General features: G+C 45.4%; 4 protein-coding genes and 1 long non-coding RNA gene across 5 annotated transcripts in view; 2 read left to right on the top strand and 3 right to left on the bottom strand.

Annotated features, from left to right (window-relative positions):
• LOC310662411 (germ cell-specific gene 1-like protein) overlaps positions 1 to 3,535 on the bottom strand; it is an 11,977-nt gene extending 8,442 nt beyond the window's left edge. The window contains exons 1-2 of the mRNA XM_083409322.1: positions 3,494 to 3,535; positions 1 to 1,096 (exon numbers count right to left, since the gene is read on the bottom strand). The exon at positions 1 to 1,096 is cut by the window's left edge and continues 967 nt beyond it. The gene's annotated coding sequence lies outside the window, so the exon portion shown is untranslated. The remainder of the gene's footprint in view (positions 1,097 to 3,493) is intronic.
• Positions 3,536 to 16,729: 13,194 nt separating this feature from the next.
• RPL28 (ribosomal protein L28) lies at positions 16,730 to 21,718 on the top strand. The gene is made up of 5 exons (XM_083408845.1): positions 16,730 to 16,880; positions 18,509 to 18,600; positions 18,844 to 18,967; positions 20,950 to 21,068; positions 21,589 to 21,718. Exons 2-5 carry the CDS (start codon positions 18,520 to 18,522, stop codon positions 21,676 to 21,678), a joined length of 414 nt encoding a protein of 137 aa, XP_083264971.1. The 5' UTR covers positions 16,730 to 16,880; positions 18,509 to 18,519; the 3' UTR covers positions 21,679 to 21,718.
• Positions 21,719 to 23,641: 1,923 nt separating this feature from the next.
• On the bottom strand, positions 23,642 to 31,071 carry LOC310662079. Its single transcript, XR_014504245.1, has 2 exons — positions 30,646 to 31,071; positions 23,642 to 26,774 (listed from the first exon to the last, which is right to left on the bottom strand). It is a non-coding gene; the product is annotated as an uncharacterized lncRNA (long non-coding RNA).
• A 6,043-nt stretch (positions 31,072 to 37,114) lies between these two features.
• RCVRN (recoverin) lies at positions 37,115 to 48,939 on the top strand. The gene is made up of 3 exons (XM_083408844.1): positions 37,115 to 37,893; positions 45,659 to 45,770; positions 47,972 to 48,939. The coding sequence occupies exons 1-3, from the start codon at positions 37,513 to 37,515 to the stop codon at positions 48,058 to 48,060; spliced, it is 582 nt and encodes a 193-aa protein (XP_083264970.1). The 5' UTR covers positions 37,115 to 37,512; the 3' UTR covers positions 48,061 to 48,939.
• Positions 48,940 to 56,237: 7,298 nt separating this feature from the next.
• UBE2S (ubiquitin conjugating enzyme E2 S) lies at positions 56,238 to 68,211 on the bottom strand. The gene is made up of 4 exons (XM_083408843.1): positions 67,803 to 68,211; positions 62,198 to 62,345; positions 58,677 to 58,867; positions 56,238 to 56,751 (listed from the first exon to the last, which is right to left on the bottom strand). Exons 1-4 carry the CDS (start codon positions 67,803 to 67,805, stop codon positions 56,461 to 56,463), a joined length of 633 nt encoding a protein of 210 aa, XP_083264969.1. The 5' UTR covers positions 67,806 to 68,211; the 3' UTR covers positions 56,238 to 56,460.
• Positions 68,212 to 70,687: the final 2,476 nt, after the last annotated feature.

Here is a 70,687-nt window from a genome sequence, read left to right as displayed (position 1 = left end):
AAATTAAAATCTTAAATCCCTTAAGGTTTGGTTTGGTTTTTTAAAGTGATGGGTTTGAAGTCAATGCAAAAGTCTTTTAGAGTCCACAAAGAATTGCAAACCATCTCAGATTTTCCCCTCACATGTCCTTGACTAAAAAAGTCTCTTCCAAACAGACAGAGTGGAAATAGTCTAAACTTTAGTTTAATTGCTGCAGTCTAAATGCTGCACAGTAGCCTTTCTGAAATAGTTTTAAAGAGTGAAAACCTCCCCATTAGGGATGGGGTGTCAAGAAATGTGGGCGCCCGGCTTCCCCCTTTTCTAGCAGCTCAGAGGGGACTGTATAAACAACTCTACAGTTTGTCACGAGGCATGAAGTGATTTGAGGTTTGCCAGTTCTGCTTGTCTGCTAAGAGGGGAAAGATCTGTGAGCTTTCAAAGGCCTCGTCCACCCCTCAAATTCAAGCTTCTGAGAAGGGGAAAAGGAGTGGAAAACCCAGCCTGCAACCCTGACTCCCCAAAATGACTTACTACTAGCAAGTTCCGTTGTCTCGAGCACCCCTCTTTTCCCTCTAGATTGGTACCCCTCAGTGGTATTTTTGGGGGTAGCCAGATTAAGGCGCAGTCTTCACAACCCACAATGCCCGTCACTTGTGATGAAGGGGCAATGCTTAGAGTTCTAGGTTCTGCTCACTCAAAAATCCAACTAGCCCTCTGAAATGCCCCTTATTTTTCATTCAGATCACTCCTGTTAAGAGTTTCCTCCTGGCCCTCCAATTCTGTTAGAAACTATCTTCAGATACGGCCTGTCTGTCTCTGCCCCCTACACCCAGTCAGTCAGCTGTGTCCTTTTGGGGTCAGACGGCTCCAAGGGCTTTTTGTTCGTCCTCCTTTAAGAATTATATTCTAATCCACTTTCCCTCAGGCACGAAGGAATCCAATCTCTTCCCTTCTGTCCTGACTCCATCGCCGCTTTCCTTCAAAAATATCCTCCAATTCACGCTTGCAAGTTTGCAGGGTGATTATTGTTCAAATACACACTACAATTGCAAGAAGACGCAAGTTTGCCGTGCTGATTCTCTTCAGGGTCTTGAGATCTGCCTGGCCAAACAGTTGCCTGGAAAGGGATGATAAAAATCCAAAGTTTGTGCAAAGCTGAAGAATAGCAGGCTGGGAAAAGAAAAGGAAGAGAGAAAAGGTTCTTTCTGGAGGTACTTTTGTCAAAGTTGTCTGGTGAATCTCAGCCCCCGCGAAAGCAGCCGTGGGTTCAAATGGAACAGGGCCTTTCAGTCTGTTGCTTGAGGGAGTTGAAAAAGTGGGTTCTGAGGAAAGCTCAAAATGCCATCCGGCAGCAACAGAAGGAGACAGTGTCCACTTCAGTTCCAAATCACCCAAGTGGAAGAAAAGACCTGATGTTCAACATCCAAATATTTTGATCCTCTTTCTTCCCCCAGGACAGGCTGCCAAACTGATTCAAAATAACATCGTTCACGAAAAAGGTTTCGCTGGCGTAAGGTTGTTGCCCCGAGTCCTTCAGCTGACCTGGTGGCTGGAGATCAACCCCCAAACATCGGATTTGGGGCCCACACTTGCACGGCCATTGGAGAGAAGGTCTGGAGTTCTTTCCTCAGCAAAGAGACAGCACCCAGCGCATGTCCACCCCAAAGGTTTCAAAGGAGCCAAGGACCCCTCTGCAGGCGAAGGAAAGTGCCGCTCCCAAGGGCGCAGTGTGCAGCTTGTGAGAAAATGCTCCCCAGATGCTGCTCAGAGAATCAGGAGGTGCTCTCCAATCCGGCTGTGCAGAGTGGAGAGGTGGCATAAGCAGTGTGATAAATGAGCAAGCGGCGGAGAGCTCCGGCACCCTCCAGCGCGGCACCGTCCCCGGGGGATAGGAATCAGGCGGAGAAGTGCGGTGGCGGCTGATTAAAAAACCTCTTCATTAGTGCCAAGGGGGCACCAGTGCCAAGTGGTGGGGATTAGCATCTAATAAAGGGGCAGGGCAGGGGGAGGGAGGGGGAGCATCTCCGCTTTGGTCTTCCCTTTCTGCAATCGCCCGGCTGCCAGGAGGAGAGGATGAGAAATTGGATGCGGAGATGAAGGAGCAGCTGGGGTCAGAGGGGATGGAGTGGACACGGAGGCAGAGAGAGACAAAGAGGCTGGAAGGCTGACAAGGGCTTGTTGGAGGGGAGAGAGGGGAACGGACGCCAACAGGAAGGCAAATTGTATGGAGATGGAGGGGGGATAATGGGGCACGGATCGATCAACAGTGGAAGACGTGCACGTTAATGGGTGGATTGATCGATGTCACACACACACACGAGAGAGAGAGAGAGAGAGAGAGAGAGAGAGAGAGAGATCATTATTTCAGAAGTGAAATATTCCCCCACCACCACAACAAAATCTGGATCTTCAGCACTTGTATGTGTGTATTAATGTATGTAAACAAACAAAACAAATATTGTGGGCAGATGGTACCAAAGAAATGCAAAAAAAAAAGTTCATAGTTGTAGCTTTTCATTAATTTGCTTTTCACTGTCATATTTAACTCCACAGAAAATACCTATTGGCACGGAAGGATTGTGGGTGTGGAGGGGAAGGTGTGGAAGGGTAGAGAAAGACTGGCCAGTGGAGAGGCCAATACAAAGAAATGCTTTATGTTACAGGTGGGTGTAGACACCGTCTGTCTATATATGAGAGAGAAAGAGGTGTGGATTAGTGAATAGACAGGCAGGAGATATGGCGATCCTGTGGAAAGGGGGAGAGCGAAAGAGAATTTCAGTCTGCCCAGCACATTCTATTTCCCCTTTTGCACGTACAATTCCTGTTCGCCTTTGTGCCCTGCGTGGCCCCAATCTCGCACACCCATCCTGCTGTGTCACCCTGCCCCGGGTTCACAGTCTTTCTATTTGGGACCCTGTGTCTCTTGGGATTAACTCCCAGCTGGCAATAAGGAGATTTTTTGTGTGTCCCTTTCATTAAGAGCAACGCAGAGAATCAAACCACTTGCACCACAGCCGGCACGGACTTAAAACACAGCAAAGTAATTAGGACACAGAGGATCTAGCAAGATGGGCTGGGAGCCAGAACTCCAGTCTCCAGGGTTCTCAGAGAGAGGGGAGGGGTAGACCTGCTGAAAAAACAGCAGAAAACAAGCAGAAAACAGGGGTGCGTGGGCTGAGGGCTCCCAAGGTTGTGGTGGGAATAGAATCTAGTCCCAGGATTAGAAGAGGCAGCAACTGGATGACCAGACGAACACTTCTCTATCTTTAATGGTGCTGTGTGAAGAAGGACTTTCTGTGCGTATAGCAGGGCTGAGAAACATCTGCAGCGTAAAAAAAGCTGCCTGCTAAGAAGCCAGACCATCTACTGTCCAGATACTGCCTGCACTAACTGGCAGCCCCCTCCCCCCAGTGTTTCTGCCTGCAAAGCACCCACTCTGTTATGGCCGCTGGAGACTGGTCCATTAGGGTAACTGGAACACTGTTCCCCCTCCCCCAGTCAGCCACCAACTTACAACCAGTCCAGAGGGTAGCACCCTTCTCTTCCTTCTCTTCAGTGTTGCCCTGGTATGGGCCAATAGGAAAGAGGGTGGGGACAAAAATAGCTGGTTCCCCTTGTCATTGGCTCTAGCTCCCTCTACTGGTTGTCTCCTTGCCTTTCACCCTACCACTCTCATTGGTTATGACCCTCCCCTGCATGAATTCCCTTTTTTATACAGCTGCTTAAAGTTCCTTTGATCGCTTTAGCTGGAAGTACACATTCCTGGGTTGTTGTTTTGAGAGGGAGTTTAAGAGAATAAGGAGAAGCTGTTCTCAGGCACCTTATAATTATCACAGGAAAAGGCACTTCCTTACTGTTAACACCAGTGTCTAATGGCATTACTAGTTGTGATTTATGGGTCACTCTTCTTCTTCTTCTTCTTCTTCTTCTTCTTCTTCTTCTTCTTCTTCTTCTTCTTCTTCTTCTTCTTCTTCTTCTTCTTATCTGCCCTGGGCTTTTTGGGGTTGAGCAGCGAGGGAACTGTAGGCATGACCTGCAGAAGCAAACAGTTTTGGAGACACCGAATGCCCTACCAGCAGCTTCAGCCTCTCCCCTTTGGAAGGCACAAGTAGTAATCATCTACTATATGTATTTTGGTCGTCAGTTCTCTATGCATCTGGGCCCGTCTTAAGAGACCATAATCAAATCTGGCATGATGGTTCCTGAGATCAATGTCATGGACCAGGGGTCCCCAAACTAAGGCCTGCGGGCCGGATAAGGCCTGAGGGACTCGTTTATCTGGCCCGCGGCAACCCCCGCCGCCCGCTCTTACCAGCACTGTGCTGCACAGCTGGCCACTTCCAGGTCGGAGGAGCACTGGAAATAGCTTGTGCGCATGCGCAAGCATTATTTCCGGTGCACATCCGGGTCGGAGGAGGCCCATGCCCATGCACACAAGCTATTTCTGGTGCTCCTCTGACCCGGCGGTGCGCCGGAAATAGCATGTGCGCATGAGTATGGGCACGCACTCCCCCGCCCTCTGGCCCGCCACACAATCAGTGCTGGAGACACCGGCCCAAGGCGCAGTAAGTTTGCTGACCCCTGTCGTGGACTGACTGGATGCAGAGGAGTGGGGGGAGGCACCAGCTGAGGAGCCCCCATGAGAAGAGGGCTCTGTGCCAGCAGATTGGTAGTGGGTCTTGATGCGCAGTCAGAGGAAGAAGAGGGAGCAGACTGGGAGAAGGAAATGTCGGAACTCGGAAGCTGAAGAGGTAACAGGGTTTAGTGGGCAGGAAGAGGCTGTGGCAGTTCAGAAACAGAGGCGGGTCAAGAGGCAGAGTGCAGGCAGGCTGCTGAAGAAGCCTGGGAATCTCCCTGCTCCTTCTGTGACCAGCTTCTCCCCACCTCTGGTCTCCCATAACAGAGAGGAATGAAGAGGGCAGAGCAAAGAGAGAGAAGTCAGCAGAGTCTTAGGCTGCTGGGGAAGGAATCTGGGGAGGAGTCTTAGAGAGCGGTGTATTTTGTGGTTTTATATCTCGATTTTATTCTGTTTACTGCCCTGAGACCCCCAGGTATATAAATTCAATAAATAATAATAACAATAATAACAATAATAAGATGGGGACCTTCAGTCCTCACAACTGCCACATTGGGGCAACACCTACTGGGAAGAGTCACTGCGATCGCTAGGCCTGTGTTGTTTTGGTTTCTTTGAATAAAGAGTCAGCTTCTCTGACACTGGGTGTTTTATTACTGACTCTGGCTCCTGACAATCAAGGCATAGGTCTGGATACAACTGGATGCCATTTTGAATCAAGACAGCAGACTGAACCTTTCGAAACAGCACTTATTTCAGCCACTGGTTTCACAGCGCTGATTTTTGGATTATTAGAATTCCCAAGCAACTCTGGGTATGAGGCTCCTAATCAGTAATAAATTGTTTCAAGGACAGAGGCATGTATGCTCTGGATTTAATGTTATGGAGGGGGAAGAGAGACCCTCTTCAGCTGGTGATGTGTATTACTTCAAAATGTGCTTAGCCGACCCAGTTGTACTAGGGGCCTTTCTGCTCCCTCTGCTGAGCGAGGGTCCTGCCTGATGGTGCTACTCATATGTGATGGAGAGGGAGATCAAGGAGCTGTTCATATAGGGATCCATTTCTTTGCTGCTGTAATGCAGCTGGCTCTCAGGTACTGAGAGCCCGGCTGTTTCCAATGGGGGGTTCCTCAGACTTTTAACAACTGCTTGTCAATAAAGTTCAAATAGACATCTACACCAGACATTTAAAGCACATTGCATCCCCCCAAAAGAACCCTGGGAATTGTAGTTTGCCCATCACAGGACTACAATTCCCAGCACCCATAACAAACTTCAGTTCTCAAGATTATTTGAGGGAAGCTTTAAATTTGTGCTTTGGGTATGGTGTGGATGTGACCACAGCAGCCATTTCTTAAGGAAATCACATCCACTGTAAGAAATTCACCACTTCAAAGCTCAGGCCCATCCTCAGGCAAGTCAAGACCTCCCAGCTGGGGATTTCTACCATGGCACTGAAAAGCTCCCACATACATCTCAGAACTGGCCAGACTCAGAACTGGGAGACTTCTAGGAAGATTGCGACCTTTTCCCCTGGCACTGCTCTTGCGTTTTTAAGATCAGCTTCATCCAGCGGATATTTAGAAGGATGATGCTTTTCCTGGAATGAAGATAAAATAAAGGAGAAAGTTTGAGCTGCTAAAATTCCAGTTAACAGGTTGTTATTAAATACATGCTTTGAAAGTCCACAATCTTCCTTCCAAGCAGGCATTAGCATGTATTCTTAAAAGGTTACCATTAGATCTGAGGGAGGGAGAGAGGGGGGAAGAGTGGTGCAGTGGTTAGAGAGTCAGCGTAGGACTTTAGCACCCCAGCTTGAAATCCCCACTCAGTCATGAAGCTTTGGACATGCCACTGTCTCCCATCCTAAGCTACCTTGCAAGGTTGTTGTAATGATAAAAGGTGGTGGTGGTGGGTAGATTTCTGCTGTATTGAGTTCCTTGGAAAAGGGGGATGGATAGATAGATAGATAGATAGACAGATAGATAGATAGATAAATGATAGATAGATAGATAGATAGATAGATAGACAGACACACACGCACATCCATGAATCCCCTCCACAATAAATTTAGTAATTGTGAACACCACAAATAAGCCCACTTTAGCAAAAGGGTATGCATCTTCATTTCTGTCTTGCTTTATCTCAGTCATATTGTCAGGTGCCAGAATTATCCCCAGTGCAACCTGAAGCTGCTTTCGGTGTCTGTTCTGTAAGGTTGCTTCCAGACAGCTTCCATGGAGCATTCCTCTCCATCGGTTTGCATGGAATGCTGCCTGTTTATTCAGTGTTCATTCTGAATTGTTTGTCGGCAGGTCCTACCACGTTGCATCGGGAAATCTGGCCCATTTTCACACCCAGTTACTTATCGTAAAATAAATAAATAAATAAATAAATAAATAAATAAAATGTGACAGAGAGGGAAGCATTTTCGTTCCAAATCAACTTGAACTGTGCCAACCTGAAATTGCCCAAATGTGATTGCCCTCCTCGTGAAAGAAAAAAGCAACATCCGGTGGGGCGTCATCTACAGAATTCCCCTTTAAATAGCAAATCCTGAGAGTTAGCCGGGGTGGGGGGAAATGATGCGTTAAAATATAATTGCCAAGAAATCTACTATCTAAGCCCCAGGCTTAGAAACTGCAAGAAATCAAAGACTCCAACCCCTTTCTAATGACCCCCCCCCCAAGTTAGCTCCTTTTGGTCAAAAACTGAGTCAATGTATCCAAAGCTTTTTGATCAACACTCAAGCCTGCACAATATCCACTGAAACATCTTAAACTTACTATTTAAAGTACCCTTCATAGGGCCCCACCCCCAATCACTTAGGGCTGCTCAGCAACCACTGAGCTTTTGCGTACACCCATTCAATTACCTGTTCACAGACATTAAGTTGTCCATTGATGATGATGATGATGATAACTGTTATGTACTGAAGTTCTCACCTTGGGCCAGCAGGGGGATACTGTAGATAGTTATGCAAATGAAGGATCGAAAGTGACGTTCAGCGATTGGATAATTTTAGAAAGTTGCTACATTACATTGTTCTGGAGCTCTATATAAGCAGGCTGACTGAGCTCTTCAGTTCAGTTCTATTCTGGCCTCTGAATAAACAAGAGCTGTTTGAAGAATCGCTGTGTTGTCTGATATATTCGCCCACAACTTAACAATGACAACAACAACAGCAACAACAACAATAACAACAACACCACTTTTATTATTTATACCCTGCCCACCCGGCTGGGTTAGAAGCAATCCAGAATCAACAGGCAAGATAGCACAAATAAAAATTGTACCCAAAACCCTCTGGTGCAGGAGCCAAAGTCCAAGAAAAGGTCAGAAAGCATGATCTCCCTTCTAGAAGGTGGGAAAGGAAGCCCCGAGAAACATCAGAGCTCCCCAGGCAGAGGCAGAGGAGCACTGTGCATAGATGCGCACACACCAATGTTGTTGTTGTTTTTCAGCCCATGACTTTTGACAACATCGCCATCAAGAGCATAGCAGCAAGGAGCCACGAGGAAGGCTCTGGAAGGCGGGGAGCAGCCGTGTTTCGCCAGTGGGCATCTGGGCGGCAAGGCAGGTGCTCACGGAGAAGGTGTTCAGCCGTGGAATGAGAACCTGAAGGAAAGGACATGTTGTGAAATTAACCATTCTTCATGTGGTGGAATTGTAATATAATCAAGAAATTCTGGGAAATGATATATAATGAAATGAAAAAAATGTTTAAAATAACCTTTCCTAAAAATAAAAAAAACAGGAGCTTTTCTACTAGGAATTATAGGTACCGAGAGCCCCAAAGATCAGAGGAAACTGTTCATGTATGCTACAATAGCCGCTTGGATGTTGCTAGCCCAGAGATGGAAGGAAGAGACAACACACAACACACACATACCATTAAGCTGTTTTCTTTATTACTACTTCAAGGGCTGAGACATCAGAAAGAGGTTATGGAGCTGACAGACCCTCCAAGTGTCCCTGTTTCCCAGGGACATCCCTGATTTGGGAAGCCGTCACAGTTTCTGATTTGATCCCAGAATGTCCCGATTTTCCGTTTAAAGAATATTTACAGAAACACTACAAGATTAATGAATGTTAGAACAACATCAGATTGAATGTATAAGGTTATTGGTTTAAAATTTTAAAGATTGGAAGACTCAATATTTTAAGTTATAAGCACTGAATAAGCTAAATTAAGATATTTAAATTAAGAAAAGAGTTTAAATATGACAGAGGGAAGGGATTTGTTGTTTAATTGTATGATTTGGAATACAGGGAAGGGAGATTTGGGGAAGTCAGAGAAATAAGTTAATGCAAGACTATTATGAAGATAAGATTGTTTTTATTTCTGTTGTTTTTGGTATTTTATGTTTGTGTAATTGTGTATGTTTCTTGTGTATTGTTTGTTGTTTTTGTTGCTCTTTTTTGTTTTTTATGTAAAACCGAATAAAATATTTATTAAAAAAAACAACAGAATGTCCCGATTTTCCTTAGGATGTCCCTATTTTAATTAGAGAAATGTATAATCTGCCCCCCTGAGCCATCTGAAGGCAATCCTGTAAAGGGAAGTTTTTTTTAAAAAAAAAAGTTTACAGTTTTATTATGTTTTTATATATGTTGGAAGCTGTCCAGAGTGCTGAGGCAACCCAGTAAGATGTGTGGGGTATAACTAGTAAAATTATCATTGTGGAACGGGACGTCCCTATTTTCACCAGAGAAATGTTGGAGGGTGTGAGCTGACTGGGATCAAACTATGTTTGGCCCAGGTCTTTAAGACGTCACTTCAGAATATCCAGCTTCTGTGGATGAGATCTGAATGGTCTTCAGTTTGGAAAAGCACATTTCTGGCATTGGAGTAAAAAGCGTTTCGCTTGCCATATTCCCATTCTGCGTGCATCTCCTTCCTTCCTCAGCAACTGGGACTCAGATCTTTTCTTTCTTTTTGATCATTTATTTTAGCATACTTTAAAAAGAAGAAAAAAGACAAATACCAAATAACTGGACAATTATATACAATCCCAGGCTGTAAGGATAAAGGCATACCTCACAGATATTTTAAGGGAATTCTATATCCGATCTATCCTTCAAATGATATTTTATACTTTTAAATTATGCTTTTATACTTTTAAATAATGATTTCAAAGATATGAGGAACACTGCTACATTTTTAATACCACTAGCTGAGTCACGAACAGATTTGACTAAGAAGAACATACCTATTAATATTAAAGCCGCTCGCTTGTTTGATACTTAACATTTAATTTCCTTGGTGTTTCTTGTGGCCAATGGTGAACTGAACTAGATCCAGTCGCTCAATTGCTAATAAGGCATAATAAATAAATTATTTTTAAGCATTTTAATAGCACCCTTCCATTGTATTCCCAGGATGGTTCATAAAAAGTAAAATATGACTAAAGATGATAAGCTAAAAGGCCACAAAATAATCATAAAACAGTAAGCAGGATTGAGGAAAACAATCTCAGGAAAATAAAAAATGTATGTCTGGGGCTGAAAGGACCAGGTGGGCCTCTGCAGGGAGTGTATTCCACAACTGGGGCACCACCACAAAGAAGCCCCTCACAGGAAGCCCTCTGTCGAACAGCTTAACGTCAAATTGGGCCTGGAAATAGACTAGAAGCAGTGTTGTGGGCATAACATTGTACTTAATATGAAAACAATGCCCAGTTAGTAATATAGCATCTGCATTCTGCACCAAGTGTAGATTCTGAACAACCTTCAATGGCAGCCCAATGTACAGTAGTCTAGACTGGAGATTACCAGCACAGGGATAACATGGACAGGCTATCTCTGTTTACATGCAGTTGCAGCTGTGGATCAATAAGAAGAACACAGTGAAGGCTAGCCCATGGGGGCGGATGGGGCCCTGCTCCACCGAATTCAGTCTGCTCACAGCCAGCCCCCAAGCCCCACCTGCCAGCTTCCTCTTCCTTGGTCTCAGTGTTGCACTCACTAGTAAGACTCAGCAGGGAAGATAACAACTCGTTGGTTCTGCCCGTCATTGGCTCTATGGCGCCACCTACTGTTGGGCCTCCCACCCAACCAGTTCCATTGTGCACCAGCCCCCTGTGCTGTGAACACCACTCCCTTGGGAAGACCAATAGCGTACGCACACACTCCTCCTCTCTGCATCTGGGTTTAGCTTCAGTTTGTTGGCCCTCGTCCAACCCATTACTAGAGCCAAGGACTGATTTACAGTACCCACACACTGCGACCTAATGTATATGGATCACTCAAACATCAACAACATGGAAAATATTTGAGGGCACAGATTTTCATATAGATTGCTCTTACTCAATAAAGAGTAAATTGCTTTCCAATCAGCCAGGAAAGGCATCGTAGCTTGGTCATTACCTAGTCTTAATCATAGCAGTTGACAGGAGCTGCATTCTGATATTTATACATTGGGTTGCCTTTATCATCACATGCAGCAGCACTCTACCCAATGGGAACATTTTCAGGATTTCAAAATCACCGTAAACCCTGGAGTTCTTAAGATCTGCTGTCAACAAAGGTGAGGCCCTTTGGATGGTTGCAGCAGGCAGGTGAACCCACCTCCCTAGTGAGCAAAATCAGTGCTGTTAATTATGAGCACAGTTAGCAGAGCTTCCATCTCAAGGTCACCCCAGTTCTGCAATAAATCTTTTTTTTAAAAGCATATTAATTAGCATATATATCGCCTTACTTCGCATAGTTTATTCATCATTGGCTCAGCATGGGATCTAAACACAGCACAAAGTTGTTGCTTTCTTGCCACTAGTAAAATGTTCTGTTTGAAGAAGCACATTTCTGATATTCCCCCCAAATGTGGCACGCTTAAGTGGACAAAATATTTCTGCTTGTCACAAGGAGCATGTACATGTCCTCTTGACCACAAGATATCGCAATCTGCTCCCATTGTACCAGCTTCCGATCTTTCACCAGAAACTGCTCAGTGTTTTCCAAGCTCTTCCACATACCGATAAGGACTAGTAACTTGCTTTGCATGCAACTAACAGAGAGCTACTACAAATCTACCTATACTGAAAAGAATGGGATCGGATAAAAGAGGAGATGATAGCGCTGGGAACACAGGCTGGAATAGAGGAGTGTTGGTGCTGCCAGGAAAGGGAAGGGTCATGATCCAGATTTGGGGGGTCTCACCCTGCGATCGGTTCCATACGAAGAGCCTGAGTTCACTTAGGGCTTCCGTGAGATTCTGGATCTTGCCCTGGAGCTGTGTGTTCTCGCTCTGCAGCTCCTCAATGGCCTCGTGCAGTTCAAACGGGAGCCCCCCACCCCAGAGAAGGGGCAGCAGCAGCAGCCAGAGCATCAATGCCATCTGCACCCCCTCCAACAACCTCGCACTGTGCGGCCGGTGCTCAGCGCAACCTCGCTTCCTTCCCAATCGATCAGCCCGCCTGGGCAATCAATAGCTTGTTAATTACCCCGTCCTCCCTGAACCAAACTCTCTCTCTCCCGCTCTCTTAAAATAAAAATAAAAATGTGTGCAATCCCAGTCCTGAAGTCTCAAGAGGACCACAGATGAACTCAGATCCTATATCAAAGGGTGAGGCTGAGTGGTCCTGCCTGCTAGCCCACCAGATCTCCCAAAGTTTGATCAACTGCATTCATTTACTGGGGAAACTTCCTGTCCCCCAGTCAGGCCAATGCAACTGGGGCCACGTTCACACGACGGTAGAAGCAGCTGGCAGCCACATTTTTTAAAATAAAATGACAAATTGGTAGGGTTTGAGGCGATCCCCCCAAAAATATTGGGGAGCTAAATGCAGCCCATAGGCATGTTATCCCTTTTTTTAAGCTGTGTGCATCTCCACCAGTTAGGATCAATCTGTCAGGCAGGAGCCAGCAGTAAATCACACCAGGCCAGTTGGAGTTAACTCTTTATTAGCAAGAACATGATCTGCACAGACTTGGCTGAGTGACAAACCTAATGAGCACAGCAGCTCATCCCTGGTAGGTCTTGCCCCATGGATCAGTTGCTGAGACTGAAAGTCCCTGCCTCCCGACATCCGTCTAAGTCCCCTCCTCTCCAGGGCTTTCCCCAAGCAATCAGAGACTGTGTCTGCATGCAGCCAACCTCTCCTCCACTCTTTCACGCCTCTCCTGGTTCTGGGAGATGGGGAGGGACTTGCTCCATGACTCTTCACCAGCCTGACTCATCTCTGCCTCTTGGCCTCCCTTCCCTCCTGCTTCAGCTTCTGTCTCTGATTCTGGACCTCTCTGCCACAGACTCTCCCAGCTCACTAAGCCCTGGTACCTCTTCAGCTTCTGACACCTCGTCCCAGTCCTCCCTCTGACTACTCATGGTTGTCTCACCACCACTCTACATCATGCTGGCTCAGAGATGCTGAGCTGAGTGCAATGACTAGGGAATGTCTCTGCACCCTTGGATACCCTGGGCAGAGTCTTATACCTCCAGAGCCCACCACTCTGCCTGCTGCCAGTTTGGCCCATACACACACACCCGGCCCTCTGCCATTCTCCTTCCCTCCAGGATCTGCTAAGCCACAGCGGGACTTACAGGGCAGAAGGCAGAGAGGGCAGCAGTAGGTGGAGCCACTCTGGGAGGCACTGGGAATAAGGAGCAGGAAGCTGACAGATAGGACTACCACCTGGCATGACTGCAAGTCAGAAGGTAGGCAGGTGGGGGCCCATCAATGGCAAGTGAGGCTGGTAAGGCAGTGCCCCATTATCCCTAATGGGCAGCCGTCCATGGGCCAGCTGCAGAGCTTCCCTTGCAGCAGAGGGCACAGTGCCAGCTTCTGGAAGCCCCTTGCCAGTCTTGGTCCCTGTCAGGACCTGTCCCAAAGGTGCAGCAAATAAGCAATTTGCACAGCAAGGATTGCAGAAGAAAGTGTGAAATTAGTTTCTAGGGGGCGAGGGGGATTTATTTTGTTTTAAAATAAAAATCGCAGCATGAAGTGGTTGCATGAGAGGAGAAAATAAATAGAAAACAGAGGAGGAGGGCGTGAGACCGCAAGGAAGCACACACAGAGTCATTGGGAGGTGTGAAAGATTACACAGAAAGAGAGAGATAAAAGAAGTCACAAGGTGGCATAAAAGAAACAAGGGGAGAACATCTCCATGGCAGAACAAAAGTCACAAGAGGCAGGAAAATAAATCACAGAGAGTTCTGAGGGGGAAACAGCGGGGGGGCGGTGATGTGTTGAAAAGTGAGCTGGGGGGGTAACCAGTCACTTCTAAGGTGTATGGAGGGATGAAAATATCCTGTTATAGGCTGTTGTTGCTGTTTCATTCTCAGAGAATAAGAGATACAGCAATGAGTTAACAGGTTGGAGCAGAACCTTAAGTCAACTAATGAAGAACATGTTGCTGTTTATTTGCTTGCGCTTCAAACATTTATTTATTGCATTTCTAATCCCACCTTTTTCTCCAAGGCGCTCAATTGCCCTTCGTGGGGCACATGGTTTTCCTCCTCCTCATTTAACCCCCACCACAACCCTGTGGGGTAGGTTAGGCTGAGTGGCAGTGATCGGCCCAAAGTCGCCCAATGAGCTTCATGGCCAAGTAGGTATTTGAACCCTGGTCTCCCAGGTCCTAGTCCAACACTCTAACCACTACACCACATTGGCTCTCATTTCCTGCCCTGCCCCGCATCACAAACTGCCATAACTTGGATAGTGTGGAATTTGTTGTGCTCTAGGGATGAGCCTTTGCTAAAAACCTGGGTGGTCACACACACACAAGTCATCAGACCGCTTGCAACTGGGGGCCACAGCAGAGAAGGCCCTCCCCTGGTTGCCATCAGATCAACCAAGAGGGCTTTATCCTGAGGTTTCAGAAGCCAGGACAGTGCAGGTGTTACCTCAGGTAACCAGGTCCCAAATTGTTCAGGGCTTTATAAGTCAGCAAACAGAACCTTTAAAGGAGTGTTTGGATTTATGCTGATTTTTTGTTCGTTTGTTTTATTGTCCCAGTTTTCAGTGGATTGTGGGTTTTTATGCACAGCTGCTTAGAAATGTAACTATTTAAGCGGCATATAAATGTCTTAAATAAATAAATTGGCAGATCATGTTGCTCCATCAACAGAAGTGTTTCGTGATTACAGGAGGCTGTTCCGTTAACAACCTAAACAGCGGAGTTTTGCACAAGTGGCTGTTAGGTTTGCTTAATACTGATGTGGTCAATGGTGCTACTCAGAGGTATGTCTTTGTAATTATAACATGCATGGCAGCACATCTGTGAGCTCTTAACAATTCAACACACCTGCAGTATCTTAACAATTTAGCTAATTAGCAGGGAGGAGTTTATCTGCTGCATCGAATGGGTAATTGATTATTTTGAAATCTGTATTTAAGTTGACCTAATGCTTTGTGTAGGGTCGCGGGTGGCACTGTGGGTTAAACCACAGAGCCTAGGGCTTGCCGATCAGAAGGTTGGCGGTTTGAATCCCCATGACGGGGTGAGCTCCCGTTGCTCAGTCCCTGCTCCTGCCAACCTAGCAGTTCAAAAGCACGTCAGAGTGCAAGTAGATAAATAGGTACCGCTCCGGCGGGAAGGTAAACAGTGTTTCTGTGCGCTGCTCTGGTTCGCCAGAAGCGGCTTAGTCATGCTGACCACATGACCCAGAAGCTGTACACCGGCTCCCTCGGCCAATAAAGCCAGATGAGTGCCGCAATCGCAGAGTCGTCCACGACTGGACCTAATGGTCAGGGGTCCCTTTACCTTTAATTCTTTGTGTGGTACTCGCTGGTGTAGAGTGGTGAGTTGTAAGTGTTTGATTATTATTTAAAATAAAATAAGCAAAGATATTGCAGGCTAGTTTTCATTCCATTGCCCCAGTCACTGCGCATACTCGGTTGGCGAAGAAAGTCCAACAGCAGCAACTTCTGAGCCAACCTTAAGGCAGCCTTACAGAGTGCACAACCCAGGAGTCAAATCTTGAGATTAACCAACACATGGGTCACTGTCATCAAGCCATCCCAGTCCAGGTGATGGCTGTATCTCACACACCAGCCTCAGCTGGAAAAGGGATGCAGTGAGCCACTGCAGAAACTTATTGAACCATCCATTGACAACAATGGCTCAATAAGCACCCCCTCTGCCCAATACTACTCATCTGTCCAGAACAAGCAAACTGCCCAATTCCCCAACCTGGGAACTGCCTACCCAAAGGGCTTCCCATCTTCTGGGATTCAGCGTCAACTCATGCATTCAGTTCAGTGTGTGCACTTTCAGATGGTGGGTGCCTCAGGCTCCAGAAATATGATGCTTTTTATCAACACACAACCTGCCTTCTTCATGCACGTTGCTTTTCAAAAGATAAAAGAGGAGAGGTCCTCGCAGCAAGGAGTTGACAATACAAAATTCATCACAGGTAAGACAACAGAAGAAAAGGGGGCAAGCAGAAGTAGGGAAGAAAAGGGGGATCCTTTGTGTTATTTCAGGTACATGTACTTATGCTTATTTACAGCTACTAGGGTATGTGCAAAAATATACACACCCCAACCCATTTTGTCACTTCACATCTGATCCGCGGAAAGATGATGCCACACTACATTTGTTAATCTCCTGATGTGCCTTAAGTCTCTATTTTGTCCCAATTTGTGTTTATTCAGCTATGGTGTGCGTGTGTTTTTTAAAAAATCCCCTTCCCACTCACCCTTATTACGTCACTTTGGAGTTTTGTATATCTAAAAAGTGGTATATGAATGCTTAAAACAAATGGAGCGGCACCGGCGTCCCTCAAAACTCAATTCAGGTTTTTTCCCCTCTCTCTCTTTCCCCCACCACGCTAGTGTAAAATGCGCAAAAGTGAGTCAGGCTCTCGCCACCCTCCGCCAGAGGCAGCAGCCGCTGAACTGAGCCGCCCGAGCACAGCCTCCGAAAGGCGCTCCCGGCGTTTTCCGATTGGCTCCGGCTTCTCGCTCGATCGTCCACTGCCGCCTTCTCGGAACGCTCCTGACGTCACGCAGAACTGCCCGAAGGAAAACCCGAGCGGTTCCGAGCTGCCGCCGAGCTCTTCCGAAGCCCTCCTCACAGGAACGCCGCCATTTTCCGAAAGCTTCGCGAAAGGCCCTCGTTCAAAACTGAAAGGCAATGATGGTGCCGCTCTATCCCTCGACATCTCTGTGGCGAAACCTCCCTCTCTCCCCCCGCCCCTCTATAGCTTTACAGTCGTGTTGGAAAAGCTGTTCGAACGTAGGCCGGAAGTGCCCGCGAGACTCCCTGCGCCGCAAAGCGGAAGAGGCGGGCAGCACCGAGAGGTGGGAGGGAGCTGGTATAAAACCCCCTCGCGCCGGCTCCGGACCTCCTTTTCCGTTTCCGGCCGTCGTCGCGAGAAGAGGGTAAGGAGTGGGCCTCGTGTTTGTCCTGGACGGGGGAAGTGGGATTATCCCGGTTGGAGGGGAGGGAAGAGAATTGGGGGCAGTGAGGGCAGGTTCGGGGTCCTCTCCCGCAGTGTATGGGCCTGAGGCCTACCAGATAGTGGGGAGGGGAAGTTGGTTTGGAGGGGGCTGTCACGTGGCCAGTCCCTCCATTTCAGTCTTGTAGGTTGATTTCAATTGTCTGGGCACAAAAAGGGCTTGTGGGTCGCCTAATTCCTACCCTCATTCCCGGAGGCAGCGCGCAGGTTCATTTTACTTTTGGTATGCGCTAAGATAGGGCTAAATTTTTAACAGTTAAGGGGCTCTCTCTTTCCCTTACCGTGTTGAGGATGCTTGTCAGCTCCTGAGTCCGGTTTTTGTGTGTGTGAAATAGTCTGTGCATTGGTGCCTCGCTAGCTTGAGGTTAGAATGAATGCGTGGCATGTTACAAAGGTATAATATGACTCTGCGTGTGGTAAGGAGAATTAATGCAGGGTTCATTGATCCAATGATGAGCTTTGAAATATGTCATTCACCCGAACCCAAATTCTTAGAAATGTAAATGAAATAAAATCAAGCATGAATGATATATAATCAACATTTAGCAACCATCAATTGCCATCTCTAGGATTCCCAAAATGTAAAAATTAGATATCTTATTAAATACAGAGGCTTCTCAATGGCAAGGGAGGTGCACTCTATATTCCCACACCCTTTTTATCTGAGGTTCATGATTCCTAAGTAATTTGTTGTTCGTTCATTTGCACTATCCCTTGTAAACTTCATTTCAACCCCAAGGTCTTTATTTACCTTCTACATAGTCCCATTGACCTCAGGGTGCTCAGTATCCACCACTTTGGGAAACCCTGGTTAACGATGTTATAAGGGTAGATTATGTCTTATGGTAAACAGCAACTCATTTGCAGGCATCTTCCTAATCACAGGATCTCAATGTTATTGTCCTCCTTTTAAGTTTATATTTCCCTTACCATCATTGGCTGTGTCTCTACTTGCTGTGACATATCAGGGGGAAGAAGATACAACAGAATTCTACTACTACCACTCACTGATAGAAGAAGTAGTATTTAAACAAATAGCCTACTCTTGAGGCCTAATAATTGCCTTTTGTCTACTGTATTGTAGTGTTCTGTATTAGGAATCTGATGAGCATAGCCCCCTCTTTGTTACTACATTTATATCACACTTTTTCTCCAAGGAGATCAAGGTGGCATACACACTTCTCCCATCTCCAGTTCATCTTTACAAGTGAGTGAGGTTAGCCTGAGAGAGAGAGAGAGAGAGAGAAAGAATGATTGAGTGAGTGAAGGTGAGCCAGTGAGTTTCATTGAGTGGGGACTTGGGCGTAATCTGCCAGGTCCTAGTCCAGCATTCTAATCACAACAGCACATTGTCTCTTTCATTATGTTGGGAGAGGAGTCTGACATTTAGAGGTACCAGGATGTCAAGACAGGAAGAATGTGTAAAGGAGCATAAAATTAGAGGGGAAATACCTAAAGCAGGAGAGTGTGAGGACATAGACGGATATTCACTGGGGTTCTGACAATGGCATTTTTCTTTTTCTTCTCATTGCTTGGTCTTCTCATCCCTAGGATTCTGCACGATGTCTGCCCATCTGCAATGGATGATAGTGCGCAACTGCTCGAGTTTCCTTATCAAAAGGAACAAGCAAATATATAGCACGGTGAGCTGCCCTCAATTTAAAAATAAAAATCAGGAGCCTTGACCTTCTACCCTCTTTGCTGAAAATTCTAGTCCTTATTTCCTTCCTAAAGAACTTTGCTGATCTAGGTTTTATTTTCCAACAATTCTGTTTCCCTTTTTGAAGGGGTGAGGAATCCCTCACTTTCAAACACATTCTTAAGCTCTCCTCTTTTCCTCTTGGAACCCAGGAGTCCTAGTAACATGTTTTCTTGTTTCTTCCAAGGAACCAAACAACCTCAAAGCCCGCAACTCTTTCCGCTACAATGGACTGATTCATCGCAAGACTGTTGGGGTGGAACCTGCAGCTGATGGAAAGGGCATTGTTGTGGTCCTCAAGAAGCGTGCAGGTGGGTTAGCCTAGTTTAGAGCAAAATAATACTGAATGGAGTGAGGGGGCGGAGGTTGGGGGGAAGAGTGTGAGCAGGGTGTAAAAGATCTGTTTAGTGAATAAGCACTACAATAGGGTGGTGGAAGCAGTCTCACCAGACCATAGAAAATTTGTGTGTAGATAGTGCAGCATTTGGTAGAGTGCCAGAGGGATGCAGTTTTGTGGCTGGAGGGAGAGGGACTTACCCCTTTTGCCCACTGCCTGGTTGTCCCAAGTGCCCATATTCATTCCAGCCATTGTTTAAAAATGAAATTCTAAATGCTTGAAAATACGGATTTGGGGAACAGGAAATGTTATCAAAAATTAAGGTCTGCATATTTCTCTGTGGGGTCATAAAATCACCAGTGCTCTTCAATGTCTACATGATATCACTTGGAGATAGATCATCTGGGGCCAGGGAGTGGGTTTACTTTGATATGCTGATGAGACTCATCTCTATAGTTCCATGCCACCCTGTTCTGGGGAGGCCAGACAGTTCTGAATCTGTGTCTGGAGCCAGTGGCAGGCTGGATGAAGGTACACAAACTGAAATTTAAATCGGGACAAGACAACAGCGCTGTTGGGTAGGAGTTCTAGTGGTTCAGGAGGTTGTCCTGTTTTGGATGATGTTGCGCTTCCCAAGATCTCCTGCATCCGGCTTGTTGGATGCCCACACAAATCTGCTGTGGCTTGGAGTACTTTTGCCGAAGTTCAGCTGCTTTGCCAGATGTGCCTTACCTGATAGTCAGTTCTGGCTATGGTCCTACGTGCATATCTCAGTTTTGCTACTGCTATGCGATTTGTGTGGAGCTGCCTTTGAAAACCACAGAAAAACCAATAGGTGCAGAAGGCTGCTGCGGTAATCTTGACTGGGGCAAGCTGTTGCGATTGTGTGGCCACTCCCCCCCCTTTATGATGTATATAGGATTAATTCTTTCAGTGTTTAATTGTATTTTAATGATCAATATTTCTGTGTTTTTAGCGGTTCTTGTTTTTATCTGTAAGCCACCTTGAGTCCTGTCAAGGGAAAAGGCGGAAAATAAATAACACCGGGTATACTTGCTCTCAGTCTGTTTCCCCATGCAATTCAAGGTGCTGATTACATATAAAACCCTATTCTGACTGCGACCAAACTCTTTGAAGGGCAATCTCCTCTTTTGTGAATCTTCCCATCCTTTAAGATCAGCCATTGTCCCTCACTTGTGTGTGCTGCCATCTAGAACGTGAATTTGGACTGAAAGTCTTGAGCTGAAAAATTAAGCTGAGCTTACTGGGTTGGTCTTAGGCAGGCCACTGTGTCTCTCAACTTCAGCTGCAATATGGGGTGAAAATACTGGCCTACCCCGCGTGGTGACTATAATGTGGGAACCTGAGAATCGCCAGATGTTGCTGGACTACATCTCTCCTTACTTTGAAGGGACGTAGGTGGCGCTGTGGTCTAAACCACTGTGCCTCTTTGGCTTGCTGATAGGAAGGTCGGCAGTTCTAATCCGTGCAACGGGGTGGGCTCCCATTGCTCTTTCCCAGCTCCTGCCAACCTAGCAGTTAGAAAGCACATCAGTACAAGTAGATAAATAGGTGCTGCTGCGGCAGGAAGGCAAATGTTATTTCTGTGCATTCTGGTTTCCATCACGGTGTTCCGTTGTGCCAGAAGCGGTTTAGTCATGCTGGCCACATGACCCGAAAAGCTGTCTGGACAAACGCCGGCTCCCTGGGCCTGGAAAGTGAGCTGAGCCCCACACCCCATAGTTGCCTTTGACTGGACTTGACTGTCCAGGGGACATTTACCGTTTTACCTTTATTCTAATTATTGACCATGCTGACTGGGGCTGATGGTAAGGACTTCCAAACTATTATATTTTTCTCTTAAGTGCACTGGTGTGTCATTTGCTATTGCTGCTTCCATCTTAGAGATTCTAGGTTCTTGTTCCATCCATGCGACCTAACCTTTCACTCTTGCAGGCCAGCGGAAGCCAGCCACCTCTTACGAGAAGATCACCATCAACAAAAATGCCCGTGCCACTCTTAGCAGCCTCCGCCACATCATCCGCAAGAACAACTACCGCAAAGACCTGCGCATGGTAAGATGAGGCCTTTTGGTTTCTCCCTCTGTAGATTTGCACTGGGATATATTTAGTCTCCATATGGAGCATATGGTAGCAATTCATCAGAAACAAAATGGCATGGTAAGCTGGCATTTTAGAGTGAAAATTGAGATGTTTACGAAATCTATCTAACGCTATGAATGTTCAAAGTGTGGTGCAGTCAATGAAAAGCTCCCTTCTGTGTAAAACCAGGGTTACGATAGCGTGTTTTGAATTGCAAAAGACATTGAGAAATTGCCAAAGGGTTTCTGTTTCACTCCTGCTTTAGGAGTGAAGATGGTTCTGCTCATTTAAGTTGGTAGATCTGAAAAGAGGCGGGGAGGAGAGGAGGGTATTACAAGTTTGAGGAACAGTATAGAAATGAGGTGTTTCAGGATCTGGGTTTTGTAAGAAACCGCTGGAGGTGCTTAACCTGGAAATAACTGCTGTGCTTTGCAGCCTCAGTTTTCCATCGGAGGCTCTTGTTGGCTCACTTCTCCTCTTAACTCTCTCTCAGGCTGCTCTGCGTCGTGCCAGTGCAATTCTGCGCAGCCAGAAGCCGGTGGTGGTGAAGAAGAAGCGAACTCGGGCTACAAAGGCTACATAAAACAGTTGTCAGATTATCCAATAAAGGATTAGAACCAGAACATGGCGTTGCTGATTGGTGTTAATAGATTGAAACCTGGGTTGTTTCTTCCCCAGTGAATACAAGCCCTGGTATGCAGTTGTCATTTTGCTGAATTGCCTCCCAAAAGGCAAAAGAGGCTGTGTTGCTCCCTGTTCTGCAGAGATTCATTTGCACCAAGAATACATCATAGGCCAGTCAATTCAAAAAATTAGTGGCCAAATACTCTCCTACCTTGCTTGATAACTTGGTTTCTCATACACATACAACTACTTTGCATTGTTGACTCTCTTGTCCCAATTGTTGGGCAGCTTACTCTTTTATAACTCCTGCTGAGAATAGCACTCTGAGATTATAATGGAAGTGGCCTCTGTAAAAGCATATAGCACTATACATGTGGTAGGCTTTAAGGTGCTACAAGACAAATTCAGTAGTGGGGGAAAAAAGGAATAGAAGAAAGGCATAGGAGGAAATGGGATGGGGTGGGGAGAGAAAATAAAAGGAGCCAGTCTTTTAAGTCTCCATGTCCACTATTGGGGGTCATGGGGGTGATTTACAGATGCTTGTTTAATTGCCTTGACAATGACCAACAGATGGCAGTTTAGAGCTAAGAAAACTCCTTGTTCCCACCCAGTACACACCCCTTTTTTCTTGTCCCAAGGGATAGATGAATTCCAATGAATTTTATTCTAAGGTGAGGCTTAGAAGCACTTGAAAACCAGCTCTTGTGTTAATGTCTCTGCCTCAAATATAAGAGCTGGCTGCAGTTGCTGAATGATCATTGCACTTTGTGCTTGTTCAGAGCGTCGTCGTGTGAGAGAGCAACGATGCAGGCAAAAACAATGATGGGCTGCTGCCTGCAGAGTCTGGTAGTTAAGCTAGGAAAGTCACTGGTGAGAGAAGGCATAAGCTGCAATTCTAGCTCCACTTACCTGAGAGTAACTGAATTCACTAGGACCTACATCTAAGTAGACACAGGGTTGCATCAAATATTTTCACAAACTTTTCTGTTCCCTTTCCCCTTGCATTTAGTGGTTGGAGAAGCCGCAGAAAGACTTGATAAGAGGCAAGACTAGCCCTATATATATATATATTTACAAAATTCTACTGCATTTCTTTTCTCCCAAGAAGTGCTGGTGGTCCAGGGCTTCCTTTCCTTATCATGCTTTCATCTCCACAACAATCCTGAGAGAGGAAACTAGGCTGGCAGGTTTCATTGCTGGGATTTGAACCTGGGACTGGAGTCCAAGCACTGCTGCTACTATTCTCATGCTTTAAAAGGGTGGGGTGGGGCAATCAGAAAGGAACATCCCAAAGTACCTGCTTGAGACTGATGGAAGGCTTGTTTGGGGAAAACAAGCTGCAGAAGGGAGGGGACCGAACAGGAAATAGGACCTGGTGTGAAATGGATGTGCATTCGCATGCATGCTTCATGAACCTCACCTGTCCGTTCAACGTTGATTCCCTGGTGAGAAATGCGGCGAAGCTTCCAGATTTAAAACACCTCACTGTTCTGTATAGCATGTGCCTTCCGCATGAAAGCTGTGAGGTTCTGGCAGGTCCACAACTGAGGTGATTGGATCTCAGGAGATGGCTGTGGCCATAGGGCCAGGTGTGAGTGCATTTCCCTAAATCCACCTATCCTTACAGGTGGCTCTAGCTATCTTTGTCAGAGCTCTGTGGTGCTTGCTGAGCCAAAGCAAGGTGATCTAATAGGCCCAGCAGGCAATTGGCAGGCCTCCCAATGACCCCAGCTAGCTATTTGAAGCCCTGGGCTGACGTATGTCCTGACCTCTTTCCTGCCCTGCCATCTCCCTTCCTGGCACCACAATTGAGCGGGCAGCCAGAGTTGGGGGGGGGAGGGTTACCCCTTCTCTCCAGAAGTCCCAATTCTGGCACAGAGTCCTCTGGGAGGGGGAAAAGACCTTTTCCCAGCAGCACTGTATTAGGAATTCATTCATATATTTTATTTAATTCAATATCCCACCATTACATCACTAAACCCATATATAGGTACTCTTTTTCCCCAGCTTAACCATGCAACAGCCTTGCAGCTTTACCTTTACAACTCAAAGTAAATATCTTCAGAGGGTATAAATGTTAGATGCACCTTCATACACAATATTCATTGGCATGACAATGGACATGGCATGTTTCTGTCGGACAAAAACAAACAAACCGAAGTTATTACATGACCTGTGGGCTGTTTTGCACTGCATGGCCGGTGGTGAAGCAGTGAAGGGCCAAAGGCCGCAGCTATGTCCTGTAGGTCAGGGCTTCTTAAACTTTCTACCCCCAGGGCCCACTAGAGAAGGCTGAAAGTTACTGAGGCCCATCAGCCACTAAACGGTGCCGCAGGGACAGAGCCAATCACAACATGGCAGCAGGTGAAAGCAGAGTTTGGTCTTGTATCAGTCAACTAGCAGGAACTGACTTTGATTTCTGCTTGATACCTAATCTGTCTCTGGAAATGGCTGTGTTATTTGCCACAGCCTTTTCCTTCAACCCCTCCTCTGGCCCTTTTCCCCCAGAGAAGAGAAAACCTCCTCCCCACATGAATGTCTCTGTCTCCCAGCCCCCTTTACTCAGCTTCTGTATGTGTCATGTGGGGATGTGGTTGTGACAGAAATCTTGTCCTTTGCTTTCGGCTGCAAAATGTATTTGAACTCTGTCTTTCCAAGGATAATACATAAAGCTGATTGAAAATAAATGAATCACTAGATTATGGAAAAGCAATAAGGCGCATAGCTAAATATAATATAGAAGGGAATGTGGCAGGATGCATAAAATTAATGACATGTTGTAGTAATGCCGCTTAATCTCTGGAAAGTTAGCATCTGCGCATGGGCAAAGGGCATCCCTTTAGGACCATCTTGCAAGTCTAGGCAAAACTCCAGTGAGACTGGCCATGGGCTAAGCAATGTTCACCTGCACATGGACTTCGGTTGAGACTGAGTGCATAATGTGGGGATGAAAATGTACTATGCTATGTTGTGACTTGGTGAACTCTAGGATGTGTGTGTGAGACTTTCCTAATGCAATTTGAAAGCGGACAGCTCCTAGACCAAACTCCCAACTATGCCTGGGGTGTGTCATTAGCAGGAAACCGGGGCTTGCTCTCAGAACAATGTCCTGACCTAGGAGTGGCACGGTGGGCCGGAGTGATAAGCTTGGTCTGTTTATACATGGGCACCGAGATGGCCGAGATCAAGCCAGCCACCAAGAGTATATTGTCTGCAGTTACACTCGTAGTCAGTCCAGGGTTTGGGAACGGGGCCTTCCTTTCCTCTTTGAAGCCTTGCCTTTGCTGGATGGGTCTGGGCCAAATTGATTGTATGAGGTCTAAAGACGCAGTTTTCAGTGATTTGTATGCTAAACTGGACAGTACCACTTCAGACTGGGAGTGAGGACTCCTGTGACTGAATGCCCTGCACATAGAAATCTATAGGGAAAGGATCTAACCTACTTTTCTTCTTGATATGCTAATTTTCTATGTGCAGGAATTCCTTTGCTCCCTCCACTTCTAGAAGAGCATGTGAGTCGCCCCTTGCAGTCTGAAGTAGTCCAGAAAAACATTTACCATCTCTCCTGGTCTTCCTTGGAGCCTTGACCAGCTCCCCAGATTTGCAGTGTGGAAAATATACTGCCAGGAGGAGCAGATGGCTCAAAAGTGGAAGCACCATTGCAGGGAATTGGTTGCTTACAGTTGTGAATTTGACCTAAGATGGAAACTTGGAGGGAGTCTATCCCTTCTTTATCAGAGAGCGCCCAACAGGGTTCAATGAAAAGAGAGAGGCATATATATTTTCTGTCTTTGTCTTGAATGGCACAAGTAGGGCTGGATAAGCATTCTACCAGCTCGTTCTGCACCAGAAATAATTCTAAAATACGGTACAATACTCTGCTTCCAGTAAGTAAGAGAAGTGCAAAGAGCTACACAAGATACTAATACACCACCCTCTCTTACCCATGGAAATCCACCTCAGCCAATATTTGCAAACTTGGGAACGAGAAACGTGCTTTAAAAAGAAAGAAAAGAAAGCAGAGAGGTCCAATTTTGGGGTAGGCGTGTGGTTTCTAGGAATAAGTCATCTTACCAATGTGAACAAATTATTGGCCCTTATAATGGTGAGGAATGAGGTTTTGGTGGAGGCCAATGGATTTTCTTCATGCCTCATAAGGACTAGGAACTTATAGAGACGTAAACTTTTGTAGACTGCATTCCACTCTGTCAGTTGCAAGGAATTAGGATTGGGAAAGGGATCCTTTTCTTCACCCAGGCCTAGGACTTTGTTGCCAAGTGCTGGCACAGCGTAAAAGGTAAGACATTATTCCGAAGTGTTTCCAAAACATTGTCATTTCTTGCAGTCTTACCATGTCAGAATCAGGTAAGGATGGTTGGAGTAGCCCCAACTGTGTCCAGACTAGAAGGGAAACGTGGGTAAGAAATGGCCCAGCATGGATTTCCAATTTATATAGGTTGAAAACCCCAGAATGCAGTTGCCGTTTGTTCAAAGTGGAAACCGGCTGATTATAAAACCTGGACTGGTTTGGATTGAGATTTTCCAATGGATTTTGGAACCTGTCACCAGTTCAAAATTGGGCTTTCCTTGGGAAACAGCCTTTTGTGTTGGATTCTCACTCCATGCTGAAGTGTTCTTCTGGCTGACAGGAGAAATCTGGTCTCAGGTCTTCATATGACCGCTTTCTTTGCTTCTGGCTCCATCAGTAGAGTCCAGCTGCCACGCCTCTTACGGCTCCTGAACTGCTGCCACAAGCAGCTGACAGCCACCCCCAAGACCCCGGACCCCAGCAAGACCCACCCCAGGACAGACAACACAGAGCCAGGAGGGTCACGGACACCAGCCACACCAGTGGCAGCCAGGCCAATGATGCTCATCAGCAGCCCAAAGGGAAGCAGGCAGTCTCGGCAGGAGGCCTCCACACCTCCCGTGATGGTACTTATGAGGCGGGGGTCCAGGGGCAAGGCCGAGCGCTCCAGGAAAACCTCTTCCCTCTCCATGTTGACCCTCACACGGTCATAAGGCACGGTTGGGAGGGGGGCAGCAGTATCCATCCTAGGGAGGAAAATCAGGGAAATAAGAGCATAATAAGAGTCCTGGTAGATTAGATTTGGATTTTAATTTTTTAACTATTTTATTCTCAGTTTATATGCTTTGCCTTGTTGGTCACTTTGAGCACCCCCAGTCTTGAAGGTGAAAAGCAGACAGAAAATCCCCATACAAGCACACACACACACACACAGGGGAAGAGAGGGAGGGGGAGAGAGGGGGCGGAGAGAGGCTGGTGACCATTTAGGAGACAAAATGATGGACTGAATGGATCTTGCTATAATCCAGCAATGTGCTGATATATCTATGAAAAACACATAGCCTGTAGAGAAGCAAGTCTGAAAACTATTGTAAGTACAGTGGTACCTCGGGTTACATACGCTTCCGGTTACAGACTCCACTAACCCAGAAATAGTACCTTGGGTTAAGAGCTTTGCTTCAGGATGAGAACAGAAATCGTGCTCTGGCGGGGCGGTGGCAGCGGGAGGCTCCATTAGCTAAAGTGGTACCTCAGGTTAAGAACAGTTTCAGGTTAAGAACGGACCTCCAGAATGAATTAAGTTCTTAACCTGAGGTACCACTGTACAGAAAGATATGGGGTTGTATCTAACCAAGTTCTACTCAGCCACTGAAATTAATAGACCTTCGTCATCATGTCCATTAACTTAAAGGTGTCAGCTCTCTATTTGACTAACACAGTGCCTGTATACAACACTAGGTAGGAATGAAGAGAGAGGTAACAGTCTGAAGATATTTGGTAAGGGTGAAGACAGATGTTACATCACAAGGATGAAAACAAATGTAACATTCTAAGGTGGATTGGGTTTCCATGCACATCTGCTGCGAGTGTGTTTTCCAGACCATCAAAACCATTTCTACCACATTTAGGACACGTATGCCCGTCTTCTTGTTTAGCTGATCATTGAAATGTTTTATTCCCCAAGCCATGTGGAAAAAGATGTCCTGTATGTCAGCAGCTGGTTTGGAAAAGAAGAGAGGAATTCTTATCAGGCTCTATCTGGGAGGTTGCATGTGTGGAGAGAGAGAGAATGAGAGGAGACAGAATTGCTTTGCACTGCCCAGAAAGGAGCTTTAGATTACATATGAAGATAATCTTTTGAGCTGAGAGAAAGAGCCCAGGACTGGAACACGTTCTCAAGGGAAAGTGTCGAGGTGCTTTTTTAAAAAAAGAGATATAAAGAAGGTGGACTTCAGGAGGAGCTAGGAAAGGAATAGGGCAGGGGTAGGCAAACTAAGGCCTGGAGGCCGGATGCGGCCCAATCACCTTCTCAATCCAGCCCATGGATGGTCCGGGAATCAGCATGTTTTTACATGAGTGGAATGTGTGCTTTTATTTAAAATGCATCCCTGGATTATTTGTGGGGCATAGGAATTCCTTCATATATATTTTTTCAAAATATAGTTTGCCCCCCCCCCAAATGTCTGAGGGTCAGTGGACTGGCCCCCTGCCGAGAAAGTTTGCTGACCCCTGGAATAGGGGTTGCCATAGTGATCAGAAAAACAACAGCCTAGCCCATGCTCCTCTCCCTTTAACATAAGTTTGAGCTATAGAAGACAAAGCTTTTTAAAATCTAAACTGGCAACAACTGCTTCAAGTCAAACTGCTGATGTAAAGCCAGCAGCTCTGGGGGTCAGCTGAAGAGTTTGCAGTCCAGAGAGAGTAAAATTCTTGAGGATTTCTAACAATTATCAAATGCTGAGTTGGTAGTTGCCAGTTTTTGAAGCTGTTGCTGTAGCAGACTACAGTATATATTTTTATTTCCATGCATCACAAAACCTCCTCTGCTAAGTTCTACACATCCCACAGCCACTAAAAACACAAAGTAAAAGGACAGTTCCTCATTGGTCAATTGGCATCCTTAATTGTGTAAAGTGGCCAGCTTTTTAAAGCTGCCTTTAACAGCTGTCCAGCAGACTGAACCAATAGGTGGAATGTCTTTGTGTCAATGAGATACAGAGATGGGGAATTGTGGCACCTGGGGAATTCCTGTCTTCTGGCTGAAAGAGTTCCTAGGTTGTTTTTTTTTTAAAAAAAATGAACCAAGCAGTATAACCACAATAAAAACACTAATTTTAAGTCAATCAAATGGCAAAAGTACAAAGCACAGCTACATTATAAGTTTAAAGCCCAGGAGACAGCATAAAAGCAGTAAATGCCTGATGTGTTTGTTTGTTTTAAAGTGTTTTAGCAGAGATGGAATTTGGTGGATTTCCCTGGGGGGTAGAATCCACAAAGTGCCACAATCAACAAAGCCCAGCCCCTGAGTCCTGCTAATCAGATATTTACAAATATCTGAAACCAGAGTCCCCTGAAAAGCTGGAAATAAAGTTTAATCTAAATCTTTATAAATTTGCCGAACCTGATTATAGAATGTAATACACTTCTATATATTATCTATTTGTGCCATGAACAAAAATGAGACATCAGTTATTGTTATTTTATCTCTGTGTCCGCCCACCCATCCTTCATCCCTCTGCCTCACTCCAGTCTATAGAGGTTTGTTTCCTTATAGTTATGACTTAACCTATTGCCAAAGAATTCAACACAGCTTTCATTTGAGGGAAGCCGCCTTGAGTTATTTGGCAAAAGGTGGAGTTACCATTACTACACCATAAAATCCAGCCCAACAACCTGCCCTGCTCCTCTACAAATAGTATTAACATTCGTATCAAATCTCTAAATACAAACTGACAATGTAAGGAAATAAAACACAGTCAGGGTAGCAGAAATCATAAAAGATCACTGAGGCACCTTGCATAGATTAAAGCACCTCGCATATATTCCTAAAAACTCTCCAGTTTGATTACAGGTTTTCTTTGTTGACTAAAAGACTGGCACGTTTAAAGGATCCCCTTCGCTCGGCCTGCTCTTGAGTCTTCTCTGATCTGCTGAAATTGGCAGGCAACCCCTGTGTAGAATGGTCAACTGATGCAGACTGAGCTGCCGTGTGATACTGGTGGTAAGTTGGCAACCAATAACCCAAGATGAACAACGCCCCACACAACCACACACACACACAAACCTCCCACCCCACAGCACCCCAATGCACAAGTCTGGCAAACAGCAACTCATTTCCAAATGTATACTCTGTAGGGTTGCCAATGAACCTGGGGGGAAACCGCTCCCATTTCTTTTTAAAAAAATAATAATATTTATTAGAGGTTTAATAGTTACAAAAAGAAAAGAAAAGAAAACAATAAAAAATTTAACAGACAATACATCAAAAATAAAAAGAAAGACAAAAAAAACAATACATCAAAACAACAAGAAAAACAAAAACATTTAAAAACATATCCAATATTTCCATATCTTTACCTTTCATTTACTTGTTTTATCGACCTCCTCACGCCTCCCGTTTTTGTATTCTAGTTCAGTTAGCTATTTCAGCAAATCCTTTCCAACTTTTTTGTTCTATAATTTATCTTAACACCATCTAACTTTAAAATTTCCCACTTTGACCCATTAACAATCAGTTTTTGCTTAATTCTTTATAACATTTCTGCTAAAACCATATAACTTCGAAACTGCTCCCATTTCTGCAGAAATGAGCTGGAGGGTTTTTTCATAACATGGAATAAACCTGATCACCTCGATGCACATCAGTAGCTGCAGAGGGAGATTCAAAGGTTGGCAACCCTTAAAACTATTGAGGTTCCCCAAAGTAGCATCCCTTAAAAACATGCTTCCTCCCAGGGCAATCTGACCATAGCTGTCAACGTTTCCCTTTTGTAAGCGAAATCCCCTTATTCCGAAAAGGATTCCTCGCAAGAAAAGGGAAAAGTTGACAGCTATGGATCTGACTGAGCCATTCACTCTGCTCCCCTCAAGATAATTCAACCGTTACCCCTTTCTTACCTCAAAAAAGAGTTTTGGTGGTAGTGTTCTTTTCTTAGTATTATTTCCCCATTCCTTCAGTGTGCCAGGCCTGCTCACGATCACTCCTTTGTTTCTGTCCTCCTTCCACTGCAAAATCCCCACCCCAAGTCTGTGTTCTTGGGGTCAGTTTGTCTCCTCTGCTGCCAGCCTGGCTGCTCAGGACCTCAAATTTGGTTCCCGCCCCCACCCTCATTTATTTTAATGTCTATCAATGCAGGGACACAGATGATGGAATGATAAGGAGGCAATTAGAGAGTTCCTGTAACTTAGTAGGCACTGGAGAAACTTGGATGCAGGACACAGCACATGCACACAGCTCATTGTACGCCTCAGGTACACACCCAGCCATTCAGAATGTGCTGTAAATAAATAAATGAACAGAACCCATTCAGTCACCTGTCATTTATATATGTGTGCGTGTGCGCAGGCACACATTATTAGGAAGGAACTCCTGATAAGCTTCCATGAATTCTCCAGGGGGGAAAAAACAGTTTGAAAACCACAGCTTTAGAAGACAGCCACATCCTCACAATACATTTAAAACACATGGCTTCACTCCCCTCGCCCAAATTCCTGGGAACTGTAGTTTACCCTTCGCAGAGAGACAGCTCCCGGCATCCTTACAAAACTACAGTTCCAAGGGTTCTGTGTATGTGTGTGTGCGAAGCTATGTGCTTTCAGCGTGGTTTAAACGTATGAAGGAGATGTGACCTATATTCCTCGTTCCATGGAGCTCTGATGATGCAAGCCAGGCTTAATCTGAGCTGGATGGGAGAGAAATTTTAATTCAGTTCATATTTAAAGCCGAATTCATCTAATTTGCACTTTCTGAAACGAGAGGAGAACCAAAACACAGCCATCCTCTGAAATTCGCACTCATCCAAATTCTGCAATGTACCAGTAGTTCTCCAAACCAAACAATGCTTACCGAAATGCATGTATTAGGGGGAAATGTGCATAAAATGCATATATTCGTGAAAACAACATACAAAAATGAATTATACTGGGAGAAATTGCTTGCAAATAGTCAAAACTGCATATACAAAGATGTGCTTATCGGGATAGAGTTGCACTAAAATCTGAATGATTTTCATGAGTATTATTTTTTAAAAATCACAAATTGCTGCACAAAACTGGAGTACCTCGGGTTAAGAACTTAATTCATTCTGGAAGTCTGTTCTTAACCTGAAACTGTTCTTAACCTGAAGCACCACTTTAGCTAATGGGGCCTCCCGCTGCCGCCGTGCCACTGCCGCACGATTTCTGTTCTCATCCTGAAGCAAAGTTCTTAACCCAAGGTACTATTTCTGGGTTAGTGGAGTCTGTAACCTGAAGCGCCTGTAACCCGAGGTACCACTGTACTGAATTTAAGGTTGGCGGGAAAAAGAAACTGAGACAACAAAAAATTGACAGATCCTTCCAGCCCCGCTAACCAGGACTCAGCCATAAGACTGTAGGTTAGTATGTGGAACACAGTATGTGAAAGAGCTCCAGAGCCCCTGCAGGGAAGATGATGAGGCAACAGGTGAAGGCATAATCCTATCTCTCTGCCTGAGATCCGGACCTACAGAGCAGTTGGAGTGGACAATACTGGGCCCCTAGATGGACAAAGAGTCTGACCACGTATACAGTAGCTTCCCAAGTTCCTGTACAATGGTACCTCGGGTTAAGTACTTAATTCGTTCCGGAGGTCCGTTCTTAACCTGAAACTGTTCTTAACCTGAAGCACCACTTTAGCTAATGGGGCCTCCCGCTGCCACCATGCCACCGCCACACGATTTCTGTTCTCATCCTGAAGCAACGTTCTTAACCCAAGGTACTATTTCTGGGTTAGCCGAGTCTGTAACCTGAAGCGTATGTAACCTGAGGTACCACTGTACATGGTCTCTCTCATACCTCAAGGCTAAAGACTGCCCACCTTTACTGCACAGCACTGTGGAGAAGCTGATATGAGAAGGGGTACCCTCTGTTCCAGAGTCAGGTCATCATCCTGTCTCCATCTCTCAAGTCATAACAAGGCCAAGAGGACCTATGGGTCCCTTCTGGACTACCTGCTTTTGAACATCTGTAGGGTTACCATATTTAAAAAAAGTAAAGACCCGGACACCCCAAAAATTGTTGTTTGTCCTGATTTGTTTACAGAAAGCTCATATGATGTTGGCTGTTAAATTATCATTCCTCTTTACCTGTTTGTGAGGAGATTAGCTGACAGTCGCATCAGAATAAGTGCCACCTGCACTTTCCTTATCTGAAAAAGTCCAATCTTTCAGGGAAGCCAGTTTGTTGCACAAGACCTCCCAATCAACTATAATCACGCAACCTGAATTTCCCAGGATGTGATCGAATCTGAGCTGGGGGGAAGTGATAGCCTAAGGAAGTGCCCCAAGGCAGAACACACACACTATACCTTTAAAGCACATTCTTCCCTTTAAAGAATTAGGGGTGTTGTAGTTTACCCCTCAAATAATTACAACTTCCAGAAACCCTTAACAAACTAAAGTACCCAGAATTCTTTGAGGGGGGAATGTGCATTGAAGGTGCTTTGAAGGTACACAGCCTGTCAGTTTCCAGGTGCTACTTTGCAGGGCGATTCACTCTTTGTTTCCTAGTGATTCTACCTCACTTGCTCTAAAGCAGAAATAGGAATTCGCTAAGGGACCATCTTTTTTATGCTGCAATCCTTCTCCCTTTTCCCTTCGTGAGGGGTTGAGGTTTTGGGGTGATCGTTCTCTCTGCCTCTCCCTCCCCTCACACACAATTGAATCCTGACAAGATTAATTTTGACACTAATACTGCTTTACTGGCCGATCTGGATGGGCAAAGCGGATTGAACATATGGCTGAGGACAGCAAGGGACAGACAAATTAGCCATGGCCCATTGCAATTAGCCACCAGAGTGGGGTGGGTGGGTGTTATGAGGCGGTCAGAGACTATGTAACGCCATTGGGAAAGGAGTGCTCCCTACTGGTTAGAGAAGGGGGGGGGAAGGCTGGGAACTAGGAATTCCTGGGGAGGAGTTTGACCTAAAGAATGAGAGAAATTAACATAAGACTGACTCTTCTTGAAAGAGGGACCACAAACAGCAGGTAGTGACCACAAGGAACACCAAGGTTTTCCAGGTGAGGCATTATGGGATAGGAGCCATAGGGAGCCACGACTTGAGTGGAAACCAAGAGTCTGAGAGCCCAACACTAGGCCTTTTTGTAGTCCTCTTGAGATCAATAGCCTGACAGGAAAAGGAGACTGAATCCCAAAGTATCTCCAGGCGGTTTCTACTTTCCAGTGGGATTCAGTCACATATAAGCAGATCCACATTATGGAATTAAGATCCCACTCTTATGCAACAGAACCACTTCCCCACTTGCAATAAGGGGGGGGGGGATGCAGTGGCGAGATAACAGTTGCTCTAACACAACTTTGTCTAGCCTCCCAGCAGGCAAATAATGCTCAGTAGTAAACACCACACCTGGAAGAGACAGCCAAGCATCATTATCCTGTGCTGGTGGTGCGCAGCTTTTGATAAGATTAAAAATCTGATTTTCAGGACCTGAACCTGTGGGTATTATTTCTGAGCTCCTTGGAGAATAAAGGTGGGATATAAATGTCATCAATCCATCAATGAACAGTCGGACCCAATAGTTCTTCATTGCACTTACTCATATAGTCTGCCAATATGTTTATTCCTTTTACATCCAGCTTACCTTCAAAGAGCTCCATGCAATAACATTCCCCACTGCCATTTTATCCCCGCAACCCTATGAGCCAGGCTAGGCGGAGAAGTAGAGATGATTATCACCTAATATGCTTCACAAACGATAGGGGATTTGAATCCAGATCTCTCTGAACTTTGTATTCTAAACAGCACTATACCACCCTGGCTTTGTCTTATCCGTCCATCCCTTACGTTGCTTTTTGTTTGTATTCACACACCCCTTTTGCTCTTGTCAACCTTTCCACACCCTCCCACTACTTTTGTCTATATTTATTAGAGCTCTGTTTTTAAATATACACTCCTTCTGATGCTTGCCCCCATCCTATCCAGGGGTTGCATATGACATCTATCCAAACTTTACCCCTGGATATACAGCTTATGTGAAATATAATAATGTTATATTGTATTGGATTAATGCTACTGTAGCTTACAATTAGAAATTTTAACATAGCATTAAAAAAGCTGACAATCATAGAAGTCAAATTCCGTATATCAATCAACTAAACCTAGCAACTGAAAGTAACTGCAATGTCCCTTCCAACTCTGCAAATCTATGGCTCTGTGGCTTCTTCTTCTTTGGCGATCACTCATAGCCGAGTAAGATTGTCTTCCATAAACACAGTTTTAACAATGAGTGACTGTGGAGGCCAATTTTGCATCCACACATCCTTCCACAGTGGGGACATTGGTTTCTGGGCGGGAGTTGATCACGGGTGCGGATTTGCCAAGCGTACCTTCCTCTTAGCACGTCTCTTGCGTGCTGAGCTCAAGTGTCTTCAAAGCCCATGACACCTTTGGTAAAGGCTGTTCTCCAACTGGAGCACTCGCAGACACTAGGAAAGGGTTGCCATATGTTTTCCGGACATAGCCGAAATACTGCAGCCATAAGCAGTGTTTGGGTGGAAATCAGAAACATGTCTGGGACCCATGTCAGCAGTGTCGTTCTTTGCAATTTGCCAAAAAAGCAAAACTTAACTAAAAATTTAAAAAGCTCCACAACTCTTCACTTTTTGAAATAAGGCAACCCTACACTAGGAAGGAAGGGCTGTGGGCTCAAGTAGCAGCACATCTACTTTATGTTCAGAAGGTCCTGGGTTCAATTTCCGAACATCTCCAGGTAGGGATGGGAATGCTCCTTAATCTGAATTCTTGGAGAGCCGGTCCCAGTTAGTGTAAACAATACTAAACTAGATGGGTCAATGTAGTTTAGAGAAAAGGCGAGCAAGAAGGCAACATGGTAGAACTTTATAAAATTAAGCATGACACATTAGAGAAAAGTTTTCCTCCCAGTTAAGATGTGGGGCTGCCTCCCACAGGAGCCACAATGGGCACCAACTTGAGTGACTTTCAGAAAGGAGGGGACAAAGGATTTACTAACCACAGGAGGGGAGAGGGCTCTTGTGCTCAGGTCCTGTGTAGCTGACCACTGTGAGACCAGGATGCTTGAACAGATGGGCCACTGGCCTGATCCAGAAGGCTGTTGTGTTCTTACGACCCACTCGAGGGCAAGAATTCTATAACCCAGATACCACAGTGGGAAAGGCTGTGCTTCTAGGGGAGGGTGAGCTGAAAGATGGTACCTGGATTAGGTACCATCTTTAGCCTGGAGCAGGTAAAGCTTGGGGTGGGGGCAGAGGGACACTCACAAGGGAAATGTTCCCTGAGATGTTCAGGACCCAGATCATGATAAGCTTCTATCCCGCTGCCTTTCAGATAGTGTTTGGGTCTGAAATCTGGGTCTGCCTTTTTGCAGTTCATTGTGTGCCTTTGCCTTGATGGAGAAGATGATGATGATGATGATGATGATGATGATGATGATAATAATAAAGATGGCTGTTTTTCTTCTCTCCACCTGCTTGAAAGCTATTCAACCAAGAAACTAGGGGCACTTCCAGACGGCCCCTTTTCCAGGTGGGATTTGATCACATGTCAGCTAATTCAAGCTGCTCAATTATAAATTTGATCATATGCCAGCAAATTCAGGTTTCGCAATTGATTGGGAGGTCTTACACAACCCACTTCGCCTGAAAGATTGGACTTTTTGCAGTAAGAAAAGTGAGGGGGAAATGCACTGGAAAATGTGGGGGTGGTGTTTGCATTGATGGAACCTCAGCTAACCTCCCCACAAGTAAATCAGAACAAATGCTCATTAAATAGCTGACGTCGTCTAATCTTTCTGCAAACAAATCAGGATGAAGCACCTTGCAGAGAAACAGAGCACTCTGCTCTTCTATATAATAAATGATCAAGGTGGGAAGAGGTGGCTTAACTTTGGCTTGCAAATAGCCACTCAGTTGGTTTCCTTCCTTCCCCAATAATTATAATGGGAAAGTTAGGCACATACTTAACAGTGCAACCCTATGCACTGGCTTACTTTGACTTTAGTCCCACTGTGTGTGTTTTTTTTTTGGGGGGGGGGCTACTCCCAGCTACATTTGCATAGGATTGAAACCTAGCTCCCTCCCATTCTTTGGCCTTTGTGTCTTTCTGTCTGGTTGATGGTTTATTGATCTATGCTCTATCTGTCTGTCTATCTAAAGTCTGTCTATACCATCAGTCTACATGGTGTGTTTTAGCACCAGCAGTGGGGAATATTGCAGGAGGGGGGAAATGTCAACAGAGCAACGGCTGTGTCTTCTGTCCATCCGTCACTCACCAGTCCATATGCTGCTTCTGGCCATGGTTTTGTTCTTCCCAACACCCCTCTCCTCCCGCATCCTCTCTCCCCAGTCACTCTCCAGGCTGGCACATGGTCGGAAGCAGCACTGAGCAAGGCATTAAGAGGAGGGAGGCCAGGAGGGCAATCAAGAAGGAGGGAGCAAGAAAGGCCCATGATGCCTAAATCCGATTTGCCTTGCGTTAAAGAGCTTGGGGGCAAATGTGATCAGTGCAACCAAAATAGCCCCTCTCTTTGTGTGTATAGTGTGTGTGTGTGTGTGTGCACGCATGCACACTCACAGCCACCAGGTGTGGCAAGCACAGGGCTCCGTGGTCCTCTCAACCCTCTTCCCCCGCCTCAGGGAGTCTATATAAGAAGGTGCCGAGGTACCAGCCATTCCACTAGCTCTGTTGAAAGAGGACCAGGAGGACGAGCTCGGAGCATTGGCGGTGCGGGGTGAGCGTACAGCCAAACCATGGGCAATAGTAAGAGTGGGGCCCTCTCCAAGGAGATCCTTGAAGACCTGAAGCTGAACACCAAGTACTCGGAGGACGAGCTGTGTAAATGGTACGAGAGCTTCCAGAAGCAGTGCCCGGATGGGCGCATCAGCAGGTCCGAGTTCGAGAAGATCTATGCCCAGTTCTTCCCCAACTCTGACCCCAAGGTGTATGCCCGGCACGTCTTCCGAAGCTTCGACACCAACGATGATGGGACCCTCGACTTCCGGGAGTACATCATTGCCCTCCACCTCACCTCCACCGGCAAGACCAACCTTAAACTAGAGTGGGCTTTCTCGCTCTTTGACGTGGACCGCAATGGAGAAATCAGCAAGAACGAGGTTCTTGAGATCGTCACGGTGAGTGAGGAGGGCGTGTGGGGCGAGACATAGGGGGGGCTTTGGGAGGGGGCTTGTAGGCGGGGGGGTGGGGACGACAACAAGGGAATGCAGGGAAGACCCAGGCTGAGAGCTTCCCCACTGCAAGACCAGACGCACTGAAACTGGTTGTGGAATTACATGGGGGGAATATTCCCTTTTCACACATAATATGTTTGGAGACAAGGCCACGGAAGTCCACCTGAAGGAACCACTGCACTGAAATCCTTATTGGGGTTTTGGTTTTATTTTTCCGGTCCCCTGCTTGGATCATTTTGGTCCCATCTAACCTTGCATCAGGCCTACTCTTGGTCAGAAAAACAGGGCCTTACCTATCCCAGCACTCCGTTCACCCCAAACCTGCTGCAGTCGATGGAAATTTATAAGAGTGTCTACCCTTCTTCCACCCATTCATGGACCCATCTAGCTGAGCTCCAGGCTCTCTCTTCCCTCAATCATCTCTAGCCTCCTTTGCCCTGTCCCCCAACATGGAAACATATCCTGTGTTCCCATGGCAGGTGCCTCACATGTTGAAACTCATGGCTGCACCAGTTAAAGAGGGGAGCAGGAATGGCTGGTCATGTGACTTTCTCTTGACCCACCTTGAGGTGATGGGATGACAACGGATTACCTTAGCTGAAGGCTTTGCATTGTGTCAAAATAGAATTAGCCTTGCCCAGTGGCAGGGGAAATCCTGTTACATTCCTTTAACAGGATGAGCTGGATTGGCCGCAGAGTAAACAGGTTCAAATCCTCTCCTAATTTTATCTCATGGCCTCAGCTGCCCTCAGCAGGTTCATACCTGCAAGCAAATGTTCATCTTTTAAGGAAGATAGGAAGCCATTTTCACATATATATTTTTGAGCAGGGAGGGACATACATATATATCTATTTCTTAAAACCCCAGAATTGCACCCTCAGGTCCAGAATCAAATCTAAACACATCTGTATTACAAAATACTGTATAAACTAGTTTGAAGCAAGTTTAACCATCATGGCTTCCCACAAAGGTGGCTGGGAATTCTAATTTTGCAGGTGCATTAACAATACTGTATTTACCAGAGCGGGGATTACAGTTTCCTTTATTCAGTTTGTGGTGGGATCCATAACATGTTAAACAGGCCTGAAATGGATAAAATTTGGAGTGTAGGCAAGTATTCCCATAGCGAGGAAATTCCTTTTTCAGAAAAACTGTTAAATTGAGAGCCAACTGAAAAGAGGCTGCCTTGCATTAGAAGATGCCAAGGTGCCCGTACAAATTTGGCACCTCTGAGATTTCACAGAGCTGTGCACAGTATGTAACCCATACGTAACTCATAATTCCATGCTGCCAGCCTTCCTCCGCTGATCTAGGCTCCCCCTGCAGATGTGTTTGCCACAAACCTTGGAAGAAGGGCAGAGCAATCTGAGATTAAAGTTGGATTAGGCAGGGTTAAATCCCTGACCCTCTCAGTGCAGTATTTGCCTCGCTTCAACTGTCTTGTCCGGAGGAATAGCTTCCTCCGACCTTGGAAAGGGGAGACAAGGAGCAGAAAAGTCTGTCTGGGGAGAGGTTTGGAGGAGATCTCAGCAAGGGCTGAAGAATTTCATACGGTATTTGAAAGGGATGGCTTCGGTGCAGATGTTTGTACAACAAATCCCACCAGCTGGCTGGGGAAGCTGGTGCAGAGATATCCCATTCCTCACTCCAAGAACCCAAAAGTCCTGGTTCGTAAACGCTATGGGGTATTGGTGTTGGTTTTCAGAGGCTTACTTGTTTAGGGAATTCTGAATGACCTTCCCACAAGAATTACGTGCTCCAAATCCATCCACATTTCAGCTCGGTTTGTGGGGGAAATTAATTAATTTATTAATTAATTACCAGTGAATGGATCCTTTCCTCTTCCAGAGTACCAAAAACACTGTCATAACCCTTTCTTCTCCAGGCTGGGCTGTGGGGTTTTTGTGTGTGGATGTATTTTGCAACATGTCATTGATGCAACCATAGCACATTGGTGGTGAATTTATACTGGATCGACTCTGCACACCATCCCGCTTTATTCATTGTTCTGAAATCAGGATTGGACTCTGGTAATACGGCATTCCGAGCGATGACAAAATTTGGCACCCTCCCCAAAATATTTCTTATTTTCACATGAATTCCTTTCGGTAACAGTAGCTTTTTATGGATCTTCTCAGTAGGTATCTGTAGAAATATAGGCATTATCATTATTACTATTATTATTATTATTATTATTATTATTATTATTATTATTTTGTGCCCCCTCGTCTTGGTGCCCTATGCGGGAGAACCACCCACATCACCCTAAATCCAGCACTGCTGCAATGCCTCTGCAGCTAACGCTCATGACTGCTGTCTGGAGAAGCACCCCCTTCGCACTGTAGCACAATGAAAACGCCCCTCCCAACAACAGGGCATTTGTGGTAAAATAAGTTACAGGATTTCAGCAGGACATGTAATGATTGGACACGAAGCAGTATGTCCACCATGAAACTTTTGCAGCCGCAAAGCGTATTAAAAGCAGGGCCGCATCATACCTGCCACAATACCAACAGGAGCACAGATAAGCATAAATACTCAATAGAAAGGAAGTCTGTGGAGGCCCTAAATTAGTGTTGCCACATGTTTTTCCTTAGCCGGGCTCCTGTGTTATTAACAGCTGGGTGAAACACAGGGAGTTCCCTTTCCTATGTGTGCTGCATGGATGGAGAGAGAAATCTGCATTTTGTTTCCAAACAGAGTAAGAGTTCCATCCATGTACACTAATTTCATTTCCCCTCCATTTCTGTGGTACATTAATTCATTTCCCTATTTCCTCGGGTTGCCTCTCTTTGACTTCTTGGTCTTCAACGCTATCTGTCGCTCTTGAGCAAAACTTCATGCTGAAATCCAGTGAGCTTATCACAGACCCCTTGTAAGCTAGCATTAGCAAACAGGTCTCCCAGGAAGAAGGGCCACCACATAAACATGTCTCCTGTCCTAAGTATGTCCATCCATTTATGGATTAGTAAAGAACTGCTTCCTTTGTTTGGTCATTCCTGTAACAACCTTGTGTGAGGGAAGTCATGATTATTGGAATAGCGCAGGTAGGGTAAACGGAGGCTGAGAGAAAAGGAGAAGTTGGAATATGACCTAGCGGGCTGTCGTTGTTTCTTCAGGTGCGATTCGGGTTGTGTGATTATAGTTGATTGGGAGGTTTTGCACAACAAACAGCTACCCCCATGATCTGACTTTTTGCCATAAGGAAAGTGAGGAGGGAATGGTTTGATGCAGTCATGTAACCTCCCCGCTCAATAAATGAATGAACACTCGAAAAGTGGGTTGACTGGAAGCAACCCTTAGTTACTAGCCCAAATCCTTCTTAGGGGATTGTTATGTACTGAAGTTTTCACCCTGGGCCAGCAGGGGGATACTGTAGATAGTTCAGGTCCACATATGCAAATAAGGGATCAAAAGTGACGTTCAGTGATTGGATAGTTACAGAAAATGGTTACTGTTGCGTTGCAGTGGAGCTCTATATAAGCAGACTGGCTGAACCCTTCAGTTCAGTTCTGTTCTGGCCTGTGAATAAACAAGAGCTGTTTGAAGAATCGCTATGTCGTCTGATATGTTCACCTACAACTTAACAGGGGTGGTAAAAAATAAACTAGAAAGGGGAGGGACGGAGAGACAGATGGACAGACACACACACACCCTTCCTGAAGACCCAAATATACTGCAGAGTGAGATGGACTGCAGGTGTGGAAAGTCACTCTTTAAAAGGTACCCTTTTTGTTTGCTGTACGTCATCAAAGTGACTGGAGATTGAAAGCAAAGTAGGAGGTGTACATGCAATTTAGGGCTCCTTGTGTTTTATTTTCTCCCTCAGCCTGAGGGATTCCCCACTGCCACCATTACACTCAATTTATCAGGCATATCAGACAGCAAACAAATCAGGGATTCGGTAGCCTGAAGGGCCGGCTCTACCATCAGGCTGACTGAGGAGGCTTATTTGGGGTATAATGAAAGCACAGTAAACTGTTAGCTACTTAAATAGTTGTTGTATTTTTACTGCCAAGGAGAGCGAGAGGCACATGTGGGATTTTCTGCCTCGGGTGCTAAAAACCGTTTGATTTGGGGGCAGAAAAGAAGTAGTAGCAAAAATACATTTATTCAATTAAATGTAGTTTGTATTGTGTCACTTCCACAGCAAACTTTCTGCTAAAATTATATGCGTCTGAATCTTACCAGAGATGGTGCTATATCAACAGAAGTTGTACAACTCAAAGTGCTGAATACATCTACGATTTGTTACTTGTGTGAAATTTACCATCTTCCACTGGAATTTAGCTTCCTATGAGAAAATATGGACAAATTTTGTTCGTAATAAGTGCTATAATTTTGGACAAAGCCTGCCAAATCTCCATTCTGTTACTGAAAGGGGGGGGGGAGCTTTCCTTCCCCACAGGCAGTCACTGTGGTCAGCCAATTTCTGGTTCACCCATGCAAACGTTTAGCATTATGGGGAATGCCAGCTCCTCGCTGCCATGTCTTGACATGTGTCAAGATGGCAGCTAACAGGCTTTCCAAGCATTCAGTTGAGAGATGAGGTGATGAGAGTTTAGCTCAACATACATCAGAAACAAGGCAGCACATTCACCATGCTCAGAAATCAGCATCTTACATCAATCATTCATTTTTACTGGGCAGTCAATACTGATTTGCTTGTGCAAAGCTAACACAGTGGTTAGATTATATCCAGTCTTTATTGAGCATTTATGCTGATTTGGTTGCAGGGCAGTTATATGCCTGTGTGCATTCATCTGTGTTTGCTTGAAAGGTATTTATCTGTCTTTCCACTGGGCACCTGTTCATGCATTTCTGTCTGTCACTTTCCATACCTCCAAAAGCTTGATTCTTTTTCTTTTTTAAGTGGATTTCTTGTGTGCAAGGGCCACAGAACCCTTTAATCCACTTTAACTGCGGAAACCAAAAGTTATGCTATGCCCATGAATCCCTCCTGAAATAAATAGCCCTCAGGCCAATGTCAAAATAAAGCTGAGGTAATTTGTTTATTATGCACCATCTATCCCCCCCCCCCCAGCTGATTAAAGGATGCTGGCAAAATTAGCAGGACAACTGGCTTAGACAGGAAAGGGAAAAATGTGGTTTGGTGGTAAGGTGGCTGATGGAGAAGTTTGTAAACCAAGGGATGGGGAAGCTGTGGCATGCTTTCTGAAGGCAGGTGTCTAGTCCTCAAGGAAGGCAATGGCGGGAAACAAACAGGCAACATTCAGAGGCCAGGTTGTGATCTGTTCTGGGTTTTACACTTCCTCAGTATGAAAAGGCATGGATCAACAGTTCAGGGAAAGAAGGGAAACTGGACAATATTTGCCATAATGCTGAGACGGCTACCATAAAATGCTCTTTCATTCTACATTGGACTCACTGGTGCTGTGGGAAATTCTACCTGTAGGGACTCTTCATGACTTCCACTTCAGCCCTGCTTCTTCTAGGACCATATAACAAAGATGGGCTTGCTGTTTTTTACCAGTGCGAACCTTGTAGCTTCAATGTGAAGTCAGCTTTTCCCCCTCACACCTTTCCTGCTTTGCCTTGGCATCCAGCTTGATGGCCATTTCTGGGGGACTGGAGAGCTTGCTCCCTGTTTTGTGACCTTTTAGGCTTCTGTTGGTTTGCTTATTGCTGCAATTGGTTTTAATGCTTATACTGTTTTGTAAAACGCTTTGAGTCACTTTAGTGAGTAAAGCGACTAATAAGTATAAAAAAATAATGTGATGCTGGCTGGGCTGATGAAAGCTGGAGTCCTCATTGCTGTTATAGACAATAGTAGCCTTGGAATCCACAGGAGGTTGTGAAGGGCAATGAAAACTCTCTCTGACCCCTTGGAAGCAGCTCTGGCCAGTCCTTTTCTGTCTTTAGAGCATTCACTAGCCACACCGAAAGATTTCCCGGCAGTTTCTTTCAGCAGGAAGACTAGAAACTTAGAAACTTGCTTTGTTTAATAAGGTATGCATGGGGAGAAAGCTTCTCACATATGTCCAATTCAGTAAATTGATTTTGTTTTTATAAATTCACTACACATATATCCTATATTTAACCTCACTAGAAGCCCCCAAGAGAGTGGAGTTAAAAATAAAATAGTAGCTGCTATTCACTTTTTAAAGGTGCAATATGATTTACAATCCTTGTTTGCTTTTACAAGAAACGTGTGCGAAACAGGCACATGGGATACTTCCACTTTGCAGATGGGAAAATAAGGGGTGGTATTCAATGAAGTTTTACTTAGAGTAGACCCTTTGAAATTAATGGACCTAACTTAGTTGTGGCCATTCATTTCAGTGGGTCTAGTCTCAGTGAAATTTGGTTGAATACCACCCAAGGCTCCACAGAATGATCAGCCTTAGTGTATTCAATTTTAGCCCTGCACACTTTCCATTGCACTGCCCAGGGTTATCAATAGATTAGTTTCTGTGCAAGAGACCTGTGTCTACTACTGTGAAATTAAAGCTGGGGTTCTCAGCTGTCTCCCCAAGTGGCCTGATTTTACATTAGAAGCCTTATTCTCTGCTTCCATTATGCAACAGGGAATGTCTAGACTCCATATAGGCTGCTGCTTATAACATTTCCTTCATGCCACCAGCAGACCCACATATTTGCCTGTAAGTCAAGGATGCCAAGTCAGTAGTATTGCATGCCCTCCTGAACTCTGAGCAGAGCGAGATTCCAGGCGCTCACACAGAGTTCGTGTTTCCTTTTGGAAATGAAGCACAGTGGAGACGGCAGTGTCTTGATGACATATGGTTCATTTACTCATATATAGAACCTGAATTTAGGATGGAGGGGTTCACAGCATTTACACCTCAAATGGGTCTTGCGTCTTCCATAGCCACAGCCCTAAATTCACAAAGACATCAAACGTTGCTCTCTAATGTTGTTCTCCTCCTCTCTCTCTCTCCAGCTTGCTGCTTTTCTTCTCAGTGACATCACTCCTTCCCTCTCTACTCTAAACCCTGCCTTTATCTGTTGCTGGAGGGGACCCCCATTCATTTGCCATCCAGCACAATCCCTTTAATCCCTTGTTCTCTTTATGGCCCAGGGGGCTAGCCTGCCTTAATTCACTTTTAACACTTGCTGAATCCAGGGATTAGAAGTGGCTAGCACACACAAACTCATAACAGTATGTTCCACCTCCATTGCCACTGGTGAAATAGCCACCAGAATGAACCACAGAAAAATGAAGTGCATCATTTAGGCTCCAGAAACTGATAACTGGAACCTTAGCTCCAAGTGGATTGAGGGAGTGGGCCTTACCTGGTTATCCCTGACACTCTGCTCAAAGCACAAGGGTGTAGACTTTGCGTGAACAGACAAGTACCTTTGCAATGGGAACTCCCTCCGTCAACTATCACCATTCAATGAGGATACCTGAACTGATGTTTATTTTAAATCCCTGAGCTTGCTTTCTCTCGTATTTCTTCCCTCCCCATCTCTTTTACCTTGTGTGTCATGTCTTTTAGACTGTACGCCCAAGACCACGGACTGTCTTTTGATTTTTGTTAAGCCAAGAGCTCTGAGAGCTCTGGGAACATTTTTTGGCTTGCAAGGGTAAAGATGCTTTTAATATATATATATGGTATATAGCTCCCTGTCCTGCACTAGAAGGGTTGCATCCAGCCAAGTCCTGCTCAGAGTAGACCCAATGAATGGTTGTGTTATGATCTTTCCCCCCTTTTGTTCCAACAGGCCATATTTAAGATGATTCCTCCAGAAGAGCAGAAAACCCTGGCTGATGATGAAAACACCCCCCAGAAACGGGCCAACAAGCTGTGGGCATATTTCGGCAAGGGAGAAACAGGTAGCGACCTTCCTTCATGCTACTAAGTCTGTAACACACTTTTTCTTGCCACAGGAGGGCAGGGTGGGGGATGATTATTTTATCCCTATATGGACACATGGGGTTGGATCCAGAGCCTCTCAGTGGGCTAGAAGGATTTTAAGTGGCTGTAGCTCAGCACTAGAGCACAGGCTTTCAAGAAACGCCACTGAATATGGAGAGAGGTGGCCCAGTGGTCTTTGGCACAAGTTACACTTGGGTCCCATTGAAATCAGTGGGACAGGCTAGTCCCAACTTGTGCAACTGGTAACTTTGCTTATACCAAAAAAATATTTAGGGGGAAACAGCTAATGGGTGTAAACCCAAAACAGCTCAATGAGGAGTGAATGTGGCACCTTTGTTTTCATGTGTCCACACATCTATTTGTGTGTAGTGCATGAGAGCATTAGAAACAGGATGAATCCACTCCCACATCCAAACTTACAGAGATTTATGTTCTGTAGACCGGGGACGAGGCTGAAACTTTAAAAAGCAGTAAAGCTATCAACTCACGTGAAGTTTTTAACAAGGCATTCGCATGCAAGTTGGGGGGGGGGTGACAAAATAAGGAGAAATATCACAGAACAAGGATAGACTTAACTACTTCACTAGTGCTATAAATATTAGTTAAATTAGTACACACACACACACACACACACACACACACAGAGTGTTCCACTTTAGACCTGGTCCTTCCACACAGTATAGACCACCATGTGGAGACAAAAGTAAATGCCATTTGCCGGATGGCCTTTGACAAAGGAAAAAATAATCGTCGAGGCAACCATAAAAGGAGATTTCAGAAACTTGAAGGGAAACATTGAAGGTGTGCCTACAAATCACTACCGTATTTTTCGCCCCATAGGACGCACTTTTTCCCCTCCAAAAATGAAGGGGAAATGTGTGTGCGTCCTATGGGGCGAATGCAGGCTTTCGCTGAAGCCTGGAGAGCGAGAGGCATCGGTGCGCACCGACCCCTCTTGCTCTCCAGGCTTCAGGAAGCTATCCGCAAACCTTGCAAACCCTCTGGGAGTTCCCAGGGGCTCACAAGGCTTGCGGGCAGCAGCCTGCCGCCCGAAGCACGGGGAGCCCTCTGGAGGACTCCCCGTGCTTTGGGCTAGTGTCGGTAAGCCTTGCGCGCCTGGCGGAAGGTCCCGCCGAGCACGCGAGGCTTGGGGCTGCAGCCTGCCGCCCAAAGCACGGGGAACCCTCTGGAGGACTCCCCGTGCTTTGGACGAGTGTCCGCAAGCCTTGCGCACCCGACGGGAGGTCCCGCCGGGCGCGCGAGGCTTGGGGCGGCACCCTGCCGCCGGAAGCACGGGGAGCCCTCCGGAGGGCTCCTCTTGCTTCTGGTGGGTGTCCGCAAGGCTTGGGGCGGCAGCCGCAGCTGGGGGGGGGAATAAATTTTTTTTATTCATTTCCCCCCCCAAAAAACGAGGTGCGTCCTATGGGCCGGTGCGCCCTATAGGACGAAAAATACGGTAACTACTTATGCAGTTAAGCAGCCTTGCAAAAGAGAGAGGTGGTGGTGGGGACATATCTTTGAAAGATAGCACCTGTAATGTATTTATTATCAATTAAATATCTGGCCTGTGGCCCCTTTAAGAGAGACAGTGACAACCCAGGAGTCCAGCTCCTGGAGAGCTGAATCAGAACTATGGTGTGGCAGGGCCTCACCAAGAATAAAAGTTTGATTTACTGTTAACTCAGCTTGTGGTGAGCTCCTACATAAATCGCAGAAGGCATTACAGCACTCATCATTAACATATATGCACATCATATGGGGGGAAAGTATACTCCCCCTGCAAGTTGTTGCAAGGATTACTGCACAAGATTGCCTGCAGATTACAAATGCTCTTAATTCTGAGGATAGGGAGACCAAGGTGCCATACAAATCCAAAGCATTATTAACAACTTTTGTGGACTACCATTTTTGCATGGATGCCCAAAATATAAACAAATGAGTGTGATGCTAAAGAACTTCACACACACACTGTACCCATCTCTTCCTCAAAAATCAGGTGCCCCAATTGGGGAAAAGCCCTAGTGGGGGAAAGAGGTTCACAATCTCCCCCAGTTCACCCCACCCCTTGCCGCCTCAGCTCAACCGTTTGCTTCTTTTGTGTGTAATTCTACCGCTCACATTTTACATGCATGTGTTGTTTTTCCTTCTCCTTTTGCAGACAAACTTGCTGAAAAGGAGTTTATTGAAGGGGTGATGAAGAACGATGCAATAATGAAGCTCATCCAGTACGAACCAAAGAAAAAATAAGGGGTTGGGGGTTGGAGGAGGAGGAGGAGAAAATACAGAGATGTAAGAATAAGTGTACGCATGATGGGGAAGATGGGGACACTGAACACCGCTAACCGTGTGTGTGTGTGTGTGTGTGTGTGTGTGAACATGCAAAACTACAGCTACAAAAATAAGTTTGTGCCCCTTTCAATACAATCCCTACTAGCCCACTTCTTTAATTTACTGGGATTTTTCCAATGGGGGATGTAGGCTTGGCAGCCATAAGAACCATTTACCTTAGCAGGTATTTTTGTTTTGTTTTTTAAAAGTAGTAGTAGTAAAGAGTTGAGGAGGGACAGAAACAAACAAGGAAAGGAAACTGGGGGAAATAAGAGAAAAAGGATGAGGACCTAGATTCGAGCAGACAGACCCAGGCTCAAATCTCCACTTAGCCATGAAGCTCAGTGACAAAATGCGAAAACCTTACAGGGGTCACGCTGTGCTCCCTGGGGGCTGAGATACAAAGGTAATAAATAAAAGCTTCGACAGTAGAGGCCTCTTGAGACCAGAAATAACCTGTTAAAAGAAATCTACGTTTTCCAACCCAAAGGCTGCATTATATCGATGGCAAAAATGGATGGAAGAAATGGGAATTTTGGCTTTGTGCAGTGGGGCAGTTTCCACACAGACTTACACCCCTCTCTATCTTCCATCCAGGCAAGAAAGAGGCATTGTTCAAAGGCAGAGTTCAAAGACGCACCTGAGTCAGGCAAACAGTCAAGGAGGGTGTGACGTGAGGCAGGTGAGGGGGTGTGACCTGGACAAAGAGGGTGTGATCTAGGGAAAGTCCTAAGGGCCGGGGGGGGGGGGTTGGAGGGCGACATTTGGCCCTCAGTTCCCCCTCCCTTACCTTTAAAAAGAAAAATAGGGAGGAAGACCAAAACAGGTGCCTGCTACTCATCATTTAGGAGTCCTGCCTGTCAGTTTTGGCTCACTAGCTCCCAGTTCATAAATCTCATCCAGAACGAACTTCTAAGATTCTCTCTGGGGAAGCCATGACGGATGAAAAGAGTGTAAAAAGAGCTAAACATGTAGCGCAGGTGTCTCTTTAGCTGCCAGCTTCCCCTGGCTCACAGCTGCTTGCTAACATATCCCACTATATTTCAAGAGGACGGGGGTGGGGGGGTGACTTGCAGGCCCTGATAATAAACATACTTACTTGGAAGCAAATACCACACTGAACTCTATGGGACTTGCTTCCAGGTGAGCAGGCTTAGAACTGCAGTTTCCCTGGATTGGGGTCACTGAGCCTGCATTTCTGTCGTCTGAAAGGTTAGCCCAGGATGCCTACTACAGCGTTTAATCAGCACATTCACCCTTGTTTCCTCTGCTCCTGTTGAAGGTTAATACTTTCTCAGTCCATATCCCGCCTTTCCCAAAAGTATATTTAAAATGTAAACCTTACAAATCCCGCCCCCCACCTCCCCCTCTGCTTGTTCCGGAGGAGAGGGCTGGGTGGGCTATCAGGGATATCTAGAGTTGGCATCATTTCTAGAAGTGGACTTTTATGCATCTCTGTTGATTTCCTTCCTCTGACACTAGAATATTTCATTTCTTCAAAAGAAGGGGGGGGTAACTTTCTAGGGAGCGGGTGGCAGGTAGTTAATTTACTAACGGGGGAACGTGTTTAAATTTATGTACTGTGTCTGTTTTTCAATAAAGGACATTGTGTGAAACATACTTTGCCACAAGTAGTTTGTTCAGATATATCTAGGTTGTGGGGAGCAGGGATTTACCAGGATCAATGAAAAACATATGGTGCTGTTCCAAGCTCTCCAAAGGGCAATGGAGATCACCGTGCCTGAGAATTGTCTTACAAAATCTTTACATGAGAAGAATAGGCTTTCTGGATCAGATCAAAAGTCCATTTAGTCCATCACACAGTGGCCAACCATTAGTTTCTGGAAGCCCACAGGCAAGCAGGCAGGAAGACAATAGCCCCCACTTAAGAGCCCAGCAACTCAGAGGTCACCTATCTTTGATAACTGAAAGACAGACAGACAGACAGACAGACAAATAGTCATCATGACTAGTAGCTATTGAAAGCCTTATGCTGCATGAATTTATCCCATCAACTTTAAAGCTAAACTGGCAGTGGTGACTGCTACATCTTGTTGCAGAGACTTGCTTCTTTTTGTCGCTCCTGAATCTCCCAACGGTTCAGCTTCCATTGGATTACCCCAGCTTCTAGCAGAGAGGAAAAAAACCGTCCGCAACAAGCTCCTTGAACCTCACAGCCTTATGTTGCCTGTGTACATGGATTGCTGACAGGCCTCTGGCCACACACTTGAAATCATTCCTCAGCACATTCTAGGGATTTTCATTATAGGGGCTTCTCCACCCCAGAACAGGCCTCCAGCATCAATAAGGCATTAGTTGTCGCAAGCAATTCTGCAACTGAAGCTGTTCCCCAATATTGCCAACACCAGAGGGCAGAAAAATTTTCCCCTTCTAAACATATACAGTAGTAGCTTGGTTTACGAACTTAATCTGTTCCGGAAGTCCGTTTTTAAACCAAAGCGTTCTTAAACCAAGGTGTGCTTTCCCATAGCAGCGGGGGGACTCAATTTACAAATGGAACATGCTCCACAGGAAGCGGAACATGTTGTGCTTCCAAGGCAAAGTTGACAAACCAAAACACCTACTTCAGGGTTTGCAGTGTTCTTAATCCAAGTTGTTCATAAGCTAAGCTGTTCTTAAACCAAGGTACCACTGTACTTGGCACATAGCTGGTAAAGGCACACCAGAAAATTACCAAATCCCAATTCTCTAGCTCCCCTTACTCCTATTTTCAGAGAACTCAGGAGTCTTGGCAGCCATCTTTTCCCCTGCCCACTTTAACCCTGCAGGCACTGGCTTCCAGAATCCCTTTAGGTTGCCATTTAAAAAAGAAAAAGCCCTTCCATACACGACACAGCGGAATTTAGTACATTGTGCTTTTCCTAGCAGGGAGGTGCTAGGACAACTTTCACCTGCAAATGCCACCTTCTCTTCTGCCTTCTGTTAAATGTGCAGGAGCAGGCCGCTAAAACAAGGCACACCCATCAAGTTGCCATTAGACTCCTCTTTTTAAGCCCTCCTAGCTGAACGCACAGGATATAGCTTTGCCTGTTGGATTTCTGTCTTAAATCACTCAATTTAAGACAGAAGAGGAAGTGGGGTTATATAACCAGTCTCTTTCCCCGCTCTCTTGCTCCCTGGAGTTTTAACCACAAGCCAGTTAGTGCTGATCTGCACTAATCCCCATGTGGAAAGGATGCTGTAAATATGGTTGTAAGGAGCTTGTGATAATCAGCTGGACACTAGAAGCAGGTGAAGCGGCTGCTGCTGGAAAGAGCCCCTCTCCAGCTCTGAAATTTCGCTTCTCCCCCACCCCCAGCATATTGTGCAAAACCAACCAGGTGGCAGTAAAGACCTTGCTAAAAATTACAAGGAATCAGCACAAAACCAATTACGAAAACACAGAAAGAGCTAAACTGGTACGATGAAAACAGCACTCAATCCCCAGCTTCTTGCTTTGAACATGGCAAAGTAGTGCCACCTGGTGGGCAGAATGGAAAATGGCACCAACAATCCCTGTATCTGAAGTGGCAGTTTAATTTCTAAATCAAGGCAGGCAAAGCTCAAATATAGCTTCAAGACAGGCCAAACTATGCCTTTGCAACTAGATTTCAGAGTTTTTCATGATTCCTCAGTGCTGGAAAGCATACTCTGCACATGCTCAGATACACATTATGCCTTATCTCATGCCAAAGGCCTGAGGCCTATCGCTGAAAATAAGCTAAATACTAGCTCAACTGAGTCGGGAAAAGAAAGAAAGAACAACTTCAATCACCAGCGTCTCCAGGTAGATTTTGGAGACTTCTGCCCAATACAGTGGAAAGCTGTTGCCAGTCAGTGTAGAGAGAGACCAATGGCCTTACTCTGTTTAAGGATGCTTCTCCAGAATTCCTAATGTTGTTGTTGTTGTTGTTTAGTCGTTTAGTCGTGTCCGACTCTTCGTGACCCCATGGACCAGAGCATGCCAGGCAATCCTGTCTTCCACTGCCTCCCGCAGTTTGGTCAGACTCATGTTTGTAGCTTCGAGAACACTGTCCAACCATCTCGTCCTCTGTCGTCCCCTTCTCCTTGTGCCCTCCATCTTTCCCAACATCAGGGTCTTTTCCAGGGAGTCTTCTCTTCTCATGAGGTGGCCAAAGTATTGGAGCCTCAGCTTCACGATCTGTCCTTCCAGTGAGCACTCAGGGCTGATTTCCTTCAGAATGGAGAGGTTTGATCTTCTTGCAGTCCATGGGACTCTCAAGAGTCTCCTCCAGCACCACAGTTCAAAAGCATCAATTCTTCGGCGATCAGCCTTCTTTATGGTCCAGCTCTCACTTCCATACATCACTACTGGGAAAACCATGGCTTTTACTATACGGACCTTTGTTGGCAAGGTGATGTCTCTGCTTTTTAAGATGTTGTCTAGGTTTGCCATCGCCTTTCTCCCAAGGAGCAGGCGTCTTTTAATTTCGTGACTGCTGTCACCATCTGCAGTGATCATTCCTCATTTATCCACCTGAATTTAACGAAAACACACAAGGGGTGGGGTGGGCAAAAGGGGCCAAGATCCAGGAATTCAAGACTTGTGGTTCTTTGCAGTCAAGTCTAAGAGGGGTAAGAGGTGGAAAACTGGGAATTAAGGCTGTCAGGTTCAAAGTCAGAGAACATGGATGCTTTTAAATCCCCTGCTGCAGGCAGGACCCTAGGCAACCACAGCTTCCCTTGCCCATTCCTCTCCCAAACAATTATCCACCAGGGACCCCTATTAACTGTGTGCCATGTAGCAAGGTGGCGAGAATGGATGACAGGGCCTGAGAGGGAACAGGCAGGATACATTTCTCATCATGGGGAAATTTATAAGTGTGTGAATATTCTCCAGCTTTGAATTAAGACATCTATTAACTAGAACGGCCCTTACCCAACTAATCAATGAAGCAAGCTATTTCAGGACAGATCCAAATATGTGCAAAGTTAAGTTTTCACCTTTATCCATTCGTCCAATCAGAGCCGGTCCTACCATTAGGTCAACTGGGGTGGCCACCTCAGGCAGATTTTTTGAGCATCTCAAAAGGACAGTAAATTGTCCATTATTTATTACTGTATTTTTGCTGCCAAGTTGCGGGGAGAGGCTCATATTGGATTTTCAGCCTTAGATGCCAAAATTAACTTGACTGGCCTGGGTGACCCTGTGCCTTGACTTGGGTGACAGTAGGGAGCAGGGTTGGGACCGTTTGTTGCTCTGTCTTCAGGCTGCAAAATGTCCTGGGCCAGCTCTGGAAAATCTGCGCATAAAGCAAAATTTATACACAGGAAACTTGCCAAGTGTGGTGAGGGAACGGCACACTACCCCCAGGCAATTCTCCTTCATGTGTTGAGAAGCCTACAACCTCTAGGGTACGCTGGCTCATCCAAAGAAACTTGGCTAAAACACACAAAACAGGAAGATAATCAAGGACAGTGCTGCCCTCCGCTGGTTCAGTATATTCCTACATCCAAAATGCAGTAATAACGCAAGGAAAGTCCTGCCCAGAATCCTTCCCACAATGGCCAAGTATGTTTCTGAGAAGCCCACAAGCAGGACACTGGGGCAACAGCTCTCTTCCCATTACTGCTCCAAAGCTAATGGAAATTCAGACTACAAATCTGGAGGTAGAATAGCTAGTCATCTCAGTATCAGCTTTACCTACCATGAATTTTTCTAATCCACTTTTAAGTCACTTAAATTAGTGGTAGTCATATCTTGTGGCCGTGAATGCCAGTTAACTGTGACTATCTGAAGTAACTTCCTCTCATCCTGGATTTTCAGTTTTGCTGGATTTCCCTGGAGAAAAGCATCTGCCCACCTTTACTAAGATTTTGTCCCCACTGCTATTCTTACGCTGTATTATTTTTTGTGTTTACATCTTTTTTATATAAAAAAAAATCAAGCCACCTAGAGGACTCTGGTAATGGGGGCAGCATAGGCATGCCAAAAATAAATGCCCATTACACCAAACTGAAAAGCTCCCAATATTGCTTTTCCGCACGGAGAGGTGCTCTAGCCAGTGACCATTTCAGTTGCTCAGCTTTCAGTGTTGCATTATAAGACTGGTTTTCAGCCTCATTTCAGGAACTTTTTATATTCATACCTCCAAATCAAGCTTACCCAAGAGTTCATCAGATTACTTAATCTGCCACATAGCTTTATGTGCTCAGCTAATGTTTATGCAGGTTAGCAGATGAACCCAGTTTGAATTGGCAGAATGACTTACTGTGACCTGCATTTGGTGACAAACCACTTAGAGAGTTCACCAAGTGCTTTGACTAAAAGTTTAAACTAATAAGTTTTAAACTAAAAGTTTAAACCCAAGTCCAAAAGGATGACATCGACTCACACTGAAACATTCCTGTCTGGTACCAAGTTGCCTTAAGAACTATCTATGCCTATATAAACTTGCATCACAATTAAGATCAGGTTCAAGAGCCCTGTTTGCTGTCCCACCAACACATGAAGTTGAAAGGACAAGTGCCAGAAACAGGGCCTTCCCGTTGGTGGTGCCAGGCTTTATCGTTCTTGTCCTTCTCTTGAAGACTTAACAAACACTTTTAGTGCAGTTTTAAGACATTTCATAGCCCCTACCTGGCAACAGGTGTTTGTCGATCGCTTTAGATTGTTGAACTGCAACTGAATTGTAACTTTATTGCTTTTCTGTTTTTAATTTTGTACACCACTCTGCACCATGTCTTTTAGAAAAGCGGTATATTCAAAAAATATTTAAAATATTTATATACTGCTTTTCAGGTGAACCTCAAAATGTCTTTACACGAAAATATTTCAAATAAACATTCTTAAAAATTATTTAATAAAATAGTAAATATAAGCTACAGAAGAAAAACTATGGAGGAAGTAAAACACTTCTAAAAAGCCAGATCTGTTTCCCCCCTAGCCCTGTGGTGGCAGTTGTGGGAGGGAAGACCGTTGTTAAAGTTCTGTGTGCACAAAGAAGCACACACCATGCGGTATAGCCCATGAGAAATGTGTGTGCACGTTAGCGTACAAGGAACTGTGGAGACCTGTCAAACAGCCCCTTGACTGCCTGCTACTGTGCCAGCCAGAGGGTGCACCACAAGGCCCTCAAAAAACCATGTGGGCTACCTTACGCTGCTGGCATGTTGTGTACTGCTGAGGGGTGTGTGTGTGTAAACTACGGAACTGGGTGAGGACAACTGTACTAGTAGTGTCCAAAGCTGCACCTGCATTTTTATGACACAAATGCATACAACTGGGACACTGATGGAGGGAGAAGAAATTCACACGTTCCATTAAATCATTTACTTGCCAGCTAATGTGTGGAACAGTTCAGATGCCCCTCGTGTCATCACAAATCCCAGCATTCATCACCTCTTCCCACATCAAGGTAGCTTAACACCAGTGCCATGGGAGAGTTTAAGGGGTCGCGGTGGTAAGGGATGCAGAGGCCAGTATTTTGAATGAGCGAATTCATTTGGACACAGAGGGAGATCACTCTGCTCAGCTGACTTGCCTTAAGAACGTACTTGCTGGATTAGGCCAAAGGCCTGAAAAGCAGCTAACCAGATGTTCCCAGGAAAGCCCATGGCCACCCCAACATACTGCCTCTAAACAGAGGTCACATTTAGCTTGCATGGCTAGCACGCACATAGAAAGACCCTTCTTTGCTTAGATTTGCCCAGCTTCCTTTTGAAAACAAACAAACAACTAAGTTAGTGGTCAAAACCACAACTCGGAGCAATGAATTCCTTAATTATGTGTTGTGCAGAAAAACATTCTCGTTATCCTTCATCAACCAATTTCAGCAAAGTAATCCTGAAGTCCAACAGTAAAGAATCCTCTTTCCCTTTACCTGCTCCTCATGGTTCACAATCTTATCTACCTCTATAAAGTCTCTTCTTTGATATCTCCCCCCCCCCCCAACCGCAAAGCAGCAACCTCTTTTTAAAGCCCTCCGTCAAAAAGGAAGATGCTCCCCATTTCCAATCCTCTTATTTCGATGCTCCTCTGCGCTTCTATTAACATCCTTTTTAACGGTAAGGGCAGAGCATTCTCAACGTGGGCCGCTGGTTTTAGATGATGGCACAACCAAACATTAAGAGCCTTCTTAAGAAAAAAAAGGCATTTAATAGATTTTCCTGCTTTTATAATTTAAATAACTTAAAGACGGAAAAGAAGAAAAATCTGACAAGGGCGAGACAGACTTGGACTGCAGCCTCAACGTGAAGGTGGGAGAGGGAGAGAGGAGAAATGGAGAATGTACTTGTGGAACCCCAATGCCCACCCACCCTGTGCGCCAGACCCCACCCCGCCGTCCCCGCTGGCCCCTAAAGCCGCCGGAGAGCTCGCTTCTTGTCGGTCTTCTTCTTGGAGGCCAGTTTCTTGTCCCTGTCGCCTGCATGTTTCTTAGCCATGGGGCCTTCCCCCGAGGCACCGGCCGAAGAAGAGCACGGCTCGGCAGGGTCCTTGGTGCGCAGGCCGGACGAAGGCTGGGCATGGATCTCCGTCAGGAGGCGGGCCCGGGAGGCATATTCCTCATAGTTCTCCAGCAGGAGGCGCCCTGCTTCCTCATTCAGGGCCGATTCTGGATTGGGATGGATCAGCAAACACTTGATGGTCTACGAGGGGAACAAGGAGCGAGGGCAGTCAGAACCATGGGAAGGAGAGACATGATCAGTGTTAGGAACAGGGCCTTCTTGGCAGTGGTGCCCACCCTGCGGAACAGCCTCCCACCAGCTGTCAAGGAAATAAACAACTATCTGACTTTTAGAAGACATCTGTTTAGGGAAGTTTTTAATGTTTGATTTTTATTGTGCTTTTTATATCCTGTTAGAAGCCACCCAGAATGGCTGGGGAGGCCCGGCCAGATGGGCAGGATATAATATATTATTATTATTATTATTATTAGAAAAGAATCCAGCGAGCTCTGCCATTGGCCAGCCAAACAAGGGCGTCTCAGAGTGGGCGTTGTGCCCACTCCCTCCCAGGAAGAGTAGAAGGACAGGAGGAAGACCAGCATGGTCTCAGCCACTGCTTGGCTGCTGCTTCCCTCTACCCCAGCAATAAATCTGCTTCACAAACCAGTTGTCTTTGGACTGCTAAAGTGAGGAGAAAGATGCACTGACCCCGGTCAGCAGTCAGTGGGTGACAAGCTGCTAGGCCCCCTTTTACACATTGCCTGGATTTATTTCTGTTTATTTATTCCATTTATATATACAACCTTTGTCTTCCAAGGAGGTCAATGTGGTGTACAAGGTTCTCCTTCTCCCCATTTCATTCTCACAACAACCTCGTGAGGTCGGTTAGGCTAAGAGCTTCATGGCTGAGTGGGGATTTGAACCCTGGTCTCCCAGGTCATAGTCCAGCACTCTAACCATTATACCACACTGGCTGCCTTCCCCAATGTGGTGCTCTCCTGATGTTTCATACTGCAGCTCCCTTTGGCCCCACCAGCTGACATGGCCAGCAGTTGGGGCTGATGGAAATTGTAGACAAAAATTTCTGGAGGGCATCAAGCCGAGGAAGGCTCTTTTCATGTGTTGTAAGTTGCCCTTTGGAAATCATTCAGTCCTAGAGATGGGGCATAACTCTGAAGCAGAGTTCAGAGTTCTGCCTGCAGAAGCTTCTCACTCTCAGCCCGACACCAGATTCAGATTAAAAAGTGGAACCAGGAACAAGGCACTCTATTATCACCTTGGTACAGATATGTGCTTGTGAAAAAGGAGTGTTGCTGGTTTGAAAGTGCCTGTCAAAAGCTCAAAGCTTGTGGGAAGTGAATGCATTAGAGAAAAGGCTAAGGAAGCAGCAAGCAACCTTCCTGACGTGCAAGCGTTTTACTAGCAGGGATATTATAAGTGGATGATTTCAAAGCAAGATTCTTCTCTCATACATTCTGAGGTGGAACAGACAACAGGATCTGTCCTGTCCTATTTAGTTACCATGATGGAGAGCTGCAATTCAAATCCAGGAAAAAGCAGTCAATATTCTGGGGCCCCAGGACCACCTAAATACTGTGGCATCATCTATCCCAAGCTCCCACAGAGTCCTAGCTCTGTTGCTTCAAAAGTTACCTAACTTAAAGATGGTAGAAAACCTAGAAAGGAGCAAGTTTTAATGGCCGCTGACTAAGGTGTTTTTTAACTTACTCGTCACCTCCCTTTTAACTGATTCATTAAATTTAAATACTTCAACATACTGCCAAAATATTAAGAGAGTTGCCTAGACCTAGCCACTCGCAGGGGAAGAACCCATAAGAAAATGGTCATATTCCCAATTACAGGGGCAAACCATGGCTCAGAGGCGAGACATGCTTTGCATGCAGTTCAATCCCTGGTATTGCCCGTTGAAAGGATCTTAGGCATCAGGCAAACGAAATGTATCTGCCTACTTGAAACCCTGTCACACCAATGCCAGTCAGTATAAAAAGTACTGGACAATAAGTCTGACCAGGTGAATTAACAATATTAACAATTTTGGGTTACAACCCAATTCAGGACCCAAACATACCATTTTGGGATGTAACCCAGTAAAAACCACCACTCACCAGCAGGACATGTCGGATGCCCAGTTCCGCTTTCCAGTCCTTCTTGAGGACGTTGACGCAGATCTCGCCATTGGCCCCCACGTTGGGGTGGAATATTTTGGTCAGGAAGTAGCCTTTGGGTGGGCTGGCTGGAAAGTCTTTGCCGAGGATGAGCTTCATGCGGAAGAGGCCACCGGAATATGGGGTACCCTCTGCAGCAGGAACAGGAGAAGGGTTGTCTCAGCAATACCGCAGGATGGCATCTCCCACTCACTGTACCCCACACATGGTTTAAACCACAGCTCAGTTATCTCTGATGTCCAGCTAACTATTTTGCTTTTTTGTCTGCCTGATCTCAAGGAGTGCTCCCTTTTCCCCTTCTCTATTTTTTGAGAACGCCAATATGGCCTCCTCTAGATTTCATCTTCTACAGCAGCCATGATGATCCACAAGACCTTGGGAGCTAAAAAAGATGCTGGCCAAGCCATTGGTATCTGAGTGTTGTTTCATGATGTGGTTGGTGCTCTGTACCACGTTGGGAACAAATTATTTTGTAAAAAATTGTATACCACCCTATACCTGCAGGTCTCAGGGTGGTTCACAAGATAAAATCATGATATAAAAACACAGAATACATAATCAAAATAAAAACAAGAACAATCCAATAACTCCCCCCTCTCAAACACATTATAGGTAAGTTCAGTCAAAGGAGATTATGGGGTGTGGCACTCATCTCCGCTTTCAGGCCGAGGGAACCGATGTTTTTCTACAGACAGCATGCCAGGTCATGTGACCAGCATGACTAAACCGCTACTGGCGCACGGAGGACCGTGATGAGTGCCAGAGCGCATGGAAACGCATTTACGTTCCCACTGCAGTGATACCTATTTATCTACTTGCACTGGTGTGCTTTCGAACTGCTAGGTTGGCAGGACCTGGGACAGAGCAACGGGAGCTCACTACATCGGGGGGATTCGAACTGCCAACCTTATGATCAGCAAGCTCAGTGGTTTAGACCACAGCATTATAACACCCCCAACAAATGATATGCCTTGTCAAAGACTGTGGAATTTTCACTGAAAATGTAATTTGAATCCTGAATTATTATTTTCTTGGACAGTCTTCTGAGGCAACAATCGTTGATGATGATATTATCATCATCCTCACGTCTCTGGATTAGCAGAAATTTCTCCTATTACCGTTGAATAAACTTTTATTCCTGATTCAGCCCTGCTTAAATTCAGAGAAAACCTCTGTTCTTCTTTTCATGTATTGTATCTGAAGTCCCAGAACTTAATACAGTGATTTGTGACTTGGCATGTTCTGTGTTCCTTATTTATTTATTTTTAATTAAACTGGAATGTAGTGGTTAATAGAAAAGCATAGCAAATATCATAAACCATAGGATATGGGATGAAAGAGGGTTATAAAACATGAAATGGGCACTGCAGGAGTGAAGTGAATGATGCCTTTCAATGCTATTTGGTGGCTGCCTAAGTATACACAGAATAAACTCAGGGAAGAGAGGTTTATCTTTTAGAATGCTCTGGTTGGTCACAAGACAAAAAAAGATGACATTTTAAAAGTTAATAGTTAAAAGTTAAAGTTTATACAAGCCCAGATAAAATTATGAGTTTGTTATATTAAAATGCAAAACGTTTCTGTTTTCCCATTTTATTTCTGGTGTGGTTTTATTTCTAGAAGCCAGACATTATATGGTCTTGCTGTAGAAACTGAGAACTTGGTATTTCAAGAAAACTGAATCTTCTCTTCAGTTAAGAGAGATTGTCCCAAATGTTAGATAAAGCCCACCATACCTCTGTTACATTAGAGAACTCTTCTCTCTCTGAAACACCACGTTTAGAGATACTGTAGAAGATTCCAGTTTGGGCAATGGGGTTGAGAAATCAGATAGACAGAGTACAAAAGAGATACAAAAAAGTTTCAAGGTTCCTCTTGGTCTCAACAATATTTACAACCCAACTGTGATAAGGAAGGATTCTTAGTGTACAAGGAGGAAAAAGAGAAGAAGCAATCCAAAATTTTGGGAATGTCATTATAAATTAATGAAAGGCTAATTTTTAATAAGGAGTATTATTATTCACGTGTGTGTAACTGAAGGAAACAAACTAAAGTGTACCCTAATTTTGCTTCCTTTTTAGCATTATTTAGCCCCGTTTTGCTTTTTCTCCAGCAACTCTCCTGAATACTGAAGGCCTGCTGACTTCTTTTTTTAAAGGAGCTAAATAATAAGTCTGGTTTCCCCCCCCTCTCTTTCTCTTTTTTCTTTTGGCCTTCACCTCAAGCCCTTTTCTGGGGCAAGTTTGTCTACTTGCAAGGCGGACATTTTTACTCCTCTCAGCACAAGTTTAATAGGGGCTAGATTTTTCTTTTCCCTTTTAATTTCCAGTTTGGGGCTCAAGGATTCATTCGCCAGTTGAAAACAGTGGACCTCAACTTTGGTAGAGATGGACCCTCCTGAACATTTATTAGAACCAAGGGTGGGAAAGGGGTTAATTTGGTTTTATTGCTAGAAGTCTGAAAGTATATGGCCGGGCTGTGGAAACTGAGAACTTGGCATTCCTAGAGAATTGAAACTTCTCTTCTGCTAAAAGAGATTACACTGGCCAAATGGGCTATCTCCAATGTTAGCCCTAGACCCATTGATATCGATGGGCATAATCAACACAGGCCCGTTAATTTCAACACATCTACTCAGAGTATAATTTAACTGGATACACCCCAATAGCCCTGACCTCCTGTTTTCCACTTCAGTGTTATGTCTGCACTGAGCCACGGCTCAAGGCTGCAGCTTGGTTCCAGAGCTTCCCCCGCCTACAAGACCCCACCCAACTGTCTTATTTCTAACCACAAGGTTAGAATATATGAATATAGAAATATATATATGTATTATATATATATACATACATATATATAATATACAGTCATACTTCTTGTTACGTTTGCTTCAGGTTAAATCTTTTCAGGTTGCATCCTGTGGCAACCCGGAAGTACCGGAAAGGGTTACTTCCGGGTTTCGCCGCTCACGCAGACGCTCAAAATGATGTCACGCGCATGCGCAGAAGCGGCAAATCATGACCCATGCACACGCGGGTTGCGTTTTGCTCATGTTGCGAACTGGGCTCCGGAACAGATCCCGTTTGCAACCAGAGGTACCACTGTAAATACCTGCACGCTATAAGCAGCAGAAAGGTATCTGGATTCCCCCACAGGAGGTGCGGAAGAGAGCTCCTTTCCCCATCCTGGAAGCAGGTGATGGGAACAAGCTCTCCTGGACAACATAGGAATATTGATGGGAAGCTAAATTTAGGCTGCCTGTGGAGAAGAGCCCCACAACCCCTTAAAGGAGTCACCTTTCCATTCTTGCTTGGACAATGCCACTTGGCACTGTTGCCCTTTTCACAACAACCCATAAGCTACAGCTCTGCTGTACTTCATGCAGGTACTGCCCTCTGCCTCCTAACCACATGCCTTTTTAAAAAAGGAGTCTCGGAAAGCAAACTCCACGTGCCCCTTCTTACCAGGTCCTTCAATGGTAACTTGCACATCTGTGATGTCCTCCTCATTAGGGAATACTTTGATGCCTTCAGGTGGGTCTGAGGTCAGAGTGGAGACTTCCCTGTAGACCAGCCGAATCACGTGGGGAGGCAAATTTTCTACATTGGAATTCTGCAGGACAGAAAGGGTGGGAGAGGGAAAAGCAAAGAAGAATATGGTTCTTAGCTGAAATACAGTCCCTGCCTGGATCTGCCACCCACTGCTCTTGAAGGGGGCAGGGCTGACCAAAATTGGGAGTGACAATGTGCTGCAGAATGCCCGAAATGTTGCATAGAGGGTGACCAACAGATCTAACCAAGAGCCTCCAGCAACACAGAACAGGAAGGCCAACTCTAGGCACTAGTAATACTCAGATTTACTTGGGGGAGGGAATGGGAAGGAAAGCATAGTGCATGTAAATGGTGCTTACTTGGGTCAAACAATGTTCCAATGCCTTGGAACACACACACACACACACACACACACACACACACACACCTGTAGAGAAACACCACCATCCAAAATAAGCTTCCACTTCCTAGTCTTCTCCCAGCAAAGTCAGTGAATCATTAAATAGCTACTTGCTTTCCAAGGCATGTCACTGGAACACTGTCTTCTGCCAGCATGCCACTCGAAATGCTTACTCCTAAGTAATCTCCCCATAACCCACAAGAACCTGCCAATTCAAGCAGCAACGCGGTCTGCTTCCTATGTTTACTCACAAGTAGGCTCCCTGAAAGCCGTTTCATGCAGCAGGTTGATGACAAAACATAGGATCCATTTCAAAATGCACTTTCTTCTGATTAACTCTCACTCACCAAGAATTATGCGTGTCTTATTTTTAAAGTAATTTTTTGTTGATGAGCCCCTGACTGCAAAACCCAAAGACAGTCTAATTTCTCTCCACTAAAAACCATGTACCGTATTTTTCGCCCCATAGGGCGCACCAGCCCATAAGGCGCACCTAGTTTTTTTTGGGGGGGGGGGGAATAAAGGGGGGGAATTATTCCTCCCCCCCCAAGGCACGAGGCTGGGGTGGGGAAAGCCCAAGCTTCCCCCAGCCCCAGCCCCCAGAACAGGCTGCTCTTCGCAAGCCCTCCTGCGGCTTGCGCAGAGCTACCTGAAGCCCCAGCGCGATTGCTGAGCAAAGGCACATCAAATTAGACAGAGTAAAAGAAAAAGGAACAGCTTGTTTGCAAAAATTGATTTATCTTGTTTCATTTATCAATTGTTTCCAAAGGGATCAGAAGCCCAATGGTATTTTAAAGCAATATTACATCCCTCATAGTGGCAATTCTTGAAAGCACAGGCACAATTCCTCCTCAAAACTGCCTGAGTGGAACTTCCAGGGCTGAGGAAGGAAGGGATAGGAAGCAGCTACTTTGCAGCCCTGCGCTCGCAGTCCTTTGGTGGAGCACAAACTCTCATAACTGTCAAGACAACAAGGCTAGATGTGTTACAAAGAGCCAAAGTCACGTAGGCTCAAGAATCCCAGCATTCAAAAGTACTAATTGGTGGGGACAGTGTCAAATCCTACGTAAATCCCTTCCACCCCCAAGGCAAATGCTGCTACTTGAGAAAAGCCAATGTGGGTGAGTGTGGTACAGAGGACAGGGAGGGCTGTATTAGGATCAGAGAGGCAAGTTCAGTCACAAAGCCCACTGCGTGACCTTGGGCCGATCATACACTCTCAGAACAACCTACTTCACAGTTTAATTGTGAGGGTAAAACAGGGGAGAGTGAAATACAAGAATCATGGGCACAGCCCTTGAACTCCTTGGAGAAGAGGCAAGAGCAAAATGTAATAATGGGTTGAGAAAATACACTAGCAAGGTAGCTTTCACAGCAAAAGTTGAATCTGACTTCTCAAAAGCCTGCTGCCAATCTTGCAGCACAGCTATCAAACACAGCAAATCTGGAGTAGCTGGGCTTCTTCTAACCCTCTTTTGCACACACGGGTTTGTATGTTTTTAATTTCAGGTGAGAAACGGGGGTGAAAGCAAGCAGAGACACACACAAATTAAGCGGGTACCTGAATGACAGTTTTCTTTGGGGCTGTTCAGATGGTGTGTGACCCCCAATTCACATGAGGTAGCCGGAAAGAGATGGGGAGCAGGCCTCAGGCCTACAGTTTCCCAATTCACTCTCCTCACTTACTAAGCCAATGGACAAAGGCAAGGGATTCCATGATTGTTCAAAGCAGAGATTAAATCTGGCAAAGCAAGGGAGATTCCCCATTCAAACAAACACAGGATCTCTTGGTCTGTTAGTCACTTTTTCAGTGTGTGTGTGAGAGAGATAGAGAGTGAGTGAGTGAGTGAGTGAAATAGAGAGAAAGAAAACACACGAGAAGGCAAGCCTGCTCTCACCTTTCACCCCCCTAATCCTGAGAACACCTCATCTAAACAGCCCCCCATTGCTATTTATTTATATTTTGACACCTGTCAACTGTAGATCCTCATTTGCACGGTCAGAAGGAATTAAGTGGCCTGCATTGCCAGCAAACATTGACATACAAAAGCAGGACAATTGCGAAGGAAGAAAACCTTTTGTACTTAGGTTACGCAAAGTCTTTAGGCAAGGTATGCCTTAACTTTTCCCTCAGACACAATGTGTATTTGCGGGTGTACAATTTTTGTTACTTGATTGTCATTTCTACAAACGCTCCACCTCAGTTCAATATCATAGGGTGGCTATTTGCAGCCTCTGCTTCTCAGACCAATTCTGCACACACCCTAAAGGTGCCCACATATGTCTTTCAGGGTGCTAAAGGGGCTGCCCACTTGCCATTTTAAAAGGAGCAAGCTGACCTAGCCTCCAACATGTACCAGCTCTCCCTGGGGAGTTCTTTCCCATCTCTCTCTCTGACTCCAACAGAAACTAAGTTTTACTACCGTAGCGTACATGGACACAAAAGCATGCAGCCCAAAACTGAAAAATAAACCATTTGGGTCACAGTCTAGCTCAGACTCTCTATCAATCTTGCATCCTCAGATTATGTTGGACTAGCTAGCAGGACCAGTGGCCAGGGATGATTTTAGTCCAACAACACCTGGGGACCTAAAGTTGTGCAAGGCTAGTCTAATTAGTTAACTACATCTACAGCCTCCTTTACCACAAGTACAGAGGAGGCCACACTTAAACAGGACACCCCACAATACCATTTCTGATCCCTTCTGGATCAAAGCAATGTGTCCCACGTTGCTGGATGTTTTTTTCTTGGAATCCTCCAAAGCTAACAAAAATCAGATTCCATGCCAGGCTCATTCTAATGGAACTTAAAACACAAAGTCACCAACAGTGGGAATGCTGCCCCCAAAGGGCATTTCAAGAGTAAACCAATAGTAAGGATGCCAAATGGCAAAAATGCATCACCCTTGGCTATAAAGGAAGACATCAGAGGAGGCATCCTAGCATCTCTTTGGAGTAACTGTAAAATAAAGTACCAACACTCAAGAGCTTACAGATAAAGAACACACTCACAAGGAGAAAAATATTACACACCACTATGTATGGCTTTCTACGTGAACATTTTCATTTCGTCCATAAAAGTCATCACTTCTGCTTAAGTTACAAAGTGCTTAACCTTCATTGACATACACATATACTATGTGTTGAGTAACGACTAATGGTTTTTGATAGATTACAAAAAAATTAAGTTATCATGGAAGCTCAGTCCTACCCTGCACACAAAACTGCTGCCTGTGTGTAAACCATCTGCTGGGGGGTGGGGTTGGGGAAGAGGAGAGAACACTGCTTGCCAAGGATTCGTCCCATGAGAAAGAGTTTACAATTAAACACATCTGAAAGCATGTAAGAGGTCAAAGGACTGCGCAGGTCTCAAATACAAAATGAAAATTTAAAAACATGTATGCAGCACTGCACATAGAAACATATACCCAAGGGAACCAAAGGCCTAGACTGGAACAAATCAAGACAAAAGGTTTTTAAAAGGCTAACCAACTTTATAGATCTTAAAGCAGTACTCTTACAACTCCACTGAGTAGAAGAGTTTGCAAACATGGAGGATTTTGCTTTGAGAGAAAGGGGGAGCAGGAGAAGACAAACTGTTCAGAGTACTGCTGTATCTTCCTAAATCCTCATACTACAAAAGAATAAAACTACTCAGAAAGCAAACTCTAGATGCCTCCCAATACAATCCTATACAGTATGTTTATTCAGGAGCAAGTCTCATGGTGTTCAATGCCCAGGATTCCAGCCTTAATAAAGAATGTCTGAGATATGTTTCCCCATATGTAAAAAGAACAATCCACCTTTTCTATTATGTATTATTTTGTACAAGTGATTACTTTCTGTGTTTGCAGCAAGGAATAGGCCTTTAGCCCTGCACCTGGAAATCAAACAAAATACAAGGTATTTTGGAAGGCACTGGAAAGAAATACATTCTTTCTTTCCCTTATAAATCAAACAATATAAAATATGCCTCAAGAAATATGATCCAAACAGGGAATGTAATTAAATTCTAGAAAAGCAAAGGTGGCTATTATCAAAATGCATTATTTACCCTGTAAGGAATCTATTGTCCCAAATAAATATCTGAGGATTTTTTAAAGACCTTGATACTCTCAATAATGTGTGTTTTTCATATGGATCATGCATCAAGGATGCCACAGCTCACACATCTAAGAAAGGAAACAGGAGGAGCAAAGTTGTAACAAAGGATGGAAAATATTGTGGCAAGTGGGGAATTAAGTTTTTTTCAAGTTTGACTTCCAGTGTGGGTAACTGCCCACCCCTCCTATACAAAAATTATTCCTCCCATAAACACTTATAAAACCCTAATGAAGTCGGACATTTTAAACCAGGGATGGAGAACCTGCGGCCCTCCAGCTGTTGGACTCCAACTCCCATCATCCCCAGTCAACATGGCCAATGGTCAGAGATGGTGGCAGTAGGAGTCCAATAACAGCTTCCCCACCCTGCTTAATTTAGACAAATACTCAGAGAAACTGGCATCACTACATCTGTTATACTTGCACCTCCATTTTTAAATGCCTTCCCAGTGTACTCATTCCACACCAAAGAATATGGGCCTCTTTAACCATATTATAAAATGAGTTCCTTTAGGAATTGAGAAGCTCCTTCTGAATGTTTCACTTTCTCTTCATATTTCATCAGTACCTCCTCTATTAGGATTCCTCCTCTATCATGACACCCCTAAGCCTGGCACTAGATCAGGAAATTCCACCCTTTCTCTACACCAGGACTTCAACAGGCTTCTCACCACTCGCGCCACAAACACTGACATATATCCAATGCTAAGTCCAAGTATCTTATTACAAGCAAATCCTACACAGAACCCCACTCCCAGATCCCTTCCCCAAAACAAAACCATAACCTTGGAACCCAGCTGAAAACAGGCAGCCAAAGGTTTCACTCCATACTCCTGGATTTTGCCTACAGGCACACAAATATGAACAGATCCCCATGTTAACCATCCCTTGAACCTTAGATCAGTATTGTGCAGTAAAGTCACATGCCACCAATCCCAACCAAGTTCTGGTAGGTCCCAGAACCAAGGAGAAAACTTCAAATTAGGCATGGGCAAACGAGCCAAAAGCCACTCACCATTGTGTAGGGTCTGCACAGAGGATTGTAGAACAGCACAACCTTTAGAGGGCTCACATACGCACCTTAGTCTACACCTAAAATATCGTGCGCCTACTCCTAACCTGGGTCAGGAGCCCCCTACTCCTATTGAGAAAACGCTAGATACTAGGGTTTAAGAAGTTCCACCTTTCCCATGCATTTACGGGGGGGAAACCAGATGTTCCCCCCACCCTCCTCCTTCTCCACGCTGTTACCAACTCGCTTATGCCACCCTCACTTTAATGAGGGTGGCCGGTGCCCAGCAAACGTTTTTATAACCCTCGGCCAAAGCCAGCCACACCCCTTTGGAACCCCAACCGCCCAATCAGGCCCGTTAGAACGGAGGGGGTCCGTTCCTCCCCCCTCCCTTCTCGGGTGCTCTCCTCGCGGAGAGCCGTTGACAACCAATGTCCGCGACGGCCGGCAGCCAATGAGGAGAGGCGTAGTGGAGAGGCGGCGCTATAGTGCCTGATTGGACGGATTTGAATACGAACGTTTGGTGAAAGCGGCGTTTAAAGGGACGATAGTTTGTTTATCTGCTAACGGTTGCGGGAAGAAACTGGGTGGGGGCGAATTTCAAATCCTTCGATTGACGCGCCGTTTCGCCAATAGAATGTGAGAGTGCGCGAGAGACGCGGCTCGGAGAAATAGTAACTTGACGTGGCGATGTAGCCAATAGGCGACGAAAAAGTGTCTGGCTGAGGGGAAAGCTCTGCCTCCGGTTCTTCCTTATTCAAACAAAGCGGGCAGGTTCCTAATTGGCCAAATGAGGAAAGTAAACCCGCCCAACTGACGACAGGAAGCAGCTAATTAGGGCTGAATAAGTTAAATATATTTCGTCTAATAATTATGCATAATGACGGGATACACTAAGAAGCGGGTGGGGCTTAACAGGGGAAATGACTGCTCGGGCGACCAGTTCGAGATGTTCTCAACCATCCTGTTCTCAATAATGTTCATGGACACGCACACTTGACAGCTGCCATTAGCACCATCTATGAAGGAAACATCGTTGCAACTGCTCTCTGAAGGCGTTTGTGATTAAGGCTGCAAACCTATGTTCACTTACTTGGGAGTTAAGCCTCGGTGATTGTAATGGGGCTCACTTCTGAGTAGACAGAGAGAGAATCGGCACAAAGGTTTGTTTGTTGTTGTTTGTTGTTTAGTCGTTCAGCCGTGTCCGACTCTTCGTGACCCCATGGACCAGAGCACGCCAGGCACTTCTGCCACCCGCAGTTTGGTCAGATTCATGTTTGTAGCTTCGAGAACACTGTCTAACCATCTCGTCCTCTGTCGTCCTCTTCTCCTTGTGCCCTCCATCTTTCCCAACATCAGGGTCTTTTCCAGGGAGTCTTCTCTTCTCATGAGGTGGCCAAAGTATTGGAGCCTCAGCTTCACGATCTGTCCTTCCAGTGAGCACTCAGGGCTGATTTCCTTCAGAATGGATGCGTTTGATCTTCTTGCAGTCCATGGGACTCTCAAGAGTCTTCTCCAGCACCATAATTCAAAAGCGTCAATTCTTCGGCGATCAGCCTTCTTTATGGTCCAGCTCTCACTTCCATACATCACTACTGGGAAAACCATAGCTTTTACTATACGGACCTTTGTTGGCAAGGTGATGTCTCTACTTTTTAAAATGTTGTCTAGGTTTGTCATTGCTTTCCTCCCAAGAAGCAGGCGTCTCTTAATTTCGTGGCTGCTGTCACCATCTGCAGTGATCATGGAGCCCAAGAAAGTAAAATCTCTCACTGCCTCCATTTCCTCCCCTTCTATTTGCCAGGAGGTGATGGGACCAGTGGCCATGATCTTCGTTTTTTGGATGTTGAGCTTCAGACCATATTTTGTGCTCTCCTCTTTCACCCTCAATAAAAGGTTTTTTAATTCCTCCTCACTTTCTGTTTGTTTACCTTGGCTTAAAAGGGAACACCACCTCAATTGCCATGTTGCCATCAGTTGCTGAAGATAACACAAGTGGGCAGTGCAGTAGCTACAACTTTTTTGCCCTGGGTGAAGCCCCCACAGGAGCTGCCAGCCTGAGTGGAAAGCATAATGCTGGTGGTCGACAAAAGAAGTTTAAAGACTCTCTCAAGGCAAATCTCTTAAAATGTAGTATAAACACCAACAACTGGGAAACACTGGCCTGCAAGTGCTCCTGTTGGAGAACAGCCTTTACCAAAGGTGTCCTGGGCTTTGAAGCTTGAATGTGGGATGAATGGTAGAAACATGCTAAGAGGAAAGCACGCTTGGCAAACCCTCACCATGATCAACTCCTGCCCAGAAACCTATGTGCCCACTGTGGAAGGACATGTGGATCCAAAATTGGCCTCCACAGTCATTTACGGACTCATTGTTCAGACCGTGTTCATGGAAGACAATCTTACTCAGCTATGAATGATTGCCAAAGAGGAAGAAGTGTGTATGCAAATACACATGGGTGGGTGTGCCAAACTGGGTCTTTGACCTGGGTAAAATAAAGCCTAGTTTCACCCCTGCAAGTGGGAATAGTTGCTTTTACACTAAGTATCCTGCTTGTGGGCTTCCCAGAGGTGTACAGTTGCGACTCTATGAGAACAGAATGGACTAGGTGCACTTTTGACCTGATTCCCACAAGGGTCTTCTTAGTGCCCATCCACACTGCTGAATGTTATGGATTGTGTACCCCTTGTGCATCCTTTAATTCCCCCTCGGGAGCTGGGCTCCCCCCCCTTTAATTATTCCACTGTGTGTTTAATTGTTATTTATTGAATGTGTTAACACAAAATACATAAAAACAACAACAGAACAGAACAATAACCTCCCCTCCCATAAACACATTTAGAAAAATATAGGATGTTAATCCACCCAAGGCATGGTTGAAGAGGAAC

Source organism: Podarcis tiliguerta, assembly GCF_965153285.1.
Source record: "Podarcis tiliguerta genome assembly, chromosome: 13".
Taxonomy (NCBI): domain Eukaryota; kingdom Metazoa; phylum Chordata; class Lepidosauria; order Squamata; family Lacertidae; genus Podarcis; species Podarcis tiliguerta.
Note: the sequence above shows the minus strand (reverse complement) of the source record. Positions and strands in the feature narration are given on the sequence as shown.

Bases quoted from the DNA above. Each gene is read 5' to 3' on its own strand.
- RPL28 (XM_083408845.1), top strand. From the start codon at position 18,520: ATGTCTGCCCATCTGCAATGGATGATAGTGCGCAACTGCTCGAGTTTC. The intron at 18,601-18,843 runs GTGAGCTGCCCT...GTTTCTTCCAAG, and splicing joins ACAAGCAAATATATAGCACG to GAACCAAACAACCTCAAAGC. The intron at 18,968-20,949 runs GTGGGTTAGCCT...TCACTCTTGCAG, and splicing joins GGTCCTCAAGAAGCGTGCAG to GCCAGCGGAAGCCAGCCACC.
- RCVRN (XM_083408844.1), top strand. From the start codon at position 37,513: ATGGGCAATAGTAAGAGTGGGGCCCTCTCCAAGGAGATCCTTGAAGAC. The intron at 37,894-45,658 runs GTGAGTGAGGAG...TTGTTCCAACAG, and splicing joins AGGTTCTTGAGATCGTCACG to GCCATATTTAAGATGATTCC. The intron at 45,771-47,971 runs GTAGCGACCTTC...CTCCTTTTGCAG, and splicing joins TTTCGGCAAGGGAGAAACAG to ACAAACTTGCTGAAAAGGAG.
- UBE2S (XM_083408843.1), bottom strand. The intron at 58,868-62,197 runs GTAAGAAGGGGC...TTCCTGCTGCAG, and splicing joins AGTTACCATTGAAGGACCTG to AGGGTACCCCATATTCCGGT. The intron at 56,752-58,676 runs GTGAGTGGTGGT...TTCCCCTCGTAG, and splicing joins GCATCCGACATGTCCTGCTG to ACCATCAAGTGTTTGCTGAT.